Source organism: Melopsittacus undulatus, chromosome 2, assembly GCF_012275295.1.
Source record: "Melopsittacus undulatus isolate bMelUnd1 chromosome 2, bMelUnd1.mat.Z, whole genome shotgun sequence".
Classification (NCBI taxonomy): Eukaryota; Metazoa; Chordata; class Aves; order Psittaciformes; family Psittaculidae; genus Melopsittacus; species Melopsittacus undulatus.
Window position 1 is genome coordinate 45,693,059 of NC_047528.1, and position 72,089 is coordinate 45,765,147.

Below are 72,089 nucleotides of genomic sequence, written 5' to 3' on the forward strand. Positions count from 1 at the left end.
TTCCCAGAATTGTGAAATAGTTTTTATAATTTTGTGAATTGTAGAGAATTATCAAAACTGTGATAAGCCTAGTATATACATAAGGAAAACAAATATTTTTGATTTTGGTGGATATATGCTTTCAAGGAAGATTTTTGATAGCTGCTTAGATAAAGAACAACTTTTCAGTAAGTAAATACACTCTTTTCAGTAAGTAAAAAGCAGTCCCCCCAAAAGGATCTTTAAACTATCCTTATGCTTAATTAGCTTTGATAATAATTTTTAGGATACTATACTTTATTATTTTGACTGACACTTGATCACTTTAGTCACTTGATTTAAAGACAGGCTAATGCTCTCAAGTATTTATACAGATATTTAAGGCTGAGAAAAAAAAAGAGCTGTTTCAAGAGTGTAAAGAAAACATACATTTAGCTCTAGGTGGTAGATTGTCAATGAAATGTTCTATGTTGTCATGTAAAATGTGTAGCATTCTGTGGAAACATACTGAAAATCACTTTGAAAATGTGGGTTATAAACTGAAAAAAAAAGGCAGCAGTACATAGAAATAATTAGTTAATTTCAAGTAAATTTCATGTAAAGAGGCTACTTCTCAGTGTTAAGTTAGGTTTTTTTAGAGGGCATGTTTGAATCGGAAGCGTAACAGAACTACATTACTGTTAGAATCATAGAATCATAGAATAGTTAGGATTGGAAAGGACCTCAAGATCATCTAGTTCCAACCCCCCTGCCATGGGCAGGGACACCTCACACTAAACCATATCACCCAAGGCTTCATCCAACATAGCCCTGAACACTACCAATGATGGAGTATTCACTACCTCCCTGGGCAACCCATTCCAGTACCTCACCACCCTAACAGGAAAGAATTTCTTCCTTAGATCCAGTCTAAACCTCTGCTGTTTAAGTTTCAACCCGTTACCCCTTGTCCTATCACTACAGTCCCTAATGAATAGTCCCTCCCCAGCATCCCTGTAGGCCCCCTTCAGATACTGGAAGGCTGCTCTGAGGTCTCCACGCAGCCTTCTCTTCTCCAGGCTGAACAGACACAACTTTCTCAGCTTGTCTTCATATGGGAGGTGCTCTTATCCCCTGATCATCCTTGTGGCCCTCCTCTGGACTTGTTCTAACAGTACCATGTCCTTTTTATGTTGAGAACACCAGAACTGCACACAATACTCCAAGTGAGGTCTCATGAGAGCAGAGTAGAGGGGCAGGATCACCTCCGTCGACCTGCTGGTCACACTCCTTTTGATGCAGCCCAGGATACAGTTGGCTTTCTGGGCTGTGAGTGCACACTGCTGGCTCATGTTCATTTTCTCATTGACTAACACCCCCAAGTCCTTCTCCGCAGGACTACCATGAATTTCCTTTTTGCCCAACCTGTAGCTGTGCTTGGGATTGCTCCGACCTTGTTGCTTAAAGGTTTTTATTATGAAAATAAATTTTATATTTATATATATTTACTATGCAAACAAATTTATTATTAAAATAAATTTATTATTTATTCTTATTATAAACTGTCCTGTATAATTTTTATAAATTGTGCTCTTTGTTGAGATTAGCTCTCCCTGCTTGGGAACATACTGCGACAGGTAGAAAATGAAGAAACTTTATGGAGGATTTCTTCACATAACCATATTTCTTTAATTGCTTCTTGTCCCTGTTCTATTTTATAGACTTACAACTTGGAGGAGTCTAAGAAGAACTGTATTTATCTGTCAGTTACTATTTAATAAATAATATAACTGAGGCAGTTTTACTTAGGCTTTTTTAATTGCTTTGATAAAATGACAATACCTTTCTGGGTATTTCAGATATATTTTTTTTCCCCTATTCAGGAGTTACAACAACATAAATGATGAACAGGAAATGATTAGGAATTAATCAAGGAAGTACAGACTGAAAAGAGGGCTAAAGATAAGGATCTGAAGTTTAAGTTTATTAAACATCGTTGATCTATTTTATTTGGAGGAGGCTTATAGCCAGGAAGCACAATGACTGCACTGGTGTCCCACTGGCTCCACAGAGAATTTTCAGAAATTACTTAGGTCTTAGATCACTTCTCATTGTTAATGAATAAAAATGCAGAAGAAAAAAATAAGGATACATCCTAGACCTCTCTGTTAGAAGAGTCAGTGATACAGATTATTTTATATAAATAAAAATTATAAAATCAAACACAGTTCTAATCCTTAGGGAACAGTAAAAATGCAGGTGCTGGAACACATACATACACACATAAAAGCCATAAACGCAAAAACCACTAGTGTGGAGGCCTCAAGACCTGACATCAGGATGAGAAATTAGCTTTCATCAAACAGTACATTTAGTACCAGATAGATTATTATGTCTAAAAATATTAGCCATTCTTAATTTTCTAATCATAATTTAAAAAATAAAATTTTTGAAAGTAGAACCCTTGCAGGATGAACTCCCTGTACAAGAGAATGATTTTTTCCACTTAAAAAAAGAAAAACTATTCTCTGAAAGATTGTTCATATGAAATAATATAGTTAAAATAATTCTTATGTATACTTACGTATTTTAGAGTGGGTATATATAAGTACACACAAAAATTAAACTGGAATGTTTAAGTTAGGTTACTGAAATCAGACCCAACTTTATGATTGACTTAATTTCAGTTGTAGCTATACAGGATATGATAGTTTGCATATGTTTTAGTTGTTTCTTAAATATTTGCTATTAGCAAGAACTGTATCTTTGCTCAACATAACAGAAAGAAAAAAGCTAGGAAAAGCTCAAATTGATGAACAAAATATAATTTTTACTTTAGAAACTTCTCAGCTACCCCTGAGCAGAAAAATTCTGGAAAGAGAATTTATTCTTTCACAAACAGGAAAAAATTCTAATATTTATTAGGTGGATATAGGTGGGAAAGATAGACAAGCTGCCAACACAAAAGGTTGTCTCCAATCTAAAAAAGAAGCAGCAAATTAAGCTGATTACAGTGTTTCAAGTTCAGATTACATTGTAAATTCAACCATTTGAAAAAAAAAAGTTTTAGTTTAGAACAAAAGGGATGCTAGCAAAAAGGGCAGTGCTAAGTCGTCAATTATCCTCCGGACAAACATAGAAAGTGGGGTAGCAAGATGTTAGGAGGAAATGTAGGAAGTTAAGGTAAAAGTGAAAATAGCAATGCCTGTATTGATGCTGCAGCTCCATATGAAGGTCTTCAGTGGTAAAACTGATTTCAGGGACTGAAGCCTTTTGTTTTCTCCTAGCTGCTTGTTCTTGCCCTTCTAATGCATCTTCCACTCCTCCAGCAAAAGTTTTTTGTGTAAGCACATGCTGAATTAGAGCAGGAAACATCAAATCTGTCAATATCTGGTGGGGTTTTTTGTGGGTTTTTTTGTGGGTGTTTTTATTTTCCTTTTGGCTGGTTCAGTTACCCAGTCCAGTTCAGATATGGGCACAGAAACAGACTGGCCAGCTGATGAAGGGATGGTATCGCAGTAAGATAAGTGGAAGGAAGGAGCTGTTAAAACAGAAGTGAAAGGTAGAAAAGTAAACTGGATACCCCAGCCTTAACAAAAGTATTATTTCTTTACACTGTATGGCAATTTTTCCCAAATTCTATCTCCTTTAGTTAGGGTGTAGCTGTAGCTTTGTTCCGGAGCTGCAAGAGTCTTGATTTCTTGTAAGAAGGATGCCTAGTACTTCATAAGTTCAACTAATAAACCAGTTTTGGATTAACAGAGGAAAACAGAGCTGAGTTGAGAAAAAAGATTAAGGAAGCAAAATGCAAAACAAATGAGTATGTAGGTAAACAGAAAGATATACTTGCTCTCTGCAAGAAGAAAATGCCTCAGAAGCTGCTAAATTTTGCAGGCTTGTAGTTTTGTCTTCAGTCTTAATTAGAGACCCTAGTGCAGCAATCTTTTGACCAGAGTTGGATATTTTTAACTGAAGTGCCAAATGAGGTCATAATGGACTAAGATTTCCAAATAACTCTGCAGTAAAGAAGGACTTTTTGTCCCATGAAGAAAACATTTGTTTTGCTTTATGTCTATACAGCAAGGTTTTTATAAATTTCCTCAGTCATTTCAGTGGCAAAAAATGGCAATATTTTTTAAATTAAGATAAACAATAATCTATTTATGGTAGCAAAAAAATGCATTGTGACAAAATAAGAAGCCTGCTGGATCTTTGCCCAGCTCTATAAATGAAATATAATTACTGGATTCTTCAAAAAGTTACAAAGCTGTTTAGATTAGAGACCTACTTCTTACAAAATATTATGTGTCACTGACAGTATAATGAAATCTATTATTCTCTAGCCTTTTAAACAAACAATGGCCTTGAAATTTCATGGGGTCATCCAGCCTGAACTTTCAATCTTTATATTTAATTAGTTGATACAAATCATCACATCATTTGTCATACATCTTCAGGGGAAATATTTACTAGCAGCCACATGTGTGTCCTAGTTCTACTAAGATCTCCGTCCACCCCCGTTCTACAAGTTTGATGCCACTGCCAGTAAGAGATGCCCAGAGCCTGGAGATGGATCACAGGAAATAGATCAGGAGAGCTGTTGAAGAGCAGCAAAAAGGAATTCCAGCCACTCCAGAAGTAAGTAAGCTACTAAAGGGTAACAAATATACCAGTTCTCTGCAGAATGAATTTTTACATCTAGCAGTAGTTTGTGGTTTTAAGGTCAATCTTAAAATTTATAAAGTGAGTCAATAAAATTTACTATAATTGACATGACAATTTATACATACATACATGCGCATGCATACATAAAGACATATAAAAGTGTATCTATTAAAAATTTCCCTAGAGGTCAGTGAAATATTCACATCAAATGTCTTGACATTTCTCAACAAGCAAGGGCTGAGTGGGGGACTTGATCCCAGATTCCATTGTTTTGTGATATTCCTCCAATTTTGACAAATTTGTGAGTTTATGAGCTCTGAGACACGGCCCTTTCCAAAGGAGATGCTGGTTGCAGCCCAGTGCAGGGCAACAGAGCTCAAAGAGCCTCACTTTGAACAACTATTTATAGGGTGACAAGATGATTTGCTTTATTCATTAGTATTGTTCCATCCTGGCAGTAACCAGAGACAGTAATTACTATATTTTTGTCAAAACTCCAGTAACAATGGTACCATCTCAGGGAAGGAGTGTTCTAAGGCTGTCAGGGGATGACTGATTATACGCGCTCTTGCTTCTCACCTTAGCCAGGGAACAGAAGTCCCTGCTACGATCACTGCCTCACTCATTAGACATGCAAGAGTCCCTGGTATGGTTAAGGGACCCTTCACTATCTAGTTCAATGCATGAAAGTCTAGGCCTGAGAGGAATTTCTTAGGTCATAGAGCAGACCAGAGGATCTGGAGAGACATGCACCATCACAGGTATATGAAGCACCTGTGTCTTCTCTGATGCAGGAATGTTTCTCACAGGTGTTTCTTTTTTCACTCCTTACATTTCCTGTACAATGTTTTGCCCTTTCTTAGATTTGTTTTATAAGATGCACCACCAGTATCACTGATGGGCTCAGACTTGGCTATAGTAGGTCTGTTGCTAAGATGGCTGAAAGTGGCTGGGTCCAGCACGGAACAACCATAGACCTTTTTTTCACAGAGGCTACTCCTCTGGTTCCCCTACTTCCAGACCTCACAGCCTACACCCAACAGAGTAAGCAAAGATTCAGTGTTTATCTCAACCCATGACCTTTGCCATTCCTGCTTTTTTTCCTATTATGACATCTGTTCCACTGAGGAATGGAAGCAAGTGAGCAGCTGGGTGTGAGTTTGGTTGATAGCCAAGACTAACCCATCACAGAATGGTAAATCTGATGAAATCTTAAAATAACCAAACAAGCAAATAATAGGAGAGCATTTTAAAACTATCCTCAGAAATACCTGATCCAGGTAAAAAGTCATGTGCAACATGGACATAAAAAGAAGACTAAAAAACTACTGTAAGACAAATCTATAGAATGGCTATAGAACATTTTGTTTTCCTGTCAGGCATTCATGCAAGGCAAGTTTCTGTCTTTTCACTTTGTTTTCAGATTAACCAGAAGTTTACAAATTACTTGACATAGAAGAAGCTTAGCCAAGAAATGAAGAAAATAGATCTATGTCACATGAAGTTTAAATTTATTTTCTTCACAGAAACTAAATAGTATTTCAGTAGAGCTTAAAAAGAAACATCAATAAGGAAAAAGGCAGTCACACATAACATAAATTGCCTGTCTGTTTCATTGTCAGCACCCAGATATCCCTCAAAATAAACAAAAGAATACTTCTGTCGTGAGATTGTGCAAAAGACAAAATACAGCCAGAAACCATCCTGTGAAAGAGATATTAAAGACAGAAGACAATCCCTACAACCCCCTCCTGCCTGCCAAGATTAAAATATATCACATGCTGCCATGCTTTTTTCAAACTCTACAATATTCATTTGGGTTAGAAACATCACTGACTAGTACCTTGAGATGTCAAATATAGAGAGATTTTTAATCACTCTATAAAAAAAAAAGTAGAAGTTTTGTTGTGAGTTAGAGATGACAAACCATTCCACTACCTCACCAAGTAAGAAAGATATACCCAGGGATAAAGAGATGAGAATTCACTGGGCAGCCAGTTACTATGCCCAGATCACATTTCTGTGGCGATGTTTTTCTCACCACAATTTGTTGTAGCTCTTTTACCAAAAAAGGTACATCAGGAGGGATTTGCTAAGTGAAGCAAGTTATTCTGCTTCAGGCATGACTTCTCATCCATGGTGCAAAGAGCAAGCTTTATGCATGCTCAAATTTTCCCACATGTGGAATTCTCAATCTTCCAAGTGTAGACAAGTAGATAGAGAACAATAACCAAGCCAGTTATTTGGAAGCATTCCTTATACGTGAAAGTTATAAGGTTTTATTTGAACTAATTTCAGAATTATCGTCCTGTGTTTCATGTGATGAATGTAATTTGAAGCATAACTCTATTTAAAATATTGATGGCATTCTATCATATCAGTGCCAATCAATTATCCCTTCATACTATTTCAAGAATAATGCATGATATAATTTATCGTTACGGTCTGAATAATTAAAGAGGACTAGATATTGAGTAGCATTAATTTTATAACAGGAAAACCACACCACATTTATTGAATATGAGCAATGTGATTTGTCCTATATGAAATAGAATACTTTATACCTGAGAAAAAAATGCTTGAATCAATTAACAAGACACTCAGATAACGATTCTTCTCATCGTACATCATGTGGCCTGAACCGGAATTTGTTGTAGTCAGAGGAATAAATAAAGCTTTTATAGGGAAGACCTCTGATAGTTAGAACTGTCTTTCCTTGTTTGTTTTAACTCTTTTGCTTTATTGTCACAGATGCTGTATTCATATGTTTTTAGAGATAATTTTCAGGTTACAGTGTTTGTTTGGCATCAAAAAATGCTATTCTAGCAGTTCTGGCTGCATCTTCAAAGTACGTTCAGTTCGCCAAAGGCTCACAATCCAGAAGAGAAAGAGGCTTTTCTTTTCATGAGTGTGTGTGTGGTTGGTTGTTTTGTTGTTACAATTCATTGCAATTAGTATGTTTTAATCTAAAAATTTTGAATGTCAAACTTATATTTTTTCTTTCTGCATTTCTGTGGAAGAGATTCAGAAAACAGTGCTCAGTGAAGTATTTCTAATGTCATCTATTGTGGTTATAATAGTGTTTCTGTATGCCCAGTCATTAAATTGTAAATATATATATATGTATATATATATATATAGAGAGAGAAAGAAGTCATTAAAGAAAAAAATGAATGCATAAATAAATTATAAACCATAAAAAAATGAAGAAAAAACATTACTTTAAACCAGAGAGAGGATGAGAATCTTTAGATTTTATAGAAAATAGACACCTTTGTGCCTGCTGCTCTTGATTTAAAATCGCTTACATTCACGGCAAAAAATAATTTTACACACAGAGTTGTGGTCAACAGCTCAATGTCCACCTGGAGATCAGCAGCGAGTGGTGTCCCTCAGGGATCTGTATTTTGACCAGTCTTCTTCAACATCTTTGTTGGTGACATGGACTGTGGGATCGAGTGCGCCCTCAGCAAGTTTGGTGATGACACCAAGCTGTGTGGTTTGGTTGATATGCTGGAGGGCAGAAATGTCATCCAGAGGGACCTTGACATGCTTGTGGGGTGGGCTGATGCCAACCTCATGAAATTTAACCATGCCAAGTGCAAGGTCCTACATCTGGGTGGGAGCAATCCCAAGCACAGCTACAGGTTGGGCAGAGAAGAGATTCAGGGCAGCCCTATGGAGGAGGACTTGGGGGTGCTGGTCGATGAGAAAATGAATATGAGCCGGCTTCAGTGTGTGCTTGCAGCCCAGAAAGCCAACTGTATCCTGGGCTGTATCAAAAGAAGCGCAACCAGCAGGTCAAAGGAGGTGATCCTTCCTCTCTACTCTACTCTTGTGAGACCTCACTTGGAGTATTGTGTACAGTTCTGGTGTCCTCAACAAAAGAAAGGACATGGAAGTGTTGGAACAAGTCCAGAGGAGAGCCACGAGGATGATCAGGGGACTGGAGCACCTCCTGTATGAAGACAGGCTGAGAAAATTTGGTTGGGGCTTAAGGTCATTTCCAACCCTAGCTGTTCTATGATTCTATAATTCTGTGATACTTCAGAGTTCTCCAGAATTTTATTCACATTGTGGAATTCATGTCAAATTCATTTTATCTAAACTTTAGTAATTAAGAAGTAGGGGTATAATCTGAGACATTTGTCTAGGTTACCTTGTACTAAATAGAAGAGATAGGCATGATTTGTTCCTTCAAGGTTCTGTTTGCCAGGTCTTTTAGATCTTTAAGTTGCTTCAGTTAAACAATGGCTGGTGATTATAAGGAACTGTCTACTGTCAGAGTTGTTGCCAGCATGAAAATAACTTGTTGGGATAACTGTCAGCTGATATTTTTTGTTGCTGTTGATGCGGACTATTTTCAAAAGATAGTATTTACTTAAAGAAAAGAAAAAAAAATAATTGGGGTATTTGATCAATTATCTTTTCATATTCAGGTGATGAATCAAGTAACCCAATAGAGAATGTTGCACCTTAAATGGCTTAAAAATAGACTTTTTTAAAGGTATGTTCTTTTTTGTCTTTTAAAACCTACTGTCTAAATACTGTGTTTCTATTTAATTAGAACTGAAATGATTTAACTGTGATTGTGTTTCTGAGAAACCAGGAACTATCAGTTAAGAGGAAGAGGTACTGGAAAAGAATAAAAGGACAAGAAATCAGTAAAAGAGTCTTGAGAGACAGAATTAGCACTTGAGGAGAAACAATACAAATGACACCTGAGAGCACTGCTGGACCAAGAGGGAAAACAGGGAACAGAATGCTTACTGCCAAGGCCAATGTTATAATAAGATTTGTGATTTTCAAAGGAACATTGTATCTCTGACTCAAATGCCATCTACTGCTGGAAAGCCATGCCCGAGATCTAGAAGGACAGCATAGAAAAAGTTTCTTGCAAGGATTGTTTAATTTAACAGTTCATAAGAAAAAGTCTTATTGAGACAGTGCCATTACATAGTTCTTCATATTAAGACAAAACATTACTATTGAGTGAAACATTCTACTGTAAGCATCCATAATTTAAAAATTGTATTGGAAGCAGAGAAAAAAAATATTTCTATTAAAAAGAAGAAAGGATCTATGCATTTTGAAGGACTATAATTAAATTCACATTATTCCAGGTGCTTATTTACTTACAAAAGTTCAATAAAAAAAGAAAAGAGAAGTACTTTAGACAAAATCCCTCTACTGAAAATTTCCTTGCTGAAATTTTTGAAGTGTAAAATCATTTAAACACATGGCTTTCTCTTTCTATGATTCTATGAATCATCTTACATTGTAACTGATAGCAACATAAAAAAATATACTACAAAGTGACATTGAATATGTTTGGGTTTTTTTTTTTTTCCTCAAAAAGGACAAGTGGTGTTTTACAGGATAATAGAAGTCTGATGCCACAATACTGGTATACAAACAGTCCAAGAATATTGTTGAATAAATAATAATGACAAATTAAAACAACAACAAAAAAACCCCAAAAGACATTGGTATAAGCAAAAGAAACTAGAAGCAGAAGATGGGTAATTGGATGAATAGTATTGTCACTAAGATAAGAACATTGTAGGTGTATGTGTGATGATGTAAAATACCTGAGATGATTGGTATCATATACACGTAAGGATGTTGTGCTGAGATTTTACAGTCTTTGAGGCAGAATAACAGGAGGATGCAAGATCAGAAAATATAACACAAGAAAGTTGCAGTAGTAAATCTAACAGTAATTTCAGAAAATGAAGAAATAAGTAAAGAATTTCATATTTAAAGATCATGATAGCCATCTTGCAACCTGATAAAAGAGAGCCGTACTTCAACTAGGTTTACTGATGGCTATAAGTATGTATTTATGGACCTCTTTGTTTTCTGTATCTGTACCTGTGTCTCATTTACTACCACAAATGAACTTTCTTTTACAATCTACTTTTTGATCTTGTCCATGTATTTCAACATTTTGAATAAACAAGACCATAATCTGATGTATTACCTGAATAGGAATAAAAGATCTTTTTTATTATTTAGGCTGTAAAATAACAAGTTTCATCATCAGTTCCAGTCCTCAGAAATTCGCAATTACAAATCTTGCCTGTAGATCCACATTTTCATTCACTCTTCAAAAATCTCAGGGAAACAGGTTCTGGGAGGAGGGACTGCCATATGGAAAGCAAATACAAGAAAAGAGCAAACAGAATAAAGCATATGGAAAAATGTTTGTATGGAATAAATCAAGTTAGCATTATTGAAGTCATCTTTGGCTTCTCTTGACTTTTATTATGTCTCTGACTAGCAACAGCCTACATCTTATCCTTTACCAATGCTGAGGAAAGAGAAAAAAAATTATTAAAATGCAGTTACAGGAAAAGAAACAAAATGTGCCTGAATGAAGAATTTTCAGTCCTTGATGAGATAACCTTCAGCTAGAACAACACAAGAAATTGGTTCAGATTATGAATATGCTGCCCTTTACAATAAATGACCCTTTTGAGAACTCTTTAAAATGTATTACCTGCTACAGAAGTACATTCTTTCCATCAGTAGCAAGTTGATTTTTTATTATGTTTTAGTACTTCAAATACAAATAGTAAAAAGATAAGGACGACACTTCATAAACTGAGTGCTACATTGCAATATCTCTTTTTGTAAAATAAAATTCCAACATCAGTGTTCATATCCATAACTATTGCTATTGTAATAATGGGAATATCAGATAGTTTACTGAAAATGTTTTGAATACAGCTCCTTGTTTTTGTTATTATTTTGTAAAGTTATATAAAAGAACACACAAATCAATCTAGCGTATTTTCTAATAACAATTTTGCAGGTCAATACATTTTAGATAGTGTAGGATTTGAATAATCTGGATGATTGTATAGGTTTGATGTTGAGAGGATATTATCTAATTCTACTGCACTAACTAAAAGATATCTAAGAAAAAAACCCATCATTTGTAGGCTACAGAAGGACAAATTAGAAATTTTTATGCCAAATAAAATTTTATGTGTTAACAGTATGTGAAAAATTACTTTTTTTTCTTCTCTTTTTCTTTTATTTTACGAAGAAATAATGGAATAAAAATGAGAATATTTAAAATCACGGTGATATTGTTAACTACAGAGCTGTAGTTCAATATACTTTGGGAGAGAAGGGTGTGAACAGAGAAGTTTCAAAATACACAATAAAAAACTGCATGTCTATCAAGACAAGTGGGTTAAAAATCACACCTAATTTTAAGTGTTTAAATAGAAGGTCTTTGCACAGCTAGGTATTTGAGATTGTATAATGGAGGAACCATGTCTAGGGTTCAGATGAGCAGCTGACCACTGAGAGCAGGTGATGGAGAAGAGAATGTTATTCAGTTTATTCTAAGTAAATATTTCTATGTGATTGTTGTCTAACATAGTTTTACAGTTTCATCTGAGATATCCAGAACATCTGCCAAGCTTTCACATGTATTTCAGAAATGCACAAGACCACCACTAGATCACTGTCATATTTGCCAGCCTTCTGTGGATTTCTTTGCTATCTTGAGACATTTCAGATTGCACTAGGCAATTATATCTAGAAAATTCAATCAAATATCTAGCTGGATACTGGCATAGAAATCTTCATTTAAATGCCTTAATATGTAACAGTATATATTTCCACTAAAGTGAATGCGACATGACAACACCAACTTGAAAATAGGCTGTAATAGGTTGAAATAAGTTCTTGGAATAGAAATAGAATTGTCTGATTGCAGATCAAAGCTGGCTTTGTCACTCTGCAAATAATTTTTCTAATCACCATATTATTCCAGGTTGGCAAAAGCCAGTAAGTTTTGTAGTAGTCAAATTCAAAATGTACTATCTCCTGGTGATTTTCTAACTGTACAGTTTTAGCATGACTGTTATAACATTGCAACTACCATTTATAAGGGCAATCTTTTAACACCTTCGTACCACAGGATGAACATTGAATTGTTGCAATGGTCTTTTACCTTAGTTACATTACATCATAAACAGAACTACTAAAAGTAAAGAATCCAAGTAGTTAAAATTACAAAGATGAGTTTCACAAGTAAATCTCTTTCCCAATAAATGTTTTCAGAAACATGAATGAAAAATAATTTACCCCAGTGGAATATGAGAAATGTTAACTAGCTTGCACAACAGTACAATAAGTAGATATTTAAATGTCAGGTTGTTTAATTCATTATTATAGGCATTATTCAGTAGAATCACCTTTGAGATCTGAAGCCAAAGGAAAGCAGGGAACACAGAAGTGTTTTCAACTGTGTCATGATTTGAGCATGTTTTGAGGGTGTTTTTGTTCAAGGCTTTTTCCAGCCAGGTGGAGGAGGGGAGGCCGGGCGGAAGGAGAGACAGGACCCCTGACCCAGGCTAGCCAATGAGGTATTCCATACCATAGCACGTGATGCCCAGGATGCATACTGGGAAAAAGAGGGCTGGAGGGGTGGAGCTCTAGAGGAAAATGGAGGAGGGAGCACGCGGTGCTCAGCCGGGCAGGGTGGAGTGAGTTATGGATCAGTGGCTGGTGGGGTGTTGTATTCTTTTCGCTTGTTATTGGCTGTATCATTATTATTGTGTTATGCCTTAGCAATTAAACAGTTCTTATCTCAATCCGTGGGGGCTACATTCTTTGGATTTTCCTTCCTAACTCTCCGGGAGTTGGGGGACTTGGTTTAAAGCACGACAAACTGATATATAATAAATATGTAATAGGCGTTAAGTTTTTTAAAGGCAGGATTCACAAAAATGAATTAGACATCTAAGTCTCATGAATGAATAGGTAAATGGAAAAATGGGAAATACTGAAACTAAATGAAGCATGAATATGAAATTCTGAGTGGTTGGTTGGTTTTGACTTGGCTAAGTTGTATCCACAGCAACACATGATTAACCTAATATTTTATTTCAAAAAAAGCAGCAGAAAATGTTCTTTGCATAGTGCAAAAGGTTCAATACTCTGTCAGATGATGAGAAACCTTAAATCTAGGCAATTTTTGGTTGGAATTTTTTCAAATCCAAACCTAAGTACTAGGTAACACAGTGAAGGCTTTCTTTTTTTCTCCTTCATTTCCAGTAAGGTATACATTCTCTGTCAGTTGCTGAGGTGAGAGGTTAAGAGAGGATGCCTGTAACACCGCAGCAGAGCCGGGGGAGATCAGCATCCAGGAGCCTCACCTCAGAGCGACAAGAGCCACTGAGAAGAGAGCCTCAAGTCCTCAACAGGACTTGCCCAGGAGCCAGCAGCTCAGGTCATGCGAGGAGCTGACTCACCGGGGGCGGAGCCAGGAGGAGTGGCACCAGCTGTGAGTGGTTAAAAACCTGCCCAGAGAGCGCAGCGACCAGGAGTGGGGCAAACAGAGCTGGTCGAGGCTGTTTGAGCAGCAGTTCGTACCGGCAGGCAGGCAGGCAGGCAGGCAGGCAGGCAGGCAGGCAGGCAGGCAGGTGGGCTTGCTGGCTGGCAAGCAAGCGGGCTAACTGCCTCATCAAGAGGACTCGCCTGGAGCGCAGGAGGAGGAAGGAGTGCTTGTTTGTGTGGAGAGACGTAGATGGATCAATCAACTAGATAGATCATGGTTACAACATGATCAAAAGCTGTAGTGAGTAATCATGTGGGTATCCAGACTGAGCCTTCCTGCAGTCATGTGGCCATGCAGATCTCTGGCTGCAGCGAATGCCTGAGCCTGGCACTTGCATTGGAGGGAGCCAGTGACACTGCTTGTGTTCGCTGTGAGCAAATAAATGATCTGCTCAGGCAGGTGGTTGAACTGAGGGAGGAGGTAGAAAGGTTAAGAGCCATCAGAGAATGTGAAAGTGAAATAGATTGGTGGAGCCATACCCTAAGGCAGGGGCAGAGGGAAGTGGTTGAACAAGTGATGGATCCCCTTCCCTTCTACCATCAGACAGAAGGAGAGAACTTAAGCGACAAGGATGTATGGAGGGAGGTCCCTCCTCAGAGAGGTAAGCGAAAACCCTCACAATCCCTTCCTCCCTCCCAGTTGCCCTTGAATAACAGGTATGAGGTCTTGGAACTACAGGGCCAGGTAAATGGAGATGGAGAGGTACATCTATCTAGTGAGTCACCTAGGGCTTGTCACTCACCCCCATGCCTTAGAACTTCCCCAAACAAGAAGAAGAGTAATTGTGGTGGGTGGCTCCCTTCTGAGAGGAACAAAAAGGCCCATTTGTCAACCGGATCCATCCCACAGGGAAGTCTGCTGCCTACCTGGGGCTCAGATTAGAGATGTTAAAAAGGAACTCTCTGATCTGGTGCAGTCTTCTGACTACTATCCGCTGCTGGTTTTTCAGGTTGGCAGTGATGAAATTATTACAAGGAGGGAAAGGGCAATGAAGAGAGACTTCAGGGCCCTGGGACAGCTGGTTAAAGGGTCTGGAGTGCAAGTGGTGTTTGCCTCCATACCTGTTACAAGCAAGGGTGAAGAAATAAATAGGAAGAGTCTGCAGGTTAATATATGGCTATGTGACTGGTGCCAAAGGCAGGGTTTTGGATTTTTCAGTCATGGGCTGTTGTATGAGACACCTGGTTTGCTGGTGACAGGTGGGATACACCAATCCCAGAGAGGGAAAAGGGTTTTGCGGCATGAGTTAGCAGGGCTTATTGACAGGGCTTTAAACTAGATATGAAGGGGGGAGAGGATTTAACTGGGCCTGTTAGGGACAAGGCCAAGAGAAACATGCTATAGGGCTTGAAGGATGGTGGACTAGAGAGGACTATCAACCTATTGTTTCATTTGTGGGAAAGGATAGTTTTATAGACCCTGTCCTGCAGGGGGAAAAGTGTACTAGGACAAGAGTGAGCAGAGTTCACTCACAGAGCTTCAGGTTAGATTCAAAGTGCAAGGGGGTCGTAGCTCGGTTTGAACTAGTGGGGCATTTTTCTAGTATTAATGAAGACCAGAAGGCCTCCTGCCTCCTGAGTGTGCCATCAGCATGCTCTGCTTGCTCCCTGAAATGCCTGTACACCAATGCACACAGCGTGGGGAATAAATAGAAGGAGTTAGAAGTCTGTGTGCAGTCTAAAGGTTATGATCTGGTGGCAATTACAGAGACAATGTGGGACAGCTCACATGACTGGAATGTGGTCATGGATGGCTATGTCATTTTTAGGAAAGATAGGTCAGCAAAGCAAGATGGTGAAGTTGCTCTTTATGTGAGAGAGTGACTAGAATGTATTGAGTTCTGTCTGGGGTCAGAGGAAGAGAAAGTGGAATGTCTGTGGGTACGAATTAGGAGACAGACTGGTACGGGTGATACAGTTGTGGGGGTCTAATATAGACCTCCTGATCAGGATGAAGGAGTTGATGAGGTTTTCTACAGGCAACTGGAAGTAGCCTCGTGACTACATGCCTTAGTCCTCATGGGGGATTTTAACTACCCCAATTATTTGCTGGAAGACTCACACAGCCAATCATTCACAGTCAAGGAGGTTCCTCCAGTGCATTGATGATAACTTCTTAATGCAAATGGTGGACAAACCAACTAGGAGAGGAGCGCTGCTAGATTTAGTACTTACCAACAAGGAGGGTTTCGTTGAAGAGGTGATGGTCAATGGCAGCCTTGGCTGCAGTGACCATGAGATGGTGGAGTTTAGGATCCTATGTGGGAAGAATAGAATACCTAGCAAGGCCACAGTTCTGGATTTCCAAAGGGCCAACTTTGGCCTGTTCAATCAACTGCTAAGGGAAGTCTCATGGGAAAGGGTACTAGGCAGTAAAGGGGCTCATTATAGTTGGTCAGGATTCAAGGACCACTTCTTCCAAGCTCAGGATCAGAGCATCTCAATGGGTAGGAAATAAAGTAAGGGATCTAGGAGACCAGAGTGGTTAAACAAGGAGCTGCTGGGCAAACTCAAGTGGAAAATAAGAATCTATGGATTATGGAAGGAGGGGTTGCCCACTTGGGAGGAATATAGGACAGTTGTTAGAGGATATAGGGAGGCAATTAGGACAACTGAGGCCTCCTTGGAACTTCATCTTGCTAGTCGGGTTAAGGACAATAGAAAGGGCTTCTTCAAATATATAGCAAATAAAACTAACACAAGAGGCAATATAGGCCCACTGCTGAGCAAGGTGGGTGCCCTGGAGACAGAGGATATAAAGAAGGCAGAGGTGCTGAATGCCTTCTTTGCCTCTGTCTTTACTCCTGCAGACTCTCCCCAGGGGCCCCAGATTCCTATAGCCCCAGAAGGAGTCAGGACAAAGGAGGAGCTTGCTTTGGTAGATGAGGATTGGGTTACAGATCAGCTATGCAATCTGGACATCTATAAATCAATGGGTCCGGATGGAATACACCCATGGGTTCTGAGGGAGCTGGCGGAGGTCATTGCTAGGCCACTCTCCATCATCTTTGTTAAGTTGTGGGAAACGGGAGAGGTGCCTGAGGACTGGGAGATGACAAATATCATGCCAGTCTATAAGAAGGGCAAGAAGGAGGACCTGGGTAATTATAGACCAGTCAGCCTTACCTCCAACCCTGGAAAGGTGATGGAACAACTTATTCTTGATGCCATCTCTAGACATATCAAGGATGAGGGGGTTATTAAGAACAGCCAACATGGTTTTACGAGGGGGAAGTCATGTTAGACCAACCTTATAGCCTTCTATGAGGAAGTGACTAGGTGGAAGGATAATGGTAGAGCGGTAGATGTGGTTTTTCTTGATTTTAGTAAGGCATTTGATACTGTCTCCCACAGCATTCTCATAGATAAGCTAAGGAAGTGTGGGCTTGACGATCAGGTAGTGAGGTGGATCAAGAAGTGGTTGAAAGGAAGAAGGCAGAGAGTTGTGGTCAATGGGGCAGAATCTAGCTGGAGGTTTGTGACTAGTGGAGTCCCTCAGGGGTCGGTTCTGGGACCAGTGCTGTTTAATATTTTCATCAATGACCTGGATGAGAGAACTGAGTGTACCCTCAGCAAGTAGGCTGATGACACTAAACTGGGAGGAGTGGCTGACACACCAGAAGGCTGTGTTGCCATTCATTGAGACCTGGACAGGCTGGAGAGTTGGGCAGGGAGAAACTTGATGAAATTCAACAAGGGCAAGTGTAGAGTCTTGCATCTAGGGAAGAGCAACCCCATGTACCAGTAGAGGCTGGGGATTGACCTGCTGGAAAGTAGTGAAGGGGAAAGGGAGCTGGGGGTCCTGGTGGATAGGAGGATGACCATGAGCCAGCAATGTGCCTTTGTGGCCAAGAAGGCAAATGGTGCATTAGAGAGGGTGTGGTTAGTAGGTCAAGAGAGGTTCTCCTCCCCCTCTACTCTGCCTTGGTGAGGCTGCATCTGGAATACTGTGTCCAGTTCTGGGCCCCCCAGTTCAAGAAGGACAGGGAATTGCTTGAAAGAGTCCAGCGCAGAGCCACAAGGATGATTAAGGGAGTGGAACACCTCCCTTATGAGGAGAGGCTGAGGGAGCTGGGTATCTTTAGCTTGGAGGAGACTGAGGGGTGACCTCATCAGTGTTTACAAATATGTAAAGGGTGGGTGTCAAGATGATGGAGCTAGGCTTTTTTCAGTGACATCCAGTGATAGGACAAGGGGCAATGGGTGTAAACTGGAGCATAGGAGGTTCCACGTTAACATCAGGAAGAACCTCTTTACTGTGAGATTGACAGAGCACTGGAACAGGTTGCCCAGGGGGGTTGTGGAGTCTCCTACATTGGAGATATTCAAGGCCCGCCTGGACAAGTTCCTGTGTGATGTACTTTAGGTTACCCTTCTCTTGCAGGAGGGTTGGACTAGATGATCTTTCGAGGTCCCTTCCAACCCTTGGGATTCTGTGATTCTTATCACCTTCAACAGGAAAATAAGATTTGCATCTTCCTTCTCCTGACTGTATTCTGTAACTTGCTGGTAAAATCTTCTCCCAGTTGTCCCGTTCCCCTTCCTCCTCCCCACCTGTCTTGGGTTTTGAAGTGATCCTGCTTCACATATTTTCCTGTCTGAGTACTTTTAAATGAAGATACCTCTATGTGTTTTTTTCAAATAAGCTTAACAATGCCAAAGCTAATTTTTCAAATGAACCTCAGTACTGCTTGTGATATGCGTGTTCTGAGAATATCTGGAGATATGGACCTCTTGATGCATTATTATGTGCAGTAGCAATTATCTCAGATAATCTTAGATTTCACTAACATATGCAACTGATATGTACAAATTTTTAGGAGAAAAATAGACCACTGTAGCTACATTTAATCTGATTTAATTTAAAGTTCTATTTTTGAATAAGCTAAATCACTTCCAGAAATGCTATTTTGTTTTTCTCTCACAGACTGTGGTAAAAGCCAAGGAAACTGGTGCCTAAACAGTAAACATCTAGTGCCACTACAGATCGCTGAAGGCCTCCATGGAGCACACAGAGGCTGATGTTATAGAGGCAGTACCTGTCAGTGCAGCCTCGTGAATGCAGTTATCTAGTACTGCTTGAGACAGCCCAGAGAACATGAGTAATACACCTGGTGGTTATTACATGTGATTGCTCCACTTTTCTGGAAATAAAGCTAAAGGCCAAGTTAAATAGCCAAAAAAAGCAATCTCAAGTAGCACCACATTAAACCATCAAAGCTTGCTGCTGCTGACAGATCACATAAAGAGCTTGTCCTCCTCATGTCCAATCTGTTCCCCTTTTTTGAATCCTAAATCCTCATGTTTCAGATGATGTTCAATAGCTTTATGTGAAAAAAAAACTTTGTGTTTTTTTCTAGTGAACATTTCATACCTGTATTTTAGAAAAAAAAAAAAAAGGATTCTTCTCTTAATCATGTACCTAAATTCTACTTAAATTATGCAAGCCCACTATATATCTTAACTAATTTAATTTATTCTGTGTTTATGCAAATGTGGAAATTTGAAATTCTTATAAAATACAAGGCAAATTTTTTAATAGAATGAAGTTATTATACAATAGAGCCGATTTTATTGCTGAATATCAGTGCATGCAATAGAAACTATTCTTTGAAACTAAAGCTATGTATTGTGTAAGTCAGATTCTCAGGGACTGGTTTTGAACAATCCATCTATCGATATGGGCATATGTACTTGACAAAAAATATACAATGAAGTAGCATGCTAAGAAAAGCATCTTTTTATTGTGCTGTTAAGCATTTGGGGATTTTCTTTACAGAGAAAGAAATATATATGTAAGCTATAAAGGGAGATTTTTCTAATGGATTACAGTGTCTATTACATACTGTCATATATGCCTAAATCTATTTGCATATAAGAAAGTGGAGTATCAGTCATAAAAATCAGCTAACCACACCTTTAACTTTATATCTACTCTGAATTTCTCTAAAGAGATGTTAGTTTATAGATTTACAAGACTAAAAGGCATTACTGTGATTATCTGCTTCGATCAGACATAGAAATTGAGCATGGTATTACAACAAATTAATTCCCTTTAGCCGGATTCTTCTGTTTGTCAGCAATTCTTCCCTTGCTTCCAGGAAAAAGAAAATTCAAGAAAGAACAATCAGCAATATAATTTAAATGGTTATCCTAATAATCTTACATAATATGTTGTTTGATTGGAATTGATGTCACTGAAGAATATTAAGCATGATCTACACTGCCTTTTAGATGTCCAGGATCTTGCCTAAAGTTTTGTATCTAGCAGCTTTTATAGCACATATTCAGTGGAGAGAGAGATGGGTGACTTTAAAGAGGTCCAAATGTCTATCCTCTCTGTTTTATTTGAATGCATAAACATAGCTGGCCAGAATTACTCTATGAAGGCTTTCAATAGCACTACTCTTATTCCACTAAGTAGTTATGAAGTATGAATAGACAGGATTGTTTTAACAAAGTAGCTACAATTTTAGGTCAATCCAGACGTAGAAATTAGACTGAGATGTCTTTAGCAGATGTTAACTTCTTATATCTTTGTTTCAGTACCAATTAAATATTCAAGACCTCTGTCATACCTTTCAGTAGAGCAGAACTATAGTTTCCTAATGCACAAATTCAATAATGCTAGCATTTTAATTGCTTGATTTTTAGATTTTTAATGTCATAGTTTAGCTCTTATATTGATATTGATCCTGATTATATAGCTCACTGATTTTCAATGAATTATACATCATTAATAAATCTTTAAACTGTTTTGATCCTTATTAAACAGCTTGAATTGCATAGCTTTTACCTGCAACTTTATCAATACCACTTCACCGAGCATTACCCCCATGAAAATCTGCTGAGGCTACAATTCAGCACAGAACTAGCATGTTTAAATATTTCCAGGGCAAACAAAGCTTCCCTATACTGATGCTTTTCCAGAGGAAATGCAAGTTAATTACTTGACATGATTTCTTGGGGTTTAAAGATATGCAGCTTATTAACTGGGTTTTTTTTTGTTTGTTTGTTTTTTTTGTTTAGATAACCAAACCATTCAGTTCTTCTCAATACACGGTGACACTTGAACTATCTATAATCTCATCTCTTTTACAATCACATCAGTGTTTCCAGGTAGTGAAAAGGAATAATTTATTCCAAAGTAAATTAGCTCAAGAAGTTTTTCTACAATATGTGTAGCACAACAAAAGTTCATTTCCCTGCCTCTTTGCTGAACCCACTAGCAGATATTAAGAGCAGCTTTTGAAATATGATCAAGTGTTTCTGAGATGCTTCCATACCTGATTATAACTTACTGCACTGGTTATGTCAATACTCTCAGTGTGAAATCTGAAATATGCATTGCCGTTTTAAAAAAGTTTACTTTGTGACATCTTCTGGGGGTGGCTGGTGTTTCTCATATTTTGATTATATGTACAACACTTCACCAAACTGATAGAAAATTTTTCCAAAATGGAAATTTCTTTTTTTTACTTATTTCCTTTTGAGAATAGATATCATTGAAATGCTATGAATTTGCCAATGATCTTAAGTAACAAGTGGGATTTACGAGACTAAGAAGTGAGTCTAGAGAATACTTTATAACATTACAGGCTCCATCAGTTTTTTAATTTGGTTTACTACAATTCAGACTCTTTTGTATTTGTGTATCTTGTTCTGGACTATTTTTGGATGTGATTCTATGGTTCTAATGCAAAGGTACAGTGCTGTGAGCTAGAAATGTCAGTGTAACCAGCACTTGAGTTCTCCCATTACTCCCATGATCATGGTATTAAAATAAATTATTTCTTATTTAACTGGATTTTTCTATTTGTCAGCAATATTCTCCTACTCCTAGAAAAAAAGGTAACCCAATAAAGCACAATCAGGAATATAATCTAAAAGGTTATCCCAATAATCTTACACAATAAGTTATAATTAAGAAATTAATAGCTTGAATTCAGACTCCTGAACTGAATGGGACTAGTTCTCAAAGAGTTTAAACATACATTGTTTCCATAACACAAAACAGAAACTCTAGATCCTCAGCATTGCTATTTAGGAGCAAACTTCTTTAGAGTTTGCTATACCTATTTTTAGTTCCTACTGTTCAACCCAATTAGAAGCAGTGTATGTTCAGAATATATTAAGTCATGTCATGATGTGTTTTACTTAGTTTTTTGTCAATATACATCCGTAAGCTATTGGTTTGGGGACAATTAATATATATATGTATATATATGTATAATGTATATAAACTATGCCAAGACAGGAGAAGCATGATTATATTCTTTTGTTCCTAATTTTTGGCATTGTTTTATTTTCTGCATTTGAGATAAATCAGAGAACAGATAAAGAGTTCTCTGGGGAATCTGAAGATTGATTGTACAGCAGGCCCTGAAGAGACTCCAGTCAATATTTAGAAGAGCTTTAACAACAGTGCAAGAAATGTCTGTCTTATTTCACCAGCTGAAATCTGCTGTAATGCCAGAACCCAGCACCTCGCTAAAGTATCACCAAGGAAAATAAAATAGTCTATGTTCTTTGACCATACATTTTACAGTAGCAGCAAAGGAATGGAAAAAAATACTAACTGAAATCTAAAGCCAAGGATAGCTGCTGGGAGACAAATCAAGCAGTGTTTTAATTGATTTGGGTAATCAGTTTCCTGATTAACTAAGCCACTTGATTGTTTTATCAAACTTGTACTTGAAAGGGGTGAGGCTGCAAAATGCTTTCTATGGCCTCATAATTATGAATTCTTTTCTTCACCTCTCAGCCACTGTATCTATTCATTCATGAGGGTGAGCAGTCTCTTGTAGTTGATCTATAAAACATGACAATATTTTAAAAATAATTACCCCCCCAAACCAAACAAAAAAATCATAAACAAAACAACCCACAAAAAATATCAGATTTAAAGCTGTAGCTCAGGTTATGTATAGGAATTTACTTCATGCTTTATGCTACTTTGACATTTGCACTCTCCACAGGTTGTTTAGCGTCTACAGCAAATGAAGAAATTCAATTTGTATAAGAGGGACATCTGCTGTGGTTACAGAATTTACTAATTCCATCCTCATCTACTTTGGATGATGGCAACAGAAAAACATTCAGCCTTTTTTGACATCTGTTTCCATCCTTTACATACTAACTACCAAGTCATAGTGGGGTTTGTCCCCTTTTTTAAATTTCTCAATATTTTCTTTGATGGAAAGATTTTGTCTCTGCTCTGCTGCTACTAAGCTGTGTCAGTCAGATGGTGTGCTCTAGTCTGCTGTGGCCATTACCTCACAGATAATGGGAACTTGTGCAAATAATTCCTTCAGAAACCCAACCTAATTCTATGACAAGGTGACCCGCCTGGCTGATGAGGGAAAGGCTGTGGACATTTTCTATTTGGACTTTAGTAAAGCATTTGACACTGTCTCCAACAGTATTTTCCTGGAGAAATTGGCTGCTCAAGCCTGGGTAGGAGGATTCTTCACTATGGAAACTGGAAGGATGAATGAGCCCAAAGAGTGGTGGTAAATGGCATCACATCTAGTTGTCTACCAGTCACCAGTGGTGTCCCTCAGGGCTCAGTGCCAGGACCAGTGTTGTTTAGTGTCTTCACTGATGATCTGGATGAGGGGATCAAGTTCACCCTCAGTCAATACTGCCATCCAGCTCAGGGAACTGAGTACCCTGAGGATGGCTGGTGTGACTATTAAAGACTAATGCAAAGGCAGCATTAAGTAATTCAGCCTTTTCCTCATCTTCAACTATTAGGCTTCCCCTAATAGCCAGCAGAGGACAGAGGTTCTCCTTGGCCCTCCTTTTGTTGCTAATGTATTTGAAAAAGAAGTTTTTATTATCTTTCATGGCTAGATTTAGTTCCATCTGTGCCTTCACCTCTCTAACTTTCTCTCTACATAACCTAACAACATCCTTATACTTCTCATGAGATAACTGTCCCTTCTATAGATTCATCATGGCTAGGTGGTCTACGATATGATAACATACAATAATGTATAATAATTTAATAATGTATAAAAAATAAGAATAATATGATATATATACACATATGTGTATGTGTTTGTGAGACTGTTGCAATATCAGATCTACCAAGACTGTATACAGATGCAGCAAAGTTGAGAACAATGGGGAAAACATGATTAGTGTCAAGCTGCTCATTTGGAGGAGAGCTGAAAGGAGAAAGGGAGGTACAAGGGAAACAACAAGGATACTCAAAAAATAGGATAAGGAGATAGAATATACGGGTTGGGGGACTGGAACTTTTTGGGAGTCCCTGCTGGGCAGCCCTGTATTGGACCACTGCAAGCTGCAGTCTAAATAAATTATAAACCTTTTATGACTGTGACACACTTGCTCATTAGACATAAATAACAGTAGACTTCAGAAAGCTGAAATGTACAGATGTGATGTGACAATTTTAATATTGCTCCTCATATTTTATGACATATATTTCTAATCTTCTTGTTAAATCCTCAAGGATACGCTAAGTGGCAAAAAACTCAAGCAAATCAGAAGAAACTTTCCTAAGATTTATGTGCTAGCAAGTTCCAGTAATAACACCATTCTGATTATTTCCCACAGTGCTTAACCATGAAAATAAAAATATATTTTAGTATATATGACTGGGATTAAACTTTATGAAATTGGAAAAGAAGAACTATTTCCCAAATTTACCTAAAACTTCAACATAAAATGTGTGATAGCAAGAGAGAGAGAAGGTGCAGAGATAAAAAACAAAATAGATTGATCTTTAGAATGGCAGATAAGCATAGTCATCACAACAATTAAGTGTATTGAACAGCTGCTGAGGACTCCTGATAGCTTGCTGGTGGTGGCAAAAATATACTTGTGACCCTCCATTGAGACCTACTGCAATGGAGCAAATGGAATTTTTTAAGTGAGTAAGAGATCATAGCAGCTTCTGAAGTAGTTTATGCTTGATGCGACGGGAGAGGAGGGACTGGCAAAATAACAATGGGATGCAACGTAATTATATATATTTTGAGGGTATTAAACTTCAGTTGTGTTTACCACAGACCTTAAACGCTATTCTGGAGTTCACTCAAAATTTAAACTATATTCAGACTGTAAAAAATTCAGCCACAGGTTGTTATACTCATTTAACCCATATCCCAAAATCCTAGAAGCAGACCACAAAAATACAACTTCCTGGGGTAGTCTGATTGACCTGTGTGATCCATTATCACCTAAGGAAATCTTGATCCAGTATTTGCGATGGTCAGGAGACCCTTTTTGTGTGTGTCTCAAGAACCTCAGAATACAGAACAAACTGAGGGAGGCTGAGCACTTGTCCATGGTGAGCAGCAGGCTATGGCTTGCAGTGATCCTGCTCCACAAAGGTGGGCGGGATTTTTCCTGTGTTGCCTTCTCTAGGGCCACAAAGATCACCTACCCCAGCAACAGTCTGCCTGGAGACAGTGGCACAGACACAGCAGCTGCAATGCCTATGCACCTCAGCACAGAGTAAATGGGGTCTGGAGACTTACTAGGTACCCCTGCCACCATCTGGAACATAACAGAATAGCTGACAATGCATGTGGAAGCATGATGATGGGTATACACCTGTGAGAGAATTCTAAATGAACCTGACCCTTTAGAAAGGAAACTGCTCTTTAGAAAGGAGCTGCACTCCTCCACCCTGGATCTCAGTGGACTAGCTAACTAAAAGGACTACAGCTGAAAGGGTTTCAGCTCACTGACCGAGAAGACATTACCATGAGGTGGTTTCTCTCCTTTCTTTATGTTCTCCTTTTCTCCCTCTACTTCGGATCTTCTATAAGACTAAAAATTTTGTTCCTTCCAACACAGCTTAGGGAAGTTTACAATAAAATTAATTGCTGTTTCATTTTCAATCTCTGGAGGGCTTGTGGTTTCTCCTGGGAACAGCACAGAGATCTTTTTCTCCCACACCCGGAGAGCAGCATAGAACAGTATCATATAAGCAGATTTTACCATTCTAGATTTTAATTTTTCATGCTTACTCAAGAGAAGCTCTCTCACACCCTTTTCCATCGCCTACTCCTTCGCCTACAACAGAAGCAGAACAAAATCCACAGATACCACACATACGTGTTCTTATTTCACAGTTAATTCCATGTTCCAAATACCTTCATGGAATATCTATGTTGAAATCAAGCAAACAAAACAGTAGTTACAGCTAGGAGACCTTGCCCTCTGCCTTCTAAATCCTCATTCAAAGGTGATGTGTACAGTATTCTCAAAAGACAAGCCTGTGAACTAAATTATAGTTCTTCTTGGTACAAAAAATTGCAGACTCAGTAGAGATGCCAGTTTGATAGTATACTGATTTTGCTTAGCCTTTATCCTCCTCTTCATTACAGTACACCAAAAGTAATAATTAACTGCCTTTCTTTTTCCTATAGGAGCTGGGAATCTCACCCACATCTCCCTCAGCTCCACTGGTGCAAGATGTCTTTTCTTCAATTTTCTAAGTGATTAACATAATGAAGTTAAACCCAGAGCAATTTCTCTTACACAGTATTCAGATTGAAGGCTGCTATTTCTATTTTAAACCTGAAGAAGGGCTTCCATGTCCAAAAGCTTGTGGTCTTTTTACCAAGCTATATTTAATCTAAAAAAAAACCATTACACATCTCTGAAAAGCCTTCCTCATTAGCTAAAGGGAACACTTTCAGTTCTACTTTAAAATTAACCTCAAGTTAAAAAAACCTATACAAACCTCAAAAATTAATAGCTGAGCCTATCTTTTGCTTTATTTGCTTAAACATACACTAGCAACTATCAAATGCACAGTGGACATAAAAAACATAATCTTATTTTAGTATCATATTTTGTGTCTAAGTGTTCTCTATGTATCTGCAGTAGGACTAGAGCCATTAATGACATTTTAGCTCATTGTCACAGCTGAGAGTCCATTCTTGTTTTGCTTCCAGGGGTTCAGACTTCATATTTACATGTGTTCTTAAGATAGAAGTGCCTCTAGAGGGTGTGACTTCAAGGTTAGATCTACCAATTAACACTGTAAAAATAGTACATGGCCTACAGGAAACACAAATTTAATGTATGATCTCACTGCCTAATATAATAATGTTTTTCTCAGAAACTATGATGAATACAGAATAAGATGAATACAGAATAAAAGAGACCAGTGTGATACTTTATGTGTGTGTTTGTGCATGCTAAATAGCAGTATGAACTTAGTGATATGTTTACCATATATCACTTTGAAATAGAAAAATATGAAGCATTTTTTCTGCAATTTATAAAGTAACAGCAAGCATCAGAGAATATAGAATCATAGAATAGTTAGGATTGGAAAGGACCTCAAGATCATCTAGTTCCAACCCCCCTGCCAGGGGCAGGGACACCAATATTTGGAAACAAATATCAAAACATGGGATCCTAAGAATGGACTGAATAAGCAAACAAATTAAACTTAAGAGATTAAGGCTATAATTCTAATAATAAGATTTAGTTTGAAATTAAACCATTAAAAATTTATCTGTAATTATTTTTGTACAAATTCAGTCACTTAAATGGCAAACCTATTGCCATTTGCAATGCCCCAAGGCCTTCTACATCATCTTGACCTTCCACTCCTCAAAAAATCAGAAGACTTTTTCCAGTCTTGAGTTTGAAAGTAAACATACGCTTTAATAAGATTTGATGGAAAGGTACGCTTGATTATTTGCTGCACAGAGGAGGGTGTCAGAGAAAACTGTCAGAGAGACCCTCCTGTTGAGTATGGAAGTTCAGAAAGGACCCCCTTCCTTTCAAAGCTCTTTCTCTGAGAGGAGTTTACATGAGGCTGGATCCACTCCTAGTCCCAGACTTGGTCAACAGTTTATGTCTAAAGGATTATGTATGCACTATCAGTCCTTTATATCACTTAGCTTTCAAGATTTATCATACTATCAATCACTTATCAAGAATCTGTTGGGACAACGAACCTCTCAGCCTCAAGGAGGAACCCTGGGAGGTGTTCATATGCAAGGAGAGATCTTTGTGTGAAGGAGCTGCCATTCAGGAGAGCTCAACAGTCCCAGGGCTGTCCTCTATTTATGGAGTAAGATGATTGACTTGTACTCATATTTGCATCTGACTACAGATATTAGTTTCTACCAAATGTGGCTTAAGTCAGACCTTGATCAGCACTATGGTTAGAGGAAGGGCTCATTTCTCATATTAGCCCTTTGCTATTGTGTTGTTATCTGTCTCCCCCAAATCTACTTTAAGGCAGATGCAGCCATCCTGACCAGGGGCATTCATTACAACCACCACTGCTGTTCAGCACTTGAGCAAGTGGGACAGAAGGGCAGGGGACAGAACACACTGTCCAGTAGGACACAGGGTAATAATAGAATCAGAGAATCATTCTGGATGGAAAAGACTTTTAATATCATTGTAAACCACCATTAAACCATGTCTCACTCAACCACCTCCCTGAACAGCCAGTTCCAATGCTTGATAAACCTTTCAGTGAAGAAATTTTTTTGAACATCCATTTGTGCTTCCCTAGCACATTTCATCCCATCCTATGGCTTGTTGTTTGTGAGAAGAGACCAACCCTCAGCTGGCTACAACCTCCTTTCAGGTAGATGTAGGGAGAAATAAGGTCCCCCATGAGCCTCCTTTTCTCCAAGATAAACAACCCCAGTTCCCTCAGCTGCTCTTCACAGGACTTGTTCTCTAGACTCTTCACCAGCTTTATTGCTGCCCTTCTATGGACATGCTCCAGCACCTCAATGTCCTTCCTGTAGTGAGAGGCCCAAAACTGAACACATCTGTGTAGTACTTATTTGCCAGCTATGGTGAAACCACAACAAAGCCATGAGCAGCCAGTTTCTCTGGGAGAATGCAGTGGTAAATTGTCAAAGGCTTTACTAATTTCTAGGTAGACAATATCCACAAACTCTCCATCATCCACTAAGCGAGTCACCTTGTCATAGAAGAAGGTGATTTTAGCCAGACAAGACCTTTCATAAACCCGTGTTGACTGAACCGGATCACCTGGTTGACCTGTACATGCCACATGATGGCATTTGGAATGATCTGCTCCATAACCTTCCACATCACCAAGGTCAGACCAACAAGCCTGTAGCTCTCTGGATCCTCCTTCTACCCTTCTGGAAGATGGGTGTCACACATATGAAGCTCTAGTCAACTGGGACCCCTCCATTCAGGCAAGACTGCTGATATATGATTGAAAATGGCTTGGTGATCACTTCCACCAGCTCCTTCAGTCCCCCTGCCGGGAGTCTTAACCAGACTAAGTAATGTATGGTAAAGTAATGTAAGTAAAGTATGTCTAAGTAATGTAGCAGGTTGCTAACCATTTCCCTTTGGCTTATGGAGGCTTCATTCAGATCCCCATCCCTGTCTTCCAGCTCAGGGGACTGCCCAACTAAAGAACAACTGGGCTTACCATTAAATACAGATGCAAAGAAGGCATTAAGTATCTCAGCTGTTTCCTTGTCCTTTGTCATTATGTTCCTCCCTAGATCCAATGAAGGAAGGAGAATCTCCTTAGCCTACTGTTACTATTGTATTTATAAAATACAAGCCCCCAACGTGGGGCCCGAGGGTTTGAGATAAGAACAGATCTGAGCGGATTTATGGTCTCTTGTCACAATGCTGATTTATTGGCTCTTAGAGGTTTTTCTCTGGATCTCGCTGTTTCGGGATTTTGCTGGGTACTTTGTGTATGGATTGGATGTGTTTGTGTTTGTCGATCATGGGGCTTGGGCCAAAGAACATGGCATTGAGTGGGTATATCACATCCCCTACCATGCACAAGCCTCTGGGAAAATTGAACGGTACAATGGGCTATTAAAAACTACACTGAGAGCTGGAGGGGGGGAGCTCTAGAGGAAAATGGAGGAAGGAGCACGCGGTGCTCGGCCAGGCAGGGTGGAGTGAGTTACGGGTCGGTGGCTGGTGGGGTGTTGTATTCTCTTCACTTGTTGTTTGCTGTATCATTATTATTTGTAGTGGTAATGGCAGTGGTGATTCTGTGTTATGCCTTAGCTATTAAACCGTTCTTATCTCAATCCGTGGGGGCTACATTCTTTGGATTCTCCTTCCTAACTCTCCGGGAGTTGGGGGACTTGGTTTAAACCACGACAATTGTCTTTTTTTATTGACATGTCCCCACTTTAGCAGCATCTGTAGGACAGATAGGGTATCTGAGGACAGCTTCAACTACTCTGGTGACCTAGCTACCAAATTGAGCCTGCTGTGTCTAGAGGTGAGTATAGCGTGTAGCATGGTGGTTGGTGGTTTTGGTCAACTTAAACTGTGAAGTGTAGTGAGATTCAGGTTGCCATCATCTCTGTATTGCAAAGAGCTGAATTTCTCACCAGACACTACAAGCTGAACAGACAGGATCTTCAGTAACTAAACTGGGAAACTGAAAGGTGGACCTATACATATACATATGTACATATGTACATAGACATATGAATGAAGGAATGTCGTGGTTTAAGCCCAGCTTCTGGGGAAAATCTCTTGGTCCTCCTATATCATCATCTAACCCTAGACAAGGCACAAAACCAACTCTGTTTAATTCTCTAGATCAGATGAAATGGTCGTGGGTAAAACACACTCTGTATGCATGCCAAAATGATGATCCCCATCACAACCAGCAGGCAGGTCTTAATGGCCATTCAGAACCTTCAGAACTCCCTAATGATGGTGGAAATGGCCTGGTGGGGGGGCTGGGAACGTAAGGGAATGTCTCCTTCATGGGTTGACCACCTGAGGAGGGGAAAAAAGATGTGTAATTGCTAAGCACTTCCATTATATACCTCCCAAAGTATAGAGGTGGTGATCACACTGGAAACTAAAGCCAAATCAGTTTCATGATCAATTATTCTATTGTATTACAAGTGATTACCATAAAGTACAATGAAACAAGAACCTTAGCCGAAGGCCCCAGCCTATAAACACTAACACAGCAAATACTGGCTGTAAGGTACAACATGCTGAAACTCCAAGATCAAGAGCAACAACTTTGAGAGCCAATAAATCAGCACTGTGACGAGTGACTATTAATCTGTGTCATGGTTTGAGCATGTTTTGAGGGTGGTTTTGTTCAAGGTTTTTTCCAGCCAGGGGGAGTCTGGGAGGAAGGAGAGACAGGACACCTGACCCAGGCTAGCCAATGAGGTATTCCATACCATAACACGTGATGCCCAGGATGGATACTGGGAAAGAGAAAGCTGGAGGGGGGAGCTGTGGAGGAAAATGGAGGAAGGAGCACATGGTGCTCGGCCGGGCAGGGTGGAGTGAGTTATGGGTCGGTGGCTGGTGGGGTGTTGTATTCTTTTCACTTGCTGTTTGCTGTATCATTATTATTTGTAGTAGTGAATGGCAGTAGGGGGTTTGTGTTATGCCTTAGCAATTAAACCGTTCTTATCTCAATCCGTGGGGGCTACATTCTTTGGATTCTCCTTCCTAACTCTCCGGGAGTTGGGGGACTTGGTTTAAACCACGACATTTTTGGCGCCCAACGTGGGGCCCGAGGGATTGAGATAAGAACAGATCTGAGCGGATTTATGGTCTCTTGTCACAATGCTGATTTATTGGCTCTTAGAGGTTTTTCTCTGGATCTCGCTGTTTCGGGATTTTACCGGGTACTTGGTGTATGGATTGGATGTGTTTGTGTTTGTGTCGGAGGCTTGTAATACGGTGGGGCTCCGGCAGCAGGGGGGGATGGACGTGGCCGTGGACTTGAACTTGTACCAGGCCGTCCCGCTGCTCTTCGCCGTCCTTGTCCTTATCCTCGTCGTCGTCTGTGTGGAGCTGCGTGAAGCCAGGAAGGAGCGGCCCCGGGAGCTGCCGGCAGCTGAGGCTGCCAGGGAGAGCGGCACGGGGAGCCAAACGGCTGTGGCAGAGCAGCGGGAGCAGGCGGGGGAGGAGCAGAGCAGGGCGGTAGCTGAGCAGCGGGATCAGGCGGGGGGGGTGAGTCCTGCGGCCGTTCCCGACCCTCCGACGGCCGAGAGTGTCCCCCGGAAGTCGCCCGCCGACCCCCAGCAGGATGCAGGAGACTACGCAGCACTTCCCAGCAAGGCAGAGGAGGAACCGAGTCCTGCCGCCGTTCCGAGCCCCGCAGCATCCGAGAATATTCCCCGGAAGTCACCCGCCGAGCCCCAGCAGGATACAGGAGACCACGCAGCACTTCCCAGCAAGGCAGAGGAGGAAGATCTGGACTCGGGAGAAGAGAAGCTGATAGTGGGAGAGCTGGCAAGCAGGGCAGCTACATCAGCCCCAGTGACAAGTGCAGCAGCATCATTTGAGAGTTCTGATGGTTTTGAATGGCTTTTGGGTGCCCTTGGGACCTGCCTGCTGATTGTGATGGTTTTCGGCATGGTGGCACACACACAGAGTGTGTTCTATCCACAACCATTTTGTCTGATCCCAAAAGTTAAGCAGAGTCAGGTCTGGGTCTTGTCTAAGTTTAGACAAGTACATAGGTGCACCAGTAGACTGTTCCCAAGGCTGGACAGTCATGAGTGGCAGGGCATGTGGGACAGTATGGCCAGGTATCTGATCCACTGGGCCCCTCCAGTGCTTTGGAAGCATTGGAGGTGGAAGGCAGCTGTATGGAGTCCCCAGCAGCAAGCTGTAGAACTGCTGAAGGGGACAGTGAATGATTTTGAGCCTGTTGGGCCCAGATACTTCAGGCCATCAGTCCAGAGATGCAACATAGAGATGTCTCATGATCGAGGGGTGGACTTAAGAGTGATGGTGTATTGGAAATGTGAGATCTGGGCATGACGTGAATGGTATGGAATAAGGGGTGGATAATGTCATGGTTTGAGCATGTTTTGAGGGTGTTTTTGTTCAAGGTTTTTTCCAGCCAGGGGGAGTCTGGGAGGAAGGAGAGACAGGACACCTGACCCAGGCTAGCCAATGAGGTATTCCATACCATAACACGTGATGCCCAGGATGGATACTGGGAAAGAGAAAGCTGGAGGGGGGAGCTGTGGAGGAAAATGGAGGAAGGAGCACATGGTGCTCGGCCGGGCAGGGTGGAGTGAGTTATGGGTCGGTGGCTGGTGGGGTGTTGTATTCTTTTCACTTGCTGTTTGCTGTATCATTATTATTTGTAGTAGTGAATGGCAGTAGGGGGTTTGTGTTATGCCTTAGCAATTAAACCGTTCTTATCTCAATCCGTGGGGGCTACATTCTTTGGATTCTCCTTCCTAACTCTCCGGGAGTTGGGGGACTTGGTTTAAACCACGACAATCTGAAACAACAAATGCTTATCACAAATATGATTAGACACACTCTGGTCAGATCTGTCATTATTTCAACACTTTGTGCCCCACGTTAGGTGCCAAAAAGAACTGTCATGGCTTAGGCCCAGCCGTAACTCAGAAACCACATAGCTGTTCACTCACTCCTCTCCCCCCTCCTACTCCCCCCTCTTCTGCAGTGATGGGGAGGAGAATCAAAGGAATGTAACTCCCACGGTTTCAGATAAGAACAGTCCAGTAACTAAGATATAACACAAACAACTACTGCTACCACCAGTAATAATAATAATAAGGGAAAAAACAGGGGAAGAGAATACAACTGCTCATCACCTGCCAACAGATACCCAACCAGACTCTAGCAGTGATCTCTCCCTTCTGGGTAACTGCCCCCAGTTTATATAGTGGGCATGACATGCTGTGGTATGGAATACCTCTTTGGCTAGTTTGGGTCAGGTGTCCTGTCTCTGCTTCCTCCTGGCTTCCCCTGTGTTAACTGGAAGAAAACATCACATTCTGTGATTTTTATGGGTCCAATACTTGTCTATATCCAATCAAAACTGTAACAGTCCTTCTACCTCCAAACCTGGACTTCACTAAGACAAAATCATGCCAAATGATAATATGCAAAACAACACCAGATGAAACAACTACAAGTCCATCATTTTCTCTGGCTAAAGAGATTTGAAAATAGTTTCTTTTTAGGGATCAATTTGCAATCATAATAAACAAAAGCACTTTGCTGAGATAAAATGCCATCATGATGGTGAAGTTTACCCTAAATTCATGTTTACCCTAAATTCATTGTCGTGGTTTAAACTAAATCTGCACAGTTCCCTCACTCACTCCCAGAGTCCCACACACACTCCTTTGTTCCCCCCCCCCACCTTCCCACTCCCGGAGGGTTGGGAAGGAGAGCCGGAGGAATACAACTCCCACAGATTGAGGTAAAATCAGTCCAGCGATTAAGGTATAACACAAATCACTACTGCTACCACTAACAAATCAATGTTAGAGGAAATAAACAGGGAGAGAGAATACAATACCACCCGCTGACAGGAGCCCAGCCCAGAGGAGATTTAACCCCTTCCCTTGCGACCAGTTTCCAGTCCCCTCCCCGAGCAGGATGTGCTGTGGTATGGAATACCTCCCTGACTAGCCCAGACCAGGCGCCCTATCTCTCCCTCCTCCCTGGCAGAGCATGAGCTACTGCTGAACCCATGACATTCGTGTATTAGTAGTATCCTGGGGCATATTTATTTAGCAGACTTTTTTTTCTTTTTTTTTTTATGATTTCTAGCTGATATTAAAAATAACATAGAGATATATATTATTCCAGAAGTAACACTTAAATCCATTTTACCTTCAGGAAAACTGTTCCACAATAGCTTTCTATCCTATTTTTGAGATGTTTTGTGTCAGAAAAAGTAATTTGATCTTATTTATTCATTGGTCTCCATGTCATCAATGGGTGTTATCCTTAAAAAAAAATAACACGTGGAAACTGCGTGTTTAATATGTACGATATATTTATGGATATATGTATATATATAATTATGTACAATACAAAAAGGTTAAAAACTGAAAACTGGGGAAGTAGAAACTTGCATTTTGAAGCATTGCAATTTTTATATGTACCTAGAATTGGACAGTACAGTTTAATTCATATTATTAGTAGGATTTAGCCATGCATGTAAAAAAGAAAATCCTAATTTGATATTCATTTATGGACATTATTCTTAGATTTTTGCTGACTTGAGTAGCCCTGTGAGAAGAACATCTGTTCTTTTATGAGGTTACTAATTTGTTTCTTACCAAGTGAACACAAAGCTCATAATATTAGAGGACAACTCTCTCAATATGGTTGAAAAGAAACCATTCTATACATGTTTTAAGCAGCTTGTCTATGTGAATTGGGCAGTAGTCACTATTAGCTTCAACTAGGATGTTGCAAAACCTGCAGGCTAAAATTTTATACCAGATAGATAATCAGATTAGGCTGTTTTAATTTAAGCATGCAGTGTATTCTCTATGCTCATTCATTCTCATCTATAAGACAACAAAATAATAAATTTTTACTTCCACGTTGAAGCTGCACAATAACTCCTACAAAACATATGTAAACTTCTTTTTCTGGTTAAAAACTGAGCAACTAATTGACTTAATTATTATGCAGCACAATTATATACAGTCAATGCAACTGTCATCTGTACTGAAACAGAGACGTCCTCCAATGTAAGATATATTTTTTTGGGGAATCACTGTAAGTGGTGTATAATTTGGAAAGTAAGAGGTGGAATCATATAATCACAGAATAATTTTGGGTGGAAGGGGCATCTTGGGTGTCATTTTTTGTAATGCTCTGTTCAAACATTTTCAAATATTTTTTTAATTAAGCCTAAGGTCATTAGGATCTTTGAATATCTCCAATCATGTAATTTCCACAGCTTCTCTGGGAAACCTGTGCCTGGTCTTGATTGATTGCCCACATGACAATGTGGACAATTCTTACATGTAGTCAAATATTTAAGTGCTCCTGCTTGTATCCTATCACTGAATCTTTGAGAGGAGTCTCACTTTGTTTTTTTCTCATCCTCATCCTAGGTAGCTGTCAGACAACAAGACCTCTCATTAACTTTCTCTTTTCACAAAGTTACCTTAGCACCTTGTTATATGGTTCTTGACCATCTAGGTGGTCTCTGCTGGAGTTGTTCCAGTTTGCCCATGTTTTCTGTGTACTAGGAAACCCAGCACTGCCTGTGATACTCCAGTGCTGAACAGAGAGGAAGAGTAATTTTTTTTGACCTGCTGTCTACACTCTTTCTAATGTAGCCCAGGATACTGTTAAGCTTTGCTGCAAGGGCTCATTGGGAGGAGCAAGAGCTAACAGTCAAAGGACTGGAAAAGCCTAACAATTTCTCTGCAGCATCCCACATCTGAGCACCCATCAAACAGCAAAACACTTTGGAAGACAGGTTAGCAGATGATTGGTCTCATTCCCTGCAGGACATAGTAACCAGTCACTGTCATCTGCCACCATATTTGGTGGCATCTGCAGCTGTGCTTCATTGTGGGAGCTGGTCCTCCTCAGTTGTTGCTAGGGTGAGGAGGAGCCTAGCTTTTCTGAAGCTGCAGATGTGCAGGTGGAGAATGAGTCCTTTCTCTACTACCAGAAGACACATACATCCTGCCTTCCTTGTCATAGCACTTGTACTTCTTTCAGTGTAGTCTCTACCTGTGGCTTATTTCTGCAGCATGGGGCTCAGGTTTTTGTCTCTACAGGGTCTCTGCACAGACATAGCTGATTTATGTGTGTTGTGATTTAACTCTGGTAGGCACCTAACCCAACACAGCCACTCACTCACTTCCCCAAAGAGGGATTAAGAAGATGATGGGAAAGGCAAAAGCAAGAAAAACATACGGGTTAAGATAAAAACAGTTTAATAGATAAAGTAAAAGCTGAGTGTTTGAGCAAAGCAAACCAAGGAATTAATTTGTTAAGGCCCATAGGCAGGCAGGTGTTTAGCCATTTCCAGGACAGAAAGGCTCCATCATGTGTAATGGTTACTTCGGAAGACGAATGTCTTAACTGTTAACACCCCCCCCCGCTGTGTCCCCTCACTAATGCTTGTTAACTTCAAAGCCTTATCGCCGGTGGTGTGAGAGCTAGGAAAGGCCTTGTTGTGTAAGCTCTGCTCTGCAGTAATGAAAACATCCCTGTATTATCAGCACTGTTTTGGTCACAAATCCAAGACACAACTCTGTACAAGATGCTATGAAGAAAATTATCTTTATCCCAGCCAAAACTAGCACAATGTGATTCTGTGAGTCTGTCACCACCTGTTCCCCTTCACTGACGTTACAGTGGAGAAGATAGAGATAAGGAAGAAGTCAGGTTAGATATAAGGAAGAAGTTCTTTACTGTGAGGGTGGTGAGGCACTGAAACAGGTTGCCCAAAGAAATGGTAAATGCTCCATCCCTGGCAGGGATCTTCAACGACAGGCTGGACAGAGCCTTGGGCAACATGGTCTAGTGTGAAGCTTCCCTGCCCACAGCAGAGAGGTTTGGAAGTAGATGATCTTGAGATCCTTTCCAACCCTAACTATTCTATGATTCTGTGATTCTGTTATTCTAAGATCAAATGAAATAGCTAGCTTTCTGTTGCAGGTGAAACTGTTGACATTGTTATTGCTATTCTTGCAATAAAAAGGGAGAACAAAGAAGACATTCTAGAAATTCAAACATTTGTGTCCATAGAACAAATAGTGAACAAATAGTTAACCTTTAGAAAAATAGATGGGAAATCAGTTTAGACATTACAAAGGGAGTGGAAATGGCAGACAGTCAAGAAAGGTCTAGCTGGCCATAAATATAAACAGTACCAATCCTGGAAAGAACAAAAGGAAGGAACAGAAAAATCATAACAGTGAAGAGCTCTCCCTATTTCAATAACATTAAGAGCTTCTCTAATGAATACAATTGGTAAGGGAAGTATTTAGCAAAGTATAGCAGTACTGAAGATATATTAGGTACTTGTATTCCCTTATGACTATTCCTCTGAGATATTTTGAAGGACAAATGATCTCTTGTGGCAGGATAGGTAGGAAGAATATTTTTTGGCTTTTTTTTTTTTTTAATTTATGAATGTGGAAGAAGTAGAGAAATCTTCCTGTGCAGATGCTTTTTTGGTTGTAAGAGAATCAAAGTTTACAACTTGCAAAGCTGGTCTGTCTTTGGAAGATTGATTGGTACAGAAGAAAGACATTGAAATGTATAGTAGGGCTAAATTCTGCATTACTGAGGGAACACAAACAAAATCTGGTGGGCTCATTATTTACCTGCCAGCATATGGTGCATTTTTGTCCTGTACCACTTCAGTTCTTGCAGTTACACAATGGTTAACTTCAATTCTAACAATATAATCACAGAACTGAGAAATTTCCTTATTCTCTGTTTGAATACTTCCACTTTTTTTTCCCAGCATTGCGTATTACTAGGTCCTGCCATTTAGAAATGGGTTATAAAAACTTACCTCACTGACATTAGAGGAATGGTCATGGGACCACCTGAAGTAGGGGCTGGAGTATAAGTAGAAAGATTTTCAAAAAAATCTGAAGAAAGTAAAAAAAACCCGTGAGATTTTAAAAATCCGTTATATATATACACAAAAGTATTTTGGAACAAGCATGTTATTACTCTACATTCAGTAAATCTAGGCAAGCCTTTGCTGATAAATTTAATTCATAACAGTGTTTTAAGGAGCAAGGTTAATCCTGGAATGTAAGAGTATAGATGTGTGGAAGTACAGGGTTCTGGGATGATGGCATTCAAAAGATACATGAATAACTGCAGAAAACAACTGCTAACAGATGACACCCTGTGGAGACAGTGTTCTCACAGGAGAATGAATATTTGGTACATGAGCTCTGAATAACTGAAAGATACAGCAAGGCCATGAGAAGCCCGAGGAAGCTTAAGCAAGCAAGATAAGAAGAAGCTGGAATTCACTGAGTTATGAGAACTGTGGACTGTTGGCAAGTGTTCGAACACCTGTGCTTAACCAATTATATGTTAGTCACTAAGGGTCTTCAAGACAGGTATCCAATCATGATATGCCAAATTGCTGTAGGTGTGTGTAAGCAACAGTATATAAGGAGTTAATGCCTTGCAATAAATGGCTTTTTGTCTGATCACATTGATCTCTGACTGAGTCCATTCCGCGGCAACACCCAGCTCATGCAAACAGAATTGTCAACTGAAATCTCAATTTTATGCTGTTTTTGTTTGTTTTATCTTAATTTAATGGAATTTTATCTCCATTTATTTTTTTTATTTAACAAACCTTGGTCAGTTTTTATGACCATCAAGAATGGTGCCAAACTACTTGTATGACAAGGTCCTTTAGAGATCCTGAACATAGGCTTAAAGAGTTTACAGGGGATATATTGCTTTTCTCTTTCTATGTTAGTATGCTGAAAAATAACATTGAGATTCTGAACAGTCAGAATTTTTTATTTCATGCAATCAATAGTACAGATTTATTTTTTAAGATTTTTTTTCTTGGATTTATGATCTTAATTAAAAGGTAAATTTTTGTTTCTTTGTTTCTCGAATATTTTTCTGGTCACCACTTTTGCACTCGGGTCAAACTGTCTGGAAAAACTCCATATTATTTTTGAACTTGCAAATGTGATCCTTCCTCAAAGGAGAAAACTTCTGCTAATTTTCCTTCTAGCAGTAGCCTTGAATCTCTTGCCATGTTTATTGTACATGTCAGTCAGGTTCACTAGACACCTATCCAAAATATTTCTCAATCTTTTCTTGCAGGGAGTCCAGCAGTACTGTAAGAAGGTGATCTAAACTCAGAGAGCTGCCAAAATGAAGTTTGGCTGCCAGTCAAGAAAGCATTTAAAAAGAAATATTACTGCAAAGGCCCCAAAACTTTCAAAAAAGTGATTGCTAATTAAAATCTCTCCAGCAGATGGAAAATTGAGACCACCTGGCAATAGGCCAGAAATAATTTTTGTTTTGCATTTAAGTTTTTTTGGATATATGCCACTAAACCAAATCCAGCATCTGCTTCTGTGGCAAAAATAATTCCTCAGACTAAAAGTTGCACAACAAAAAATATCAGAGTAACTCAATTGATGAGTGCTTAGTAAGGCATAGGAGACTTCCTAATTCTCTCACTTATGATCTGAATTGAAATACAAGTAGTGAGAGAGATCTGATTTATAGCAAATTATCAATAGAAAATAATTTTGCATTCTCAAAGACTTTTCCATTTTAATTCAGATATACACAGATGTATATGTGCAAAGTACTTAGCATATGAATGGAAAAGAAAAGCTGTCTTTCACAAACCCTTCCACCTCCCATAGAATCCTTATTAACTCTTTTTTTAACATATAGCTCAGCACCCTAGAAATCAAAGTTCTGACTGTGAGATGATTAGTTTGATCATCTCTATTGGTGTGATCAAGGTGATAAGCTGTTGTTTTCTGTAAACAATTAAAGAAACCTTAAATTACAATACTTTAGAGAGGGTCAATATGAAGAATTGGAGTGAGACAAGATCCTTATGGCAAAGGAAAACTGTGATAAATGGGACAACAGGGAACTAAAAGCTCCTGCATCTCCATTAGTAACATTTCCTTCTTCCTTCCTTCCTTCCTTCCTTCCTTCCTTCCTTCCTTCCTTCCTTCCTTCCTTGATTCCTCCCTCCCTCCCTCTTCCTTCTCTCTTCCCTCCCTCCCTCTCTCCCTCCTTTTCTTCTTTCCTTCTTGACTACCTGCCTGCCTTCTTGCACTCAAAATCTCATTAAGAGTAAAAAGGAACATGCATTATATGTAGAACCAATATTTTTATTAGTCTAATTAAGGTCTTAGAAGTCTAATAAAAATGCAGCAAAAAATTATTATTACAGTTACACTGAAGCTGACACTTAGTAATACAGTACAAATACATATATATTATATCCACTGGAGTCTTCTCTACTGTTACGTTTATACTTCCAGGAGTCCTCTGAGTCCTAAGGTCTACAGCTTTAGCCTTCAAGAAAAATTGGGCTAGGGACTTATTACGACAAGTCACCAGTATCCTGAGGTTCTTGCTCAGTTGTTGATGGTGCCATATTTTTTCCTCCTGGGTCATGGGATAGTGATATGAAAAGAAAGAGCTCCATAATGGCTTCTAGGAAAACTGAAGCTTCTAGATTAAAAATCAAATGGAGTACATTGTGTGAGACATATGTTGGGTCCTTAGGCAATGCACTCTAAATAGACTTATTTTCATTTAATCTAATTGTCCTTTCACAGTGTATAGTTTTGCTGGAATGCTCCATTCTGTGTGTCATTTTCATAGTCATACCTTATTTTCTGGTTTTATTTTTATATTTTCCAAAGCCTTCTTACTAATATTTCAAACCTTTTCAGATCTGTTTCAAATGGTAGTCATTACAAGTTTTACCTCCCTTTTTTCTAGTTTCCTACAGCTACTTTTGCAAGCTTGGCATCACTGCTGCTTTCAGCAAGACACAAATAGGAAGTAAATACACAAGAGCATCATCCTGGGGTTGGAATGCTGCCAGATACCTGCTCTTGTCTTTAGTTCACTGAAGAGTAACTCAGCCGTAATCCATGACTGAGTAATAAATTTTTCACCTTCATTTATTTAACACTGTTATTGTGTTGAATAAACTCTACACATAAACCTTCCTCACACTGAAGCAGCATAAATTAATATATCAACATCACCAAATGGTAGATTAGGAAAAAACATAGCATCACAGTTGAAGAAATTTAAGTCTATCATTTCCGCCATACTTGACAAAATAAGGCTCGTACTGTTGTAGAATAACTTTACATTTTAGTAACCATGAAAATACTTGAATGATTAAGCTGTTTCTTTTTTCTTCTGCATTTCTAGATGGACATAAGCAGTTTGTCCACTTTCACATGGGGATCAAGAAGAAAACAAAATGGTCAGACTGAAATGCCATTGCCTGGAAGGCCAGACTTATGAGAAGCAGCTGAGGTCACTTGGTTTGTTCAGCTTGGAGAAGACAAGGCTGCAGGATGACCTCATCACAGTCTAAAACTTCCTTAGGAGGGGCATGGAAGGAGGAGATATTGATCTCCTTTCTCTGGTAACCAGTGGTAAGACATGAGAAATAGAATGAAGCTGTGTTAGGGGAAGTTCAAATTAGATATTAAGAAATAGTTATTCACTTACAGGGTGGTTGATCACTGGAACAGAGTCCCCAGAGAAGTGGTCAGAACACCACACCTGTCAGAGTCCAAGAAGCATCTGAATGCTTTTAGTCGTATGATATAGTTTTAGGTAGTCCTGCAAGGAGAGTGGGGTTGGACTTGATGATCCTTATGACTCCATTCCAGCTTGAGATATTCTATGATTCTCTTCCCCCAAAGAGAAAAAAATCCTATTTGAGAGTAGCTGCAATATGATGAGTTGCTAGACCTTGGCTGGGGTCTAAAATGTGTCATTTTTAATTTTTATTTGGAGCTAAATGTAATTTTATCCACTGATCTCTGTATTGAGTCAGGTCTGAAGAAAAATAAAAAAAAAAACTTTTGAAAAACAATTAAATGGTAGTTTGTTTTCTTTCTTTTTTTTTTTCCCAAGGAATCTTTCTCCCAAATTATTCCCTCCAAGTATCTGCAAATATTTTGTAGATTTGTCCTGGGTTTAGCAGTAGAAGTCTTTTTTTTCTGCTTAGTAGCTGGTGCAGCGCTGTGTTTTGACTTTCAGCCTGGGAACAGAGCTGATAACACTGATGGTTTAAGTTGTTGCTAGGTAATGATTACTCTGACCAAGGACTTTGTGAGTGTCATACTCTGCCAGGGAGAAGGGGAGGCCGGGAGGAAGCAGAGACAGGACACCTGACCCAAGCTAGCCAAAGAGGTACTCCATACCACAGCACGTCATGCCCCCAGAGGTAACTGGGAGTTATCCAGAAGGGCTCACTCTCTTCTGGGTCAGGCTCGTTTTGACGGGTGGTACCATATTCTCTTCCCTTGTTATTTCCCTTATCATTATTATTATTGGTGGTAGCAGTAGTGATTTGTGTTATACCTTAGTTACTGGATTGTTCTGATCTCAACCTGTGGGAGTTACATTATTTTGATGCTTCTCCCATCCCTCTGTGAGTGGGGGGGGTCGGGGGGGGGGTGGGAAGGAATGAAAGAGGGGGTGGTGTGAGAGAGAGACTGTGGTTGGGTTTTAAACCACAACAAGGTTGTGGAACAACATGACAAGTCTGAAATTGAAAACAAAAGCTTAAACATAGGGCTTTTAAGTCCCAGCCTTGTATATTAAGAGGACTGTCTAGCAAAGAGCCATGCTACTAAAAAGTCAGTTAAAACTGTTCCTTTCCTGCTTTCACATTTCAGCAATTCAGCTCTGCTTAACAGCTCCTTAATGATTTAAAATTAATTCCACTATATAAATCTTTTACTGCTGACTACTTAGACCTCTTAAAAGTTCAACATCATTCCTCGTTTCTCATCCAGAAATACACTTTCTTGATAGTGTAGTTATCAAATAAATCATAGGGTACTTTTTGTTGTTTGTTTGTAAAGGAACATACCATGGACATCATATTTCTTGTATTATTTTCACAGAAATACTAAAATTGAAATATGAGCATGATCCTATAATCTGATCTCACTGCTTTTTATTTAAGTACTTCAGATAGTGTTCTTCTTACCCATACATGTTTAGCAAACATATCCTTTGCAGTAATAAGCAGATGACATTATTCTAGAAAGAAGAAGATTAACTGGTAATTTCTTCATAAAATCATTGAAGATACCTTTGATTTCCTAACAACGAATCACTTAATCCAAATCCATTTTAATATTATAATTTATTAGAAAAAAAAACATACATTTTCTTCTCGTATTTCCTAGAAGTTAATGAGATGCTCAATTTGACATTAATAGGAATCAGCTTGTAGTTATTGTTATAATAGGAATTTTATGAATGAAATTAGAAGAATAAGTTGGTTAAATTCAAATTAAAATTTGTATTACAATGCACACTAATGAACACTTTTTTTCCCGTAGGTCTTAATTAATTCATTATTTATTAAAATAAATGTTTAACAGAGTAGTTGGAAATACTGGAAAAAAGGCTTAGTACAGGCATTAAAGCTGAAAAGAAGATAGATAATCCTTTTTACATCATCAACTTCTTTATGTAGATAAACAGCAAAATATTGGCTTTTGCTTATTACACTATATAACTAGCATGCTTCAGCTTGGTTACAGGCATAAAGAACAGATGTTTGATTTAAAACAAGGATGTAATGGCATGCCATAGCAAAAATAATGTGGCTTAAGAAAATGACAGCACTAAAGTTTTGCTAGCTTACGCTAATGAGAGTTGGCAACATAACAGTCTATGTCATTATAAGCTGTCATAATGAAAAATTATAAAAGACACTAACTTTCCAGAGCTGCTACATTTACTGAGGCCCTTACTATTTATATTTTTTTCTGTTTGCAGAAGGGAACAGGACAAAGAAAAAGCAGAAAAGTCATCTAATAGCATTTAAAAGGAAGATTTTTTTTTCAGCTGTACATTTGCTTGATGCTGTACATTTTCTGTGACTGTTATAAAAGTTTGAAGAGGGATTAGTTTTGCCTAACTTTAGATGGTCACAGCATCAATATGTCTATTTCTGAGACAGAAATCTAGTATTTTCAGTCAAAGAAGAAAAATACATGATTTATCTAAGTCGTTTTGAATGTTTGTTAGGAATTACTTGTACCCTGGAAGGGATTTTTTCTTACTTTTGATTATAAAGAGAGTGAAGACACCTAGCTCCTATGAAGGATGAATAAAGAAAACACTTGAAGAGAATTATAAATGCAGTCTTTGAATTGTTCTTCATTACTGAAGAGAGTATTTGAATATTTACTTATTACATGTTTTTACATTTTTTAAGATGTCCAGTGGAAAAAAATCTCAATAAACAAATTTAATAAGGGAGTTATGGCTAATGCTCCATTTTCAAGTGTGCTTATCATTACAAACTGGAATCCTGCTGAAACCTTAAACACCTTACACCTATGAGCAAAAATGTTGACAAAACAGTTATCTCTCTGTAGTTCCATCAAACCCAGGAAATTAACAGTAGTCAAGTCTGCTACCATGACAATGAAGAAAACTGAAGAATATTGTCTTTCTGTAAAATATATATATATAGCAATAAATCAAGCTATTATAATAAAGATTTTGGAGAAGATCAGCATGATATCTCTCTAATAATCTTCTTAATAAGTTTGAATAATTGAGTGAAAAGCAGAAAAAGAATGTTCTGTTTCATTTAGGTAATACTAAAAATAAATTACATAATATGCTTCATCTAATGCATTTTTCTAACATCTCAGCAAAGGAACTCAGTGTGTGTGTGTGTGTTTCTGTATGTGTATTTAAATAACATAAATGAATGTCTTCCCTTTAAGTAAAGAAATACATCCATAAAAAATTATTTTGACATTTTTCACTTTGTAAAAGTCACATTTAGTTAACAAAAATAGTGTTACATGCCAACAATACCATGTAAACAAACTCATAGTTTCTAAATGAAACAGAACAAACTGATGCTTCAACCAATAGTAACAAGAAGCAGCAGGGTTTTTTAGAACATAGACTTTGTAAGATTAGATATTGATGTAAGAGAAAGCAAAATCAAAAAGCAGGGAAGTTGGGTATGGACTCATATTAAAATACTCTTTCTCTTTTTTCCAGTAAATGAGGTAAACGGTCCTTGTGAAAATTAGCTTAGTTTTAATGTATCATGTAAAGGTCACTGAGGTTTTTCTATTCTTTTAGTTTTCTTTCTCCACTTGATTTCCCCTTTAACTTCTGTCTCAACAGAAAGATATACTACTCAATCATACTAACAGGATCAGCTTGCTGAGTTTCCTGGAGTGAAAAAAAACACCCAGAAGTAACATCTGGACACTAAACAGGACTTTCTTTGAGGGAAGACACCAAGCACTTCTGAGACTTCAACATGACTCACAAATATATCAAAAAGACAGGACAGATGGAAAAGAGTAATGGCTACAGGCACTGCTTTTCCGCTAGTGCCCTATAGACTCAAGAAAACATATTTTGACCTTCTGTAGACTAAGGCATCAGCCATAACTTATCTCTCTGTGACAGAAGATAGTTTCATAAAACACTTACCGAAGAACCAAAGGGGGATATTGGACACAAATGCCTAAAGAAAGAAAATAAGCAACATAGTTAGCCTCGGAGACTAAGTATTATAGTTCTCAAATAAAAATAAGATATAATGCAAAATGTTAAATTACTTTGTTGCAGGGAAAAAATCACCTTGTTCTGCCCTTAAGGTTTTGAAGAGCTGACATCCTCAGGATTCCTGACCTACTGTATAATCATAGCTCATTGTCGTGGTATAAACCAAGTACGCACAGCTAGTTACTCACTCCCCCCTCTTGCTCCCCCAACTCACGGAGAGTTAGGAAGGAGAATCCAAAGAATGTAGCCCCGACGGGTTGAGATAAGCACAGTTTAATAGCTAAGGCATAACGCAAATCACTACTACCATTACTACTACAAATAATGATGGTAAAGCAAACAACAAGCGAACAGAATACAACACCTCACCAGCCACCGACCCATAACTCACCCCACCCTGCCCGACCGAGCACTGAACGATACCTCCTCCATCCCCCCAGAGCCTTCCGGGTCTCTCCTGGTTACATCCTGGGTATGACGTGCTATGGTATGGAATACTTCTTTGGCTAGCCTGGGTCAGGTGTCCTGTCTCTCCTTCTTCCTGGCCTCCCCTCCTTCCCTGGCAGAGTATAAGGTCAGAAAAGGCCTTGGACAAATCAAACACACGAGCAGTAATTAAAAACATACTTGCTATCAGCAACTTTTCCCAGCCCAAAAGTCAAAACACAGCACTGCACCAGCTACCAAGAAGGAGAAAAAAATGACTGCTACTGCTCAAACCAGGACATTTACTCTTTTTTGTTTCTATGCTACCACAAAAACTCCTGAGAAAGACCAGCTTGTGCACATGTGTACAATGATGAAAATGCTTAATTAAATACAATTTCTAGTCTAATTCAGATTTATTTGTCTTCTGATGCACTGATGTTCACTGCTCCCATAGTAATTTTTTCTTTTCCGCAGTTTTTACTTTCTTCTTTATGGTTCTTGTCCTATTTCTAGATCAGAAATTGGTCATTATCTTGTGTTACATGTTAGAAATACTATACCTATACTAACAGATAAAACAGTCTAGAAATCATTTCATAGCCCTTCAGGTCAGTAGAATCCTGTGAATCATGTCTGAAAAGATGCATTGCATGACAGCATCCAAGTTGTTTACCACAAACGAAATCACCTGTAGATGACTGCTAGTTTGTCATGGACCATAACGATATTGATGTCCATGTCAATGGTATTGATAAACCACTATGACAAATCACTGTGTTGATGCTTAGGCTGTGGTCTGATCTTTTTATTTCACAGATTTAACTGAAACGTACCACCATATGTGTCATTTTGTAAAGCCAGTGTACCTCTCTGTCTTAATACTTTTTATTCTTTGGAGCGCTACAGCAGCTATTGAACAATTTTAAAAGTAGTCTACGTATCCCTCATCTGGAAAGATTTTCTCAAGGACTAATTTTCTAACTGGCTATTAATTAGTTTCAAATATGTTTAAGAACTTTATCATTTTGAATCTTTTTTCCTAAATCTTCACACTTATTATTTTAAACTTTTTTCCCCCCATATTTGTATTCCTACTGTATTACGGATTCATAGTTAAACTCCTTTGCCAGAATTAGCTAAAACTATTAAAAACATTAACTTGTTTTCCAGTGAAAGGATGTTAGTTAGAAATTATCTTCCAGCTGTCTTTTTTCCTACTGGAACCCACTCTTAGTAAAAAAGTGTTGGTTTTGTATCCTTTGGATTATCCCTAATGTACCTAATAACTTGATTTTTTTTGTTTGTTTGTTTTTTTGTTTGTTTGTTTTTTCAGTTTTTACACTACTCCCTCAGACACATTTGAGTCTCACATTTTTCTGGTGAAGTGTTCCTTCCTTCCTTGTTTCCTTTCTTCATTTCTTTCTTGCTTGCTTGCTTGCTTCCTTCTTTCCTTTCTTGTTCATTTTAGTTCTGGTACTTGATTTTGTTCAGTTACCACTAAGACTTCTGAAAGCTGCCTTAATTCAGTGTCTGAGATCCAGGTAATAGAAAGGACTGGTACAGAATGTGAAAATAAAGCCTTAAAGCCTAAAGGTAGAAGAGGGTTTATAGTAACTGTGAGAAGACACTTGGATGCAGCATGAAAGAAAAAAAATGCTATTTTTATATATAAAAATATAAAAAGGAGGAAATAGGGGCAGAATGAGGAAAAAAAAAAAAAAAACAAAACAACCCCACAAGAAAACAACATTTTATGCAAAATAGTTGCTGGCTCAGGATGAAGGCATTTGTGGAAACAAGAACAGGAGTCAGGATGCCTTGAAATTTAAAGTTACAACGATATTTGCTGTGAAAGAGAAGGTGTCACTTGTATTTCTCTCTGAGAAGTGGAAGAGTAATGAGAAATATATATATATTTTTTTTTGGTCAGACAGTAATATATCTCCTGTTGTCTATGTAGCAATATGCCAGAAACTAGACTGGTCTACACCACCTACATGCAGGTGGCATACATGATTCTTTTACAAGTATTGTGATGTACAAATATGTCTTGTATACACTTCTGGCAGCTGTAACTGCCTATTTGCTCAGCTGGGCAGAATTCTTCTTATAATCAGATTCCTTAATGTCTTCAAATGGCTTGTTGATAGAACAGTGACTTCATCATCAAGGGGACATAGACAATGTCCCTTCATTCTGTGCCAAAAAGGAAACTCTGAACTGTTGCCTTCCCAACATATATTTAATCTGTTTTAATCTTAGGATAAGTAAAAATAAAATCTAGTTTTTGTTTTACTTATCCTTCCCTTCTTTGTTGGTTTGTTTGTTTGTTTTCTTAAGGTAGGAGTTTAATATCTTTTGGTTTTGTAAGGCCGTAGTGAACCACTTCGTTCCACTGGGAAGAAGATTGCCCCCTTGAGATTTGCACTCACTTTTAGCCTGCAGGGATATGAGATACGGGACTGTAAACCTGTGACATCTTTATGAATAGAAATACTATTTTAGGTCATTTAAAGACATTGCTGTTGCTCCCTCTGGGCACTATACAGTCAAACTAAGATTCCAAAATAGATCCAATTACATTTTTAAAGACTGAAACATTTGCAATTTTTTTTGCTTATGCTAGAAAAATCTAATGTCATGCTGCAAATACATGTGGGGAATAGTTATCCCTATTAAATAAAAAGAGAAATACAAAAATATATTTTTATAGATAACTTAGTCTAAAATCTATCCCAAATGTCAGGGGAAATACAATTCTTAAATTATTTTATATTAGAGTAAATATATATAAATGTTTTTTTTCTTCCCTTATAGTATAGATATAAAACTCAGCCCAACCTGGTTTTCAAAGTAAAAAACCTATTTTAGAAAAGATGTAAAAAGATATCCCAAAGGAAGCTATTCTTTAAGTACTAGTGTGATGGGTTGACCGTGGATAGATGCCAGGTGGCCACCAAAGCTTTTCTGTCACACCGCCTCCTTAGTTGGACAGGGGAGAAAAAATATGATGAAAGGCCCATGGGTTGACATAATGACAGGGAGATCACTCAATATTTGGGGAAATTATTTTAATTTATTACCAATCAAAATCAGAGTAAAATAACAAAAAATGAAACAAAATCTATGTTTTGAAAGACGAATGGTAGTACTACCACAATCTTTTAAAGCAGATCCACTTCCTTCCAAATTTATGTTCCACACCTTTGTAGTACATGAATTTGGAAAATGTGTCACAAGTGGATGCAGAAAGCTAATGCTTCATTCCCATGCAATCCTTAATATTTTCTTTGTATTTTTTCAGCATAAAGTCTCCTATTCCCTTCCCCTTCCCCTTCCCCTTCCCTTCCCTATTGACTGGAAAGTGTCCTAGATGAAGTGTAAAACCTGCACATAAAGTTTACAAGCTTAACTCTTGCTTCTACTTACTTTTATGGAATGAATTTAATATGTATATAAAGTTTCTGTACTAACCTTGCATTTTTGCCCATTGTATTTGTTCCTCACATCCTTGTATTCCTGCTTTGCATCACAGCTCCAGCCAGCATCCCTGTAATCCCGTTTTCTCTTAAAGTAATAAATGTCATTTGCTTCTGGTCAAACTTTTTTAGCTTAGTTTCTAACATCTGAGTTTTAACAGTTCTTATCTGGAGTTATTAGCAAGAATTCACTGTAAAAACTATGGATAAAAAAAAATCCAAAGCAAAACTAAAAACTTTTACTAGTATAGGTACAAAAGCTACATTCACTCTTTTTTAGCAATGGATGTTATTATGACAGCTTATGTTAACTGACAACCTAAAATACATGTAATAAATGTTTATATGATGAGCCACCAGTGTAAGTTGTAAAACAAACATTATATGAATTAAATGTGAGCAATTATAAAACTAAATATTATGTAAGAAGCTGTACATTGGAGCTGATAACCCTGACAACTATACTAGAATTCAATCTGTAGCTGTTATGGTGCCACACAACTGAAACAGGAAAAATACCCTGAACAAACAAAAGAACAAAGAAAAATTCTTTTGATTACTATTTGCTATAGAATGCACTGGATGAAAAACAATGATAGTACATTGTTAGTACAATGATAGCACATGTAAAAATCCCATTACAATTCATTGTATTTAAAACAGTTTTTTGGGGTTGTTATGCTTGTACAGGCCATAAAAGGTTTATTTTGAAATGTTGTTTCCCTCAGAGGAAAATAAATAAAAATTAATAAATATAAGTGACTTTCCATTCTCAGCTACTTTTACAAAATAAACTAGCAAGTTACTATATCCTTTTTTAGGTGAATAAAATCTAAACCTGAATATTTTCACTTCATGCAGGAGTATGTTCTTTCCCCCTATCCTACAAAACCCGTTGAAAGCAATTGGAAACTTGATAAGGATTAGCTCAAGTCTTTTTTTATGAACATTATAGCAGAAAGATTTTATGGTTGCACAACGTTAATAAAAACAAGTTTTGCATTTATTTTCCCAAATGATTCACAAACCAATCATCTGATCCATGAGAATGCAATAGTTAAATCAGCAGACAACAATTTTACTATATTTTTTTTAAGCCAGACATCTGTATACAGTGAGTGAGACATGCTGTTTGTGCAAATAGCCATAGATCAAACAAATTCAGAGTAGCTAAGTCAATTGTACCAGCTGAGGATCTGGCTCAATAGCTTGCATTAGTATTTATGTACAAGAGGGGTTATACACATATTCACTTAAAATAATTTATGATTCTCACTGAGAAGTTTGTCATGGGTTCAGCAGTAGCTCATGCTCTGCCAGGGAGGAGGGAGAGATAGGGCGCCTGGTCTGGGCTAGTCGGGGAGGTATTCCATACTACAGCACGTCCTGCTCGGGGAGGGGACTGGAAGCGGGCTGGGAGGGAAGGAGTTAACACGCCGGGCTGAGCTCGGGGAGGCAACGGAACCCTCCCCGAGCAGGACGTGCTGTGGTATGGAATACCTCCCCGACTAGCCCAGACCAGGCGCCCTATCTCTCCCTCCTCCCTGGCAGAGCATGAGCTACTGCTGAACCCATGACAAAGTTGTTGCCTTACATGACTGTTGCAAACTCATTTTTAGTGACTTTGTTTATTGGTAAAGAAAGAAGTTGTCTTTTACAATAAATGTGGTTTTGAAGAGTATTGGATTTGATAATTGGCTTACCTATTTGACGCATTAACTTACTGGTACCTGATAGCAATGGGAACTGCTATGTCTCAGGTGATATATTTTTTCCACTCTCATTTCATACCCTTGCAGCTGGAAGCACTTGGAATTGTTTGTAATGTTAACAGTTGTTCATATTTTCTTTTGTCTCATATTAAAGGCCATAACACACTCAGGAGCAGAGCTATGGGCTCACTGATATTGTTACTCATTTCCCAGAGAGAGTGTTCATCTTGTGCTGACCTCCATCAGAGTCACTCTGTTCCTTAGCTTTTTCCCTTGTGAGATAAGAATTGGTCTTGCAAGTACCAGCAAGCTGCACTCTCATGTGACATGTATTCTGACATTTCCCTCCTCGGGCAGTCTTTATACTTTTCATAGTCTCTCACTTCAATTCAAGCTGTCTTTTCAAGAGCCAGAAGGGCTGGTTGACACTTCTGTTTACACTTCTCTCTATTTTTGAATCTTATCCATGCTATGTGATTTTAAAATACCTATTTAAACTAGGTCATATCAAGGACTGTATCATGTTCAAAAGGTGGTATAACCATCTAGTAATGGTTATGTTTTCTTTGAATTATTTGCAGACACATTGTCTTCACTACTTTCAGGCTTGCTAACACTGACTGATGCAAACTTGTCTTAGGGTCAGTGCAGAAGAGAGACATATTCACTGTGCAGAAAGAACAGAATATAATGAATTTCCTGCAAGAGCCTCCACAGTGACACCTCTGGCACTTCTTGCACTACTTCTGAGGAGCATGCACAGTCTGAGGGTCCATACTAAAACTGTTTCCAATGAGAACATGACCAGTGGCTGTATGGCAGTCTTTACTCAGCCTCAGGCTCTCCCTGTTACAGTCACAAAGGTTGCCTGTGGCTCAAACCTACGCTGGTGTAAAGAAGCTCCCCACTACTGAGACAGCTATCACTGATTTTCAAGGCAAAGCTATTGTTGCAGAGCCAAATGAAGAAGGGAACTTCTCACATGTGGCTTTTCCCACTATACACATGTACTTTTTTCATAATGGAACTATTTATGAACAAGCTAACCTAAAGTCTATGACTTTTCTTCCTTCATAAGTAATTAAATATCTTAAAAATTAAATGTACTGTGAATTGCTTTTATTACTTAGCCTGCACACAGATACAGATCTATTCCCATTGGCACTGCCCTATGCAGTATATATCATTACACATCATTTACTAAGGTTATAAACATTTTAACATGTTCCTTATTTAGACCAAACCAGAAACTATCCTTGTAGGACATTGGGGTATATCCTTTTGAGGAAGAGGACTTGTTCTTCCATACAGAAGGCTCCAGGGAAAAAAAAATGAGACAATCCTCCAGCTACAAAAAACAGCCATTAATTAACACTGTTATATTAAAATAAGTGAAAAAGGTTATTTTCCTGCACAAAGAAATACAGATTTCCTGAAATTAAAAGTGGTCAAGCAGTACTAGTGAATCCAGCTCTTTTAAATTATTTAGTATTGTTATGCACAACCTAGTCCTAAAGCTTTTGGTGTCTTTTTTCATTGGCATTCAAATTTTATGAGAGGAGGAATTGTTCTGTGGGTTGCTCATAAACTGTTCATAAATTGATTATTTGGACTCTATACAGTATTATTTGAATGGCATGATGCATCACTGACATTTCTCCTTTATAACATAAAACAAGTAATGAACAGTAAATAGTTTAAGGAAAATGAAAACATGAAACTAGAACAAGTTAGTAGGTTAGATATTTTCGAGTTGAAACCATCAGAAAATCATCTGAATATTTATGACTTCTCTGATCCCACAAGCATTTGCATGTTAGTAACAGACATATTTGTTTATATTATTTGGTAGTCTTTAACTTTCATAGGTAGATTTCAATATCTTTCTTTGTTTCCCCTACCATTTGACCTCACAAATGGTGTTTCAGCTACATATACATTACCTTTTAAAATCATACATAAATTTGCATGCATCAACAATTTTCTATTGTATTTGCCTTCAAAACTTCCTTCCCTCAACAAGCTGACATCTTTCTGACATTTTTTTCTTTTTTTTTTTTTCTTTCTCTGCAGTCTTAAACAAACAGAGTTTTTCCTTTCAGTTTTTGTCATTCCAAGGACTGAAATTCATAATTTCTTTGTTCAGGTGAATACTTAAGAAAACTGAAAAGCACATGAAAAAGAACAAGGTGCTTGGTGACAGTCAGCATGGCTTCACTAATGACCAACCTGATGGCCTTCTATGATGGAGCTACGGAACTGAGGGACAGGGGTAGAGAATTTGATATCATCTACCTGGACTTGTGCAAAGCATTTAACACTGTCCCACATGACATTCTTGTCTCTAAATAGGAGAGACAACAATTTGATAGGTGGACCACTCGGTGGATAAAGAACTGGCTGGAGGGACTACGCAAAGAGTTGTGGTCAACAGTTCAATGTCTAGGTGGAGACCACTAATGAGTGGTGTCCCTCAGGGATCAGTGTTAGGACTGGTCTTGTTCAACATCTTTGTCGGTGACATGGACAGTGGGATTGAGTGCGCCCTCACCAAGTTTGCCAATGACACCAAGCTGTGTGGTTTGGTTGATATGCTGGAGGGAAGGAATGCCATCCAGAGGCATTTTAACACACTTGTGAGGTGGGCTGATGCCAACCTCATGAAGTTTAGCCATGCCAAATGCAAGGTCCTATACCTGGGTGGGAGCAATCCCAGGCACAGCTACGGGCTGGGCAAAAAGGAAATTCAGTGCAGACCTGTGAAGAAGGATTTGGGGATGTTGGTTGATGAGAAAATGATCATGAGCCGGCTTCAGTGTGTGCTCGCAGCCCAGAAAGCCAACTTGCATTTCAACAACAGTAAAATATAGGCTTCTTAAATGCTGGTGGTAAATCAATTGGCCAATTATTTTGGTGTTGCTTTTCTGCTGCAAAATGGCATAAGACAAGCCTAGAATGGAAGAAATCATGTAATGAACTTTTACCATCAAAACCGCTGAAGGATTGCTGAAACACAGTCAGTCTCATATCCCAATTTGATAATATATGAGTACAGAAGTACTAACTGTAACTCCTTTCTAGGAATTCTCCTGAATATTTTTTACTTTTTTTCCCCTTTCATTCATCCTTTCATTATTGCCTTGAAAAAACTTTGTTTCATAACCCTAGGAAATACCTGGCAACTTTCTGCCAATGTTCCCACCTCATAGACACATAGACAGCTCTCAAGTGTAGACAACAACTAGCAGACAACTTGTCTTACATCTTCCATCTTTCATTTTCCAGTTTGGTTTCTATGTCCTTACTATTTGCTGTCCATTGTGTTGTCCACAATATTCTCTAGCAGTGATGCTGGGATAACTATTCTGAAGAGATAATCCCAAGGTAGGGATGCAAATACAAGTTTGCAGTATTTCTCCTTAAAGTCTGAGTGTAGGACTCCTTCAAGTCTATGTCACAGGAGTGAGTTTCGTGCACAAAGACTGACAATCTTGCTTTCTTTTCCATTTTAGTTTCATCTGGGCAGTGAGTTACATGATATCCTGGGTTCAACAGTAGCAGTCATTATTTTTCTCCTTCTTAGTAGCTGGTGTAGTGTTGTGGTTTTGACTCTCAGCCTGAGAAAAACGCTGATAACACTGATGTCTTTAGTTGCTGCTCAGTAACATTTACTCTGCCAGGGAGATGGGGAACCTGGGAGGAAGCAAAGACAAGACACCTGACTCAAACTGGCCAAAGCGGTATTCTATACCACAGCACATCATGCTTACTATATAAACTGGGGGCAGTGACCCGGAAGGGCTAGATCACTACTCAAGTTGGGCCGGGTATTGGTTGGCGGGTGGTGAGCAATTGCATTCTCTTCCCTTGTTATCTCCCTTATAATTATTTTTACAGTAGTGGTTTGTGTTATACCTTAGTTACTGGGCTGTTCTTAACCCATGGGAGTTACATTCTTTCAATTCTACTCCCCATCCTTCTGACAGTGTGTGAAGGGAGGGTGGGAAGAGGACTGAGTGGCTACATGTTTCTGTTTTGCTGGCTGGGTTTAAACCACAACACATGGGAAGGTATTATTTTATTCAAATGCAAAAGTTAGTGTATAACAGAGGGCAAGAACATTCTAAGCCACACTGACATGATAGAGGGGCTTTGAAAGACAATCTCAGCACTAAGGTTTGATACCAGTCTTCGTGGTTCTTCCTAGTTATTGAGAAAAGAAAGAAAACTTCTAGCAATAAAGTTGGTATATTCCTTGCGTACAGTGATGAGGATCCCAGTTTCTCACTATCAGAAGTAATTCTGCCTGAATCCTCATTCAGAGGATGTTATAGTAGTCGCCCAGGAAAAAAGAGGACAACTCTGTAGCCAACCAAAGTATTCAATACTGGTAATTTGAGGGAAGCATAGAGTTGCAGCAACATGAACATAAAACGTAGATCAAAGTGATGGTGCCTTTTCCCGTGTTTGAATACCATTATGGTCTTCTGTGATTCAGCTCCAATTTAGCATAATGACCTAGTCAAATAAAAAAGACAAAACTTAAGATGTGTAATTTTGCACTGACTTCTCCCTCTGTCATCTTGAGTGGCCCAAATCAAGTACTTTACAGAACATGACCTTTCATGACACTGCATTTTTAAAAAAGCTAGGCTTGAATAGGTAGGTGATGCATCAGTAACATTTGTAACAACAATCTAGTCTTAAGATTCAACTCTAATTTATTTGAATTAGTTACATTTTCTGAAATAATCTGTAAAGCCCCACATTCACCTGGATTAGTGTCTTAATTTCAGAGTTCCAGGTCAGTCATAAATCTTTATAAAAAAAAAAAAGAAAAAAGAAAGTGAAACAAACACCCCCCCCCCCACCACCACCACCCCTTCTCCCCCCTCGCCCATCTCTGGGGAAGAAGGAAGATAAACCAAAATATGAAACTGTCGTGGTTTAAACTAAATCTGCACAGTTCCCCCTTTGTTTCCCCTCCCCCTCCCCCCCCACCTTCCCACTCCCGGAGGGATGGGAAGGAGAGCCAGAGGAATACAGCTCCCACAGATCGAGGTAAAATCAGTCCAGCAATCAAGGTATAACAGAAATCACTACCGGTACCAATAATAAATCAATGCTAGAGGAGACAAACAGGCCCAGCCCGGAAGAGAGAGCTCCCCCCTCCCCTCCTGGCCAGATTCCAGTTGCCTCCCCGAGCCCAGCCCGGCGTGTTAACCCCTTCCCTCCCGGCCAGCTTCCAGTCCCCTCCCCGAGCAGGACGTGCTGTGGTATGGAATACCTCCCTGACTAGCCCAGACCAGGTGCCCTATCTCTCCCTCCTCCCTGGCAGAGCATGAGCTACTGCTGAACCCATGACATAAACAAAACAAAAAAAAAATTACCTCTGTGATATGAAAGAGTATCTTTGTATGAAGTGATGCCCTAATCACATTCAGTGATATTCAGTGATCCCAAGATCGAGATTCTCTTAAAAGAACTGTCAGGAGGCTACTTCAAGTGACTCTAGTGTGAATTCGTGAGAGGGCAAGGAAAGTGGTGAGGAACAAAAAAATTATTTGGCATTCAGTCCTTCTGTCTCAGAGGAACAGAGCTAGACTTGCACAGAAAGGGCAATATCCTGCTTAACATAAGGACTGGCTCCTCTATCAATATCATTCACTTTTAAGTATTAGGAGTTTCCTCTTCCTTCAGAGGGCAAACTTTCAGTGTTCTCTTTTCTAAATTTAGAGTACTTATGCTTGATGGTAAAACAATTGTTTCAGACCATCTCAGCTGCAAAGGGCTTTTTAATCCAGTGTTTTAAATACTCTTATGCATAGCTTAAGTGATTACTGAAGAAGTTATTTTTTCCCCCCAACTCTTTCCTAAATGAAGTACCAACCGTGCAGTCAATCTTGTAGAGGATGCTGAAGGGACTCTAAGAGGATCTTATCACAGAACTGTCAGCTTCTACTGCTTTCACTTTTCCCAGTCAGAGATGCCACAAAAGATGAAATGTCTGGTTTTGATTCCCAGCCAGTTTATTAGCATATACAGCTGTTCAACGAATTCCCCAGACTGCTTTTCAAGGCTGAACAATCCTTCACATTTCTTATGATAATATTAGTTTGGTTTAATTATTAAGTTTCTATTCAGCACTCCAGTTTCAATTCTTATTTCAACTAAAATTTTTTTTCAATTTTTCTTCCATCCTCTTCTACTGAAAGAGCTATCTATCCTTTTATTGTCCTCTAGTTTCCCAAGCAGAATGGGTCTCTCCAAATATCTACAAATATTGTCCCACAAATATTTATCACTTTCTGAAGAAAGTATTGTTCTACAGAAGGTAATGCACCCAGACTACTAGTGTGTGTTTTGTCAAATTTAACCAAAACCTGGTTGGTTTACCCCATAGGCAGCTAATGCCCACACAGCCACTCCCTCACTCCTCTGTGGTGGCATGTGAGAGACAACTGGAAGGGTAAAAGAAAAACCATGAGTTGAGATAAAGACAGTTTAAAAGCAAAAGCACAGGCATAGCCAAATAAGGAATTTGTTTATTGCTTTCCATTAGCAGGCAGGTGATCAGCCATCTTTAGGAAAGCAGGCCTTCATCATATAACAACACCATAACTCCTTCTTCCTCCTGGCTTTTGTTGCTGAGCATGACACCATATAAGATACTATGAAAAAAATTAACACAATCAAAGCCAAAACCAGTACAACCTCAACCCTTTCAATTGATAATTAGGCTTTGGGGAAACAAAATAAAAAAGGACTGCATTTTCTGGCACAGGAATTTTTTGTAATATAAATTTGGCTTAGATTTGAAAATAAGAAAATATTGAGATTGAAGTTCACTGTGTGTTAAATGGGTAAGTATCCATTAGAATATATTTTGTTAGTTGGCATTTGTAGAATGTTTGAATGACCTGTTAGAATTTAAATAAAAGCATAGTGATAAATTAAAGTAATGAGAGGTATAGATGAGGGGGAAAATAAATATTTTATATATCGCAGTTATTTGTCTCCCTGTACAACAACAAATTTTTTATTTTACATTTCTGTGGTAACAATACAAATGGATACTTATTGGTGTAATCTCAGGAATAAAGCAACTTAAAATACTTTATGTACCACAAAAGATGAGAACTAATTGCAGTGGAATGCTGGATATTACAGGTTTTCAGAGGTGCATAACCTTGTGGGATTTTTTTATTCTGATGGTAACCATCTTATCTTTTCCTATAAGTTTTATTTTGTCTTCAGTTTTACTCAGTTTTGATCTATATTTGTGAAAGAATTAGCCATATGACAACATCTTTAGAGAGCAAAGGTCTACAGACTGCAATCTTGAGAATATGAAGAATGAAGAGCACAGAGTTTTCTAGGACTAAATTCTAAATAATGATAATTTGCAGAAAATTGTAATACTCTACTGTGGGAGCAAAACTGATCCCAGACATGGGGGGTGCTAGCCATGAAATCCCTTCTTCCTGAAGACTCTTCTCTTATCATTTCTGAGGGTTATAGTCACCAGCCCTCTTGGTAACACATGTCTATATCCATGGGCACAAAATAACCGCAGCATGAGAACTACACTTGGGCTGGGACTGTCATATAATTTATTAGCTTTTTCCTCCTAGAGCATGAAATTATGCAAAACCACACAGCATCTGCAGTATTCTAACTTCATCTGGGTAGCCTTAGTGAACATGTATTGTTGGATCTTTATTCTAATCAACAAAGAAAGATAGTCACCTCTGAAAGATTATACACTGCACCTGTTCCAGATAACATGAATCATACTCTGAAAGTGCTTTCTCTTAACTATCAAGGAGTCTCTGCCTAGTCTAAATTTTACCTGCATAAGTTAGGGTAGATAAATCCCTTTCTTTTCTCAGTTACTACACCTTTCCCACATATTGCAAAAATAAATTAAGAACACTCTTGTCTTATTTTAACAGTTTTTAACTTTTTTTTCCCACCTACTATCCAAAACTGTGGAAATAGTATTTAATAATTTAGATATAATCTCTTAAGTAGACAAAAAGAAAAATAAATGTATGGAAAGTTAAATTTTTTGCTGTCTCAATTTCTGAATATGTATTTCCACTCAGTATTTTTTGTGGGGGAGGGTGTCAGTTTAGTCTTTTGTTTGTTTAAATTATAATAAGAGCGGCTTTACCACAGTGGCTATATATATAGTTAGGTTTTGAGGGTTTTTTTTCTACAGTGTAGGGTTTTGCTATGCAGATAGCAAGGTATTTTGTAGTCTGTGTAATTTAGTAGTCATATCAATAATGAAAACTTTGAGCTACTGTGCAATTGACTATTGATGTTCTGGAGCTAACTAGCATAATTTAAGTATTATTTACATGAAATTGTGTAGAAAAGCTAAAGAAGTCTTCAGTGGATTAGCATAAATAGAACAGACAAACCCCGTAAAAAACCTTTTTCATTTCTACTAAACAAACAAATCTTTCTTTTTAAAATGTAATGATAATTGAGATAATAAAGACTGCGTGGGATAAACTTTTCAGCTTTGCCTTTGCTCTTTTGTAGCAGAAAATCATTGTATTGAAGAACAAAAATGGAAAAAACTGTCTTGAACAAAAAAATATAAAAAATAAATCATAAATTAGGTCCTTTTACATAAAATTAAATAAAAATATAATAGTAAAGGAAAATATGTTTTCTAGCTAAGAATTATTCAGAGAATCAAAACAGAAAGAAGTGAGAAAACTGGGGAGTTACAGTGATTGATACTATATAAATGGTATCAGATATTTTCAATTTTAAGACAACATCAGTTGATTAGATCTACATGAGGGTCTACTGCAGTACGCACAGCATAATTACACACTCAAGGTTTCTGGCTTTACAAAAAAGAAAAAGTGTTTCATTTTGGTCACTTTAGTCTACAAGCAATGAATTCATAACATAGCTAGTACAAAGAAGAGCTACCAAATTGACCGAAAGAAGGTCAGCTCCTCTTCCTCTAACTCTAGGACAATTAGACTTACTTAGCCTAGCAGGATAAAGGTTAAGCAGACTTTCCCTTTCAGGGTATAAAATCAGGACATGAGACAAGCTTTTTCATCTGAAGAGCAATGATCTATTAGAATACAATCAGTCAGAAAATTAGAATAAGGCTCCCCAAACAGATGTGTGAGTTCGTGGAACAGCTGCCTAGTGAGTACAACAGATTCAGGAGGCTAATTACTTATGTTCCACTTACAGCAGAGGTACAAGAGTTCTCTCTGTCCCCTGGAGCTGTTTCTGTGTTTTACATTAAACAGTTATGGAATAAACCAGAAATAGCCAGTGAAGAAGGGGCTTAAACTCAAAATTTCTTTTATGTGCTGTAACCACTATGAAACAGCTTCTTTCTTCACAGCCCTGAAATGCCTCCGAAACTTATCCTCACCAAAAAGACAAGTCCTCAAGCATTCCTATCAAGCTTACTTTGGGCCTGGTGTTTAGGATTCGAGCTAGAGACGTAGAAAGGAAGGTTTGAACCTACTAAATCTAAATTAATGTTTCTTGTGAGAACAATGATCCATTAAGCCCTATTTACATCCACTGTATGAAGTCTGTGACCACCAATAATGTTAAATATTCCAGAATACTTCATCAGAGGGATATGGGTTTAAAAATCATTCATCTTCAGTACACAGCTTCTAATCTAATTTCCAAAGTACACCCCAAAAAAGCAGTGGGATTAATCTCAATGAATTTTATTCATTTTAACTCGGGCATTTTTAAGAAAATTACCTGGGAAATATCTGCAAATTAAATCCTACTAAACAAATGAATAAGCATCTCTGATCCATTCCAAGCTGCAGCAGACACCAACCCTTCACCACATGACTGATGCCTGTCTAGCCAGGAAATACACTTTGCACATCTTACCAGGGTGGTTTCCACATCAATGCTTAGCCTCATAGCTCCTAGAAATCTAGCTATCTTTTGTGCATCAGCTAATAATTTTTCACTTTTAAAGTATGTATACTATGCTTGCAGAGTAATTGCATGCAGCAGAGGAACTGAAAGTGACTCAGTGCAGAAGGATGACATCTAAAACATCTTTTCATAATCAAAGAAGAAAAATAATCAGCTCCAATGGGTGATTGCAGACTGTCTTAGGAGTAGATAAATTGTTCTTTGGAAATATCTGGTTTTGTTACTTAACTATAAATGAAGTCACCAATATGGCGGGGTTTCTATCTTCTAAATCCCTGTTCACTGCAAGTGTGAGCTAGATACTTGTCCTGGTTTAAGCAGTAGCAGTCATTTTTCTCCTTCTTGGTAGCTGGCGCAGTGCTGTGTTTTGACTTTCGGGCTGGGAGCGGTTGCTGATAGCATGTATATTTTGAGTTACTGCTCAAATGTTTACTCTGGCCAAGGACTTTTCTGAGCCTCATGCTCTGCCAGGGAAGGAGGGAGGATGGGAGGAAGAAGAGACAGGACATCTGACCCAGGCTAGCCAAAGAGGTATTCCATACCATAGCACGGCATACCCAGGATGTAAGCTGGAGAAACCCAGAAGGGCTGGAGCTCTGGGGGAATGGAGGAGGTATCTGTCAGTGCTCGATCAATCAGGGTGGGGTGAGTTATGGGCCGGTGGCTGGTGGGATGTTGTATTCTCTTCAGTTGTTATTTGCTTTATCATCATTATTTATAGTAGTAGTGGCAGTGGTGATTTGTGTTATGCCTTAGTTATTAAACCGCTCTTATCTCAACCCGTGGGGGCTACATTCTTTGGATTCTCCTTCCTAACTCTCCGGGAGTTGGGGGAGAAAAGGGGGAGGAGTGAGTGCACGAGCTGTGTGGACTTGGTTTTAAACCATGACAATACTGAATGGTGATCTTTGTTGAATCAGGTGACCCTAGTTATGGGCAACTCTAAAATGCTCAGCAATTCTGAGTTTAAAAAGCAAAATGTGAAAAATTCACAGTTTATAGTGAATTTATAGTTTATATAACTATACTTATATTTAGAAACTATATATAGTATATAAAGATCACGGATTTTATACATCTTTGTGTGTAGGCAGTGTCCAAAAAGTATCACAATATTGGAGTTAAATTTATTGTTCTATTTCAGATACTAAATTATTCTTTGGATCTGGTCCTTGTGTCCTTACTGCCAGTATCCATCTTAACTGTGAAACAGGTTTTTTACTCTTAACATCCTATGATGTACTTTTATAGTTCCATGCTATTTCAATAAGTTTTAGGATATTAATGAAAAATGATCCTTTTTCCACTTCCAGAACGTCTTGTCCAACTGTTTCTCCAAACCAAATGGTGTTTGTACAAAATACACCCTATATTATTTCAATAGTTTCAAAGTGCTAGGAGTGATGGAAAAGAATCAGAGCCTCACAACTCTGTAAGAAATGATAATTACAAAATAATTCAAGAAATGTCATAACACCTACATTTATTTTTCATAGTGTCCTTCAGAAATAGTACATTCAATAAGAGGTGTACCAAGGAAGATTAATAAAAATAGTGGCCATGCAAAAGAAATAATAGATATTTTTCCAGAAAACTAGTAGAAAGCAAGTGGGAACCAAAGGAATTGAATTGTAAATTTCAAATGCTTAGGAAGTCTTTTTCTAAACTAATCCTCTATTAAGTGCCACCCTATAGTAGTTTTAAAACAGCTTTGTTACAACTTTGTTAATATATGTATTTTAAAGGAAAGAGCAATACATTCTTAACATTAGCTATGTCAGTGGTGCCACTGTAATACAGTGCACGCTAGACAATGTTGCTGATGGCAAAATAATTGCAAGCTGTGCTAAGAAATAGTCTTCATTATATTATACTTACATGCTGTGTACAAATCCATTCAGTGGTTCACTGAATTCAGTGTGCCTTGATTACATCCTATGAAAGTCATCAGTTACGTAATGTTCAATAAGTGCTGCTGCAAAAGATTTCACAGGGCTTTCCATGAACTAGAATATAATAAAAATAAAGACAAATTCTGATTTTCATTTAAGGTAGGAATTTTGTTTATGAAAAAATCCATCTGGAATCAGTATTTATGAATGCAAATTAAGCATATAGCAATATGTATATAATTTAAAGACAAGGCCTTAATATAATTCATTTTCAAAAATAAGCACACAAACATGTTCGATGTTCATAAACATGTTCATAAATGGGCAGCGCCAAAACCCACCAACACCCAATGAGATTTCACCACTGGCAAATTTAAAGCTTATAACCCAAATCTGAGCCTTAACAGAACCAGGAAGTATGACTAAGTTTTTAAGTACAAAGGAATAGTAATAAGAAATCATGATGCTTGCTAAAAGTTGAACAGCTATAAAATCATAGTGTCATAGAATCATAGAATGGTTAGGGTTAGAAGGTATGTTAAAGATCATCTGGTTCCAAATCCCCTACCACAGACAGGGACACCTTCCACTAGATTGGTTTGCTTAAAGCTCCATCCACCCCTAACTTGAACACTTCCAGGGATGGGGAAGCCACAGCTACTCTGGGCAACCTGTTGAGGTTTTTGGTTTCTTTTTTTGTCATGGCTAATTTTTAGAGAATAGGTAAACTCAGGGGAACACTACCATTGTTATTTTAGCAAAGTTGCTCATCTGTAAAAGTAATCTTCAGTGTGCACTGTATTACAAGAAAAGATGCTTTCTTATTTCAGGAGTGTCAAGAAGAGTAAAACTACTGAAATTTCATGGGAAAGATAGCATTATCCCAAACTAAATGAAGAGGTTTTTCCCCAAGATATAGTCTAAAGCCAGAACTTTTAACTCAGTTGTCCATAGATGGGCATTTAGTGACATTTTAGTTGCTCCAAGAGATCAAAAGCATTCAAGTGGAGTGGAGCTGATAAATTTGATGCACATTATGGTCTCTTGCTTCTATAGAGCAGCAGCTGGAAGCAGGTTGAACACTACAGGACTGTGAGCATGCGTAGGAAACGTCACACTTAAAATCTTGTTACGAGCAAGAAGAAAACACTCTAAAAAAGGAAAGACAACAATTTCTTCTTAGTGTAATAGATATCTTTGCAGTTTAGTTACAGAATTATTGTTATTCCTAGCATAGTTAATACAGAAATGAGGAAAAAAACATATAAAAGAAAGCATACTATTGTAGAAAAAGTCTCAATGAATATATTTTCTTTCAAAATGCTACTTTTATTTATTTTTTTTTTTTTACTGTTACTTTTCCTCTGGTTTATATTCACCTTTCTGGTATCCTCTCTAGTTATCAAGTGTTTATGTTACAAACCATCATCACGCAGGATTGGATAAATTCCAGCAAGTCATAACAATCCTTTGCTAGAAGGGGTGAGATGTGCATGATAGAGTTTCTTCTTCCCTCTTCCTCTAAGATGCACTTTGGACTATTTGTCTAATACACTTTCACAACTTGATCTTTCTTTGCTGGTCTGCATCTCTGTAGTACATCCAAATTTAGTATACCAGATGCATTTTTGCATATGCCGACTGTTTGTTCATTTGTTATTCCTATAACTGGCTTTGTCCAGCTCCTGTTTCTTTTGCTGATGATTGATGAGTTATTCATAGCCTTGCAATTGCCAGTAACAACCTGTGCCTATGTCTGTTCTCATTTATATCACATGCTGGGACTTCTTTCAAGGCCCTTGCTATTATACTATGCATTTATTTCTCTATGCTACATGAGTATATGTTTAAGACATATATGTTCTGTTTTATACAGAATAATTCTTTGCTACCACTACCTATATAAAAACTATATTTATATCAAATTAATCTTGACTACTAACTAATTAGAAAAAAAATGTTGTTTCATCTAAATCAAGTAAAAAGAAAACTCCAGAGTGGTTCAAGAAAAACCCAGAGAAAACCTAACAAGTTTTAGGCCTGACGCCTTACCAACTTGGTACTAAGCTGGTGGCTGGCAATTACTGATGGCATTGCTACATTTACTGGGATTCTGGGATAGAGAAATGAAGTCATAAGCAACTCGAGGTGAGAAAGGGAAACTATGATGCTGAATGATATTGATATCCTGCATTTGACTGACACTTTGCTTTTCAGCTGCAGTGGTCCTCTCCCCACTCAATATTCCTTCCACCTATCTTGTACCAGCTTTTCCTTTACCATGCTTTTCTTTTTCTTTCTTCTTTTTTCTTTTTCTTTTTTTTTTTTTCATTTTGGTAGACCGAAAAACTGTGCAAAGCATGGAAAAAGGCACTTGAGCAAGTAGAAGTCAGGAAGCAACAGTATGCATCCAAATTAGGGAGAATCTGGAACTTCAATGCCCAGAGGTTAGATATCAATAAATTTCTATGCAATTGCCTAAATTCTGAAGTGTTATATCAGCCCTCAGCTAATAAGGTCTTTCAGAAGGATTTTCCACATATAATTTCCATGGTATTTATCTCCAAATACAGCAGAGAAACACCTTAAGAGATATACAAGAACTTGTACTCATACATTACTTAGACACTCTTGAAAGTCCCTACACTTCCGAAAATCCAAATAAAAACAATACAAAAAAACCCATAAAACAAATACAGTTAAGAGGAGGTTCTCACTGCTAATGTCAATACAGAGCTGTGTTTATCAGTTCATATTTCTTCAGAAATCTGAGTTGTAAAGTTTTGTCCTGTATTTAAAGTACAAAAAAAAAATCAAATAAAAATAGCAAAAGCTGAGACAGCTTGAAAAGGAATGAGTAATATTGAAAGACCCAGCAAGAAAGGCTTTAAAAAGTATGTAAGTGACTTAACACCATTTAAGAAACTTTAAATGTATAGTCTCGATTCATTCATACAAAATTTTGATGCCCTTAACTTCAGGCAGCAGTGTTTGATATACATCCAAAATTTTGCTAAAATATGGTGCTACATGATTCTAACAGAATTCTGCAAATGGTTACTTGTTAGTGATCCACAAAGTGGAACTAATTTCTGGGTATGTATATGCCTACATGAATACCTATATACTTTTGTCTTTTTCTTCACTTTCAAGTTTTTGTGATTCTGACCTGTTGCTTTACATCTGAAACAATTAGATTTATTAAAAGGGTCTTTGATTTTAAACAAACTTTTAACCTTTTACATTAAAGGTGTAATTCCACAAATCCTCAAAGGTCTGTGTTACTGAGCATTCAATCTGTGGCAACTGGGAATGGCCAAATTTATTAAGAAAACATCAACATTTATGCAGCTTCAGGATTCCAATTTTTCATGGGTAAGATATGACTCTATTTTATTTACAGAGATACTGAAATTATAATAATAGGCAACACAAAAAAGAGGATACAATATAGCATGCTATTTCAAAAGAGATTTCAGACTATGTACAACTATATTTTGAAACTTATAAATAGAGAGATCTATTAAGATGATATAGAGGGGAAAAGGGCCTAAAATAGGGCATAGGAGTAAGAGAATGTCTATGTCAAATAGAAGACAGTTATGTAAAAATGTCTGGTTTATGCAAAAGAGCCCTTGTATTAACTCTGGAAGCAGGTTTGCTTTCTCATACTGTCAATGTGCTTGTGGATCAGAGCTTTCTATTTTGAGCACCTCGATAACCTTATACAGTGATGTATCTTTGTGGTACTATCTTCTCAGTCATTCCCAGTGACAAGAACAGAGGCAATGGGCACAAACAAAAATATCAGGAAACATTTTTTGTTTTACTGTGTGGGTAACTGAGCCCTGGCACAAGTTGCCCAAAGAGGTTGTGGAGCCTCCATCTTGGAGATATTAGAAATCCATCTGGACACAGTCCCAGGCAGTGTGCTCTAAGTGGCCCTGGTTGAGCAGGACAAATGGAGCAGATGACCTCCAGAGGTAACTTCCAACTTCAACCATTTTGTGATTCTGTGATTCTTTGATATTCTGGTTCTGGAGAAATTTGAGTCGATAGCAACCTCAGTGCTTTCTGCATCATCATCCACTACAGAAAATAGCCATGGCTAAGAAGGAAACATGCTGTTGAAACTGGAAAAACAGAGGCAGAGACAAAACATGACTGCTGTCTTTAAGCGTAGTTACAGAATTAACATCAGGGAAAAAAGACCAATGTAAGCAAATGAACAGTGCTGGCATGAGAATGGGAAGGTATATAATGCCAAGAATAAATTTGCATTCCAAATTGGAGGCAGATTCCAAACAAAATTGTTATGTGGTAATGACCTAGAAATAGGTAGTAGTGCTGTTTGCTGGAAAAGCAGGGAAGTTGTCTCTAGCTGCTTTTAAAGTGGTGCTCACACATTTAAGAAATGAGACTGAGAGTCTTTAGTCTCAATCTCAGAGTCTCGGTATTTCTTTAGGAGACCAAGAGTAGCTTTGACTCACTCAGAGTCTCCACATTATTAAAAAAAATGAGCTCAGAAACTGAAGTTTCGATTGTTGTGCACACTCAGAAAGTTCTGTAATGATCTGATTTTAAGGTTTCGCTAAGAAAACAGCATGATTCATAAGACTATTTCATGCAAACACACTCTGGCCATGATGTACTGTTTCGTAAAAATCGCACAAGATTCAAAGGTCTAAGTAATTAAAGATAATTCACAGATTTTCTTACTAGTATCTTGTAAATAAGAAATTGGATGATTCGAAAATGTCATCTTTGCTTAAAAACAAAAAAGAGAGAGAGTGTGAAGTTGTACAGAGTTTGTGTGTCAAGGTTTTGATAGTGGGGTTGCTACAGGGATAGCTTCTGTAAGAAGCTGCTAGAAGCTCTTCCTTGTCTGATAGAGCCAATGCCAGCCAGCTCCAAGATGGACCCACCACTGGCAAAGGCTGAGCCCATCAGTGACAATAGTAGTGTCTCTGGGGTAACAAATTTAGGAAGGGGAAAAGTTACTGTGCAAGAGTAATTGCAGCTGAAGAGAGGAGTGAAAATATGTGAGGGAAACAACTCTTCAGGCACAAAAGTCAGTGAAGAAGGAGGGGAGAAGGTGCTCCAGACACTGGAGCAGATATTCCCCTGCAGCCCATGGGGTAGACAAGTGTGAGGCAGGCTTCCCCTGCAGCCTATAGAGGTTAATGGTGCAGCAGATACCCACTTGCAGTCCATGGAGCATCCCACATAGGAGCAGAAGGATGCCTAAAGGAGGCTCTGACCCTGGGGGAATCTTGCACTGGAGCAGGCTCCTGGCAGGCCCTGTGCCCCTGTGAAGAGAGGAGCCCACACTGGAGCAGGTTTGATGGCAGGACTGATGATCCTCCAGGTGATCCATGCTAGAGCAATGTGTTCCTGAAGGACTGCACCCCATGGAAGGGACCCACGCTGAAGCACTGAAGAACTGCAGCCTGTGGGAAGGACTCACATTGGAGAAGGTCTTGGTGGACTGTCTTCTATGGGAGGGAGATTCCACGTTGGAATCAGGGGAAGAGTGTGAGGAATCCTCCACCAGAGAAGGAATGACAGGTAGAGGCAATGTTTGCTGAACTGACTGAAACTCCCATTCCCCAGTGCTGCTGGGAGTGAAGACACAGACAGTTCATGAGTATAGATAATCCCAGGATAAGAGAGAGGTGAAGGAAGGTGCTTTAAGATTTTGTTTTATTGGTCATTACTTTACTCTGATTTGGTAATAAATTAATGAAATTAAGTGATAGATAAATTAAATAAAGAAAAATAAATAAATAAATTCCCCAAGTTGAGTCTATTTTTACTCTGACAGTAAGAAGCGAATGAGCTCTCCCTGTCCTTATCTTGACATTCACACCTTTGGTTTAATTTTCTCTCTCCTGTGAAGTTAAGGAGAGTAAGTGATAGAGCAGCCTTGGTGGGCATCCTGTGTCCAGCCAGGGTCAGCTCCCCAGAGAGATGGAAGCAGGAGAAGCTGCGACATCCTACATATCCTAAGATATTTTCTGAAAATAAAAATTTATTGAAGCTTTACTCTATTACAACCTGAGGTACTTACCAAATAAGGGTGTTTGCTAGGGTTTAGCTATTATCAGTCTTAGATTTGCATAAACCTTGTAACAATTTAAAGCTGACCATGCTTATATGTCTTTCATTCCTCCAGATTGCTTGAACAGTACAGGTTTATAACAGCAAGGATATTAAAAATCCAATTTGGTTTAATCAGGCTTCAGCTTCTTATCAGTGATTTTATATTTCTACCATGTTTCTGCATATAATTAAAAATAGCTAGAGTCAGGAGTAGTAGAATAATAATAATAACAACAATAAAACCCCACCACAACAAAAACCATCATCAAAGAACCCACAAAAAAAACCATGATTATGCTGGACAAAGGACATTTCAATAGAATAATGTCATCTGGGTGCTGGAGAAGAGAAAAAATTGTCAGTGGGATGCCTGAAAGTTTTGGTCCCTACGGTATGAGTTTAGCAGATGTGTAAGGTTAGCTATATGTCTAAATTTAAAAGCTGCTGTGTATTTAGTCTTCATCTAAGCTAATGGCAAAGAATATCACAGTAGGCATGTTGCTATGGAAGTACCACCATTTTTATGATAACAGTCTACACATGATGGTCTCATACATCCTACTGTATCTTTCTGTTTGCACAGTACAGATGCTACAACAGTCTTATAGTTCAGCTCAGACTCCTCAAGATCTCAGTTTTCTCACAGTACATAATGGAGTGAACAAAGTGCTGTGAAATCACTGGTAGCTATGATTGTGCACCATGCCTTCCCATCTTCATGAATGTAAAATCTGTAGATGCTGGGTTTTTTTCTTTGGTGCATGCTCTACAAACAACTGCTGAAAAACAGTTTGCCCTGTGGAACAGCGTGATACTGTAGCTTATTGAGGCTTGGATATTAATATGCTTGAGCAGCCCTTGAAAAAATTATACAACTTTCACAGTTAAGCAGAAAAATATCATAATTTGTCTTCACTGAAGAATTTGTGCCCTCAATTTTCTGCTTTTTAATATGAAAGACATGCTAAACTTGAACTGGAAGACAAACTACACTTGCATTGGTTTGATAATTGTCAGAAAATGTGTGAAGAAAAATTGTCAGAAAATAGTGAAGATGGCTATCTTTTAATCAAAAATATTCCAATTGCCTGCATATTCTATCAGAGCTGGTCAGTGTAGGAATACTGCTGATTTGTATCCTACTCTGTGCTAGATTTTCAACAACAATTTATGAGGTTAATACATGAATTGAGTATGCTTTATAAATATTGACTCATAAAAAATATACATTTTGGTACATCTTGCATATAGAATATATATTAAATTATATTATACGTTTATACACATTAATATTATAAGATCTTTTTGGGGATAGGTATAACCATAACAATACGGCACTGAATACTGGTTTAAGATCATAGGTTTAAAGTCACTGCTCACTTGCAGAACAGTAAAAGTGGGATTCATTTTACGTTTAGGTGTATTAAGCTCTGCTAAAATTCTGGCAGGTGAAGGAAATCATGCAATAATTTCCGCATCCTTTCAGTAGCCCTGTAATGTCAACATCTAAGTATGGTGAGATGAATCCCATGACCAAATCTATGGGAATTGTAAACTTGCAAAGAACTTATTTAATAATATTTAAGATTACTTATAGTGATAACTGGAATCACATTTTGAAATAGAACTCAACAAGCTCACTTTCCAAAAGTAGACTTTCATCTTTCAAGGTAGAGACATACTTTTATATGTTACATGATAGAAAAAAAAGTGTATGAAGCCTAAAAGGTAAAATGTAGCCAATTTCATAGGACCAAAAGTAGCTTAAACTTTTCTGTAACTAAAATACATATGTAAAGAATATCCTGTGATTTGTGTGGGATTAGTGTTACCTAAGTTTAGGCATATAAAAGATATTACTCAGATTTCATTTGTTGACTAACAGAAACTTTCAAAAGGTGATTTATGGGATATATGCCCAATATTTAGATGACATAAACAGTGACTTATTTTACCCTTCAGATTTTGGAATTATATTCAACAAATAGTATAAATATGTTGGTGATTAGTTTATGACCTCTCTAAATTGGAGAGGCGTAGATTTGATGGATGGATCACTCAGTGGATAAGAAATTGGCTGGATGGTTACACCCAAAGAGTTGTGGTCAACGCCTCACAGTTCAGGTAGAGATGGATGAGTTTCTCAGAGGTTGTTATTGCAACCAGTGCTGTTTAGCATTTTGTCGGCAACATGGACAGTGGGACTGAGTGCACCCTCAGCAAGTTTGCTGACAACACCAAGCTGCGTGGTGCAGTCGACAGGCTGGAGGGAAGGGATGCCACCTAGAGGGACCTTGACAGGTTTGAGAACTGGGCCAGTGAAAACCTCATGAAGTTCACCAAGGCCAAGTGCAAGGTCCTGTTTCAGGGTCAGTGAAATCCCAAGAACAGCTACAGTGTAAGCAGAGACTGGAATGAGAGGAGCCATGAGGAGAAGGACCTGGGGGTACTGATTGACTAGAAATTCAACATGAGCCAGC